General features: G+C 33.0%; 10 protein-coding genes and 1 long non-coding RNA gene across 12 annotated transcripts; 7 read left to right on the top strand and 4 right to left on the bottom strand.

Annotated features, from left to right (window-relative positions):
- Positions 1-11,851: 11,851 nt before the first annotated feature.
- On the bottom strand, positions 11,852-17,376 carry LOC25499269 (U-box domain-containing protein 3). Of its 2 annotated transcripts, XM_024771274.2 has the most exons (5): positions 16,962-17,376; positions 15,492-15,772; positions 15,179-15,295; positions 12,736-14,661; positions 11,852-12,270 (listed from the first exon to the last, which is right to left on the bottom strand). In XM_024771274.2, exons 1-5 carry the CDS (start codon positions 16,969-16,971, stop codon positions 12,205-12,207), a joined length of 2,400 nt encoding a protein of 799 aa, XP_024627042.2. In that variant the 5' UTR covers positions 16,972-17,376; the 3' UTR covers positions 11,852-12,204. The 2 variants fall into 2 exon arrangements, with proteins under 2 accessions (XP_024627042.2, XP_024627043.2); XM_024771275.2 differs by lacking the exon at positions 16,962-17,376 and having other exon boundaries at positions 15,485-15,624.
- Positions 17,377-20,252: 2,876 nt separating this feature from the next.
- Positions 20,253-24,486, top strand: LOC25499268 (TOM1-like protein 2). The gene is made up of 3 exons (XM_013594450.2): positions 20,253-21,026; positions 23,103-23,390; positions 23,798-24,486. Exons 1-3 carry the CDS (start codon positions 20,541-20,543, stop codon positions 24,290-24,292), a joined length of 1,269 nt encoding a protein of 422 aa, XP_013449904.1. The 5' UTR covers positions 20,253-20,540; the 3' UTR covers positions 24,293-24,486.
- Positions 24,487-26,693: 2,207 nt separating this feature from the next.
- On the top strand, positions 26,694-28,911 carry LOC25499267 (legumin A). The gene is made up of 4 exons (XM_024770506.2): positions 26,694-27,144; positions 27,256-27,572; positions 27,699-28,280; positions 28,368-28,911. The coding sequence occupies exons 1-4, from the start codon at positions 26,709-26,711 to the stop codon at positions 28,755-28,757; spliced, it is 1,725 nt and encodes a 574-aa protein (XP_024626274.2). The 5' UTR covers positions 26,694-26,708; the 3' UTR covers positions 28,758-28,911.
- A 5,338-nt stretch (positions 28,912-34,249) lies between these two features.
- LOC25499266 (legumin A) lies at positions 34,250-36,369 on the top strand. Its single transcript, XM_039828039.1, has 4 exons — positions 34,250-34,601; positions 34,701-35,050; positions 35,177-35,716; positions 35,804-36,369. Exons 1-4 carry the CDS (start codon positions 34,304-34,306, stop codon positions 36,191-36,193), a joined length of 1,578 nt encoding a protein of 525 aa, XP_039683973.1. The 5' UTR covers positions 34,250-34,303; the 3' UTR covers positions 36,194-36,369.
- LOC112416321 (uncharacterized) lies at positions 34,281-37,617 on the bottom strand. Its single transcript, XR_003006654.2, has 2 exons — positions 37,451-37,617; positions 34,281-34,636 (listed from the first exon to the last, which is right to left on the bottom strand). It is a non-coding gene; the product is annotated as an uncharacterized lncRNA (long non-coding RNA).
- A 1,861-nt stretch (positions 37,618-39,478) lies between these two features.
- On the top strand, positions 39,479-43,858 carry LOC25499265 (MDIS1-interacting receptor like kinase 2). Its single transcript, XM_013594447.3, has 2 exons — positions 39,479-43,029; positions 43,208-43,858. Exons 1-2 carry the CDS (start codon positions 39,723-39,725, stop codon positions 43,573-43,575), a joined length of 3,675 nt encoding a protein of 1,224 aa, XP_013449901.1. The 5' UTR covers positions 39,479-39,722; the 3' UTR covers positions 43,576-43,858.
- A 1,847-nt stretch (positions 43,859-45,705) lies between these two features.
- Positions 45,706-47,786, top strand: LOC25499264 (legumin J). The gene is made up of 4 exons (XM_013594446.3): positions 45,706-46,027; positions 46,119-46,369; positions 46,462-47,130; positions 47,240-47,786. Exons 1-4 carry the CDS (start codon positions 45,739-45,741, stop codon positions 47,636-47,638), a joined length of 1,608 nt encoding a protein of 535 aa, XP_013449900.1. The 5' UTR covers positions 45,706-45,738; the 3' UTR covers positions 47,639-47,786.
- Positions 47,787-49,193: 1,407 nt separating this feature from the next.
- On the top strand, positions 49,194-50,166 carry LOC25499263 (uncharacterized). Its single transcript, XM_013594445.3, has 2 exons — positions 49,194-49,569; positions 49,686-50,166. Exons 1-2 carry the CDS (start codon positions 49,415-49,417, stop codon positions 50,008-50,010), a joined length of 480 nt encoding a protein of 159 aa, XP_013449899.2. The 5' UTR covers positions 49,194-49,414; the 3' UTR covers positions 50,011-50,166.
- A 1,084-nt stretch (positions 50,167-51,250) lies between these two features.
- Positions 51,251-52,253, top strand: LOC25499262 (uncharacterized). Its single transcript, XM_013594444.3, has one exon. It carries the CDS (start codon positions 51,528-51,530, stop codon positions 52,095-52,097), a length of 570 nt encoding a protein of 189 aa, XP_013449898.1. The 5' UTR covers positions 51,251-51,527; the 3' UTR covers positions 52,098-52,253.
- A 608-nt stretch (positions 52,254-52,861) lies between these two features.
- On the bottom strand, positions 52,862-58,425 carry LOC25499261 (pre-mRNA-splicing factor SLU7-A). Its single transcript, XM_013594443.3, has 10 exons — positions 58,264-58,425; positions 57,735-57,898; positions 56,850-56,962; positions 55,624-56,031; positions 55,364-55,499; positions 54,948-55,247; positions 54,156-54,372; positions 53,890-53,993; positions 53,452-53,520; positions 52,862-53,363 (listed from the first exon to the last, which is right to left on the bottom strand). Exons 1-10 carry the CDS (start codon positions 58,277-58,279, stop codon positions 53,289-53,291), a joined length of 1,602 nt encoding a protein of 533 aa, XP_013449897.1. The 5' UTR covers positions 58,280-58,425; the 3' UTR covers positions 52,862-53,288.
- A 1,898-nt stretch (positions 58,426-60,323) lies between these two features.
- Positions 60,324-63,222, bottom strand: LOC25499260 (transcription factor MYB13). The gene is made up of 3 exons (XM_013594442.3): positions 63,009-63,222; positions 62,723-62,852; positions 60,324-61,122 (listed from the first exon to the last, which is right to left on the bottom strand). Exons 1-3 carry the CDS (start codon positions 63,139-63,141, stop codon positions 60,549-60,551), a joined length of 837 nt encoding a protein of 278 aa, XP_013449896.1. The 5' UTR covers positions 63,142-63,222; the 3' UTR covers positions 60,324-60,548.
- Positions 63,223-69,443: the final 6,221 nt, after the last annotated feature.

Raw genomic sequence — 69,443 nt, 5'->3', positions numbered from 1 at the left:
AATATCAGTTCTCTTTACAAAATCAATTTTTAATTTTTTTTTTGCTTTATTAAACTCAATATTATTGGATGGAAGAGACTAACTTATTTTATTGTGAGTAATGTTTTAAACCAATTTAAAATTTTTAAAACATAATGTACCATTTTAAAACATAAAAGACCAACTAAAACTTTTAAAACGACTTAAAACCAAACATGCAATTTTTTTTTTTTTTTTTTGAGGGAAATGCAGTTCATGTCAAATGTCTAATTTCTTGACATGTCAATTTTATTAAATTTTACAATCAAAGTTTAATTTTCCACCTGGAGCAACCATGTCAATTTATAAGCTGAGATTTTGAGCATCTGAAGCCAAATAATTTATCTCCTTTTTTATTTTGCTTCATTTTATATGAAGTTTTTTTATTTGTTGAGAGTAAATCTCCAACTTATAATTAAGTTAAATGATTGGACTCAAATGATTAATAAATTTTATTAAAGAATAAATCGTTTAAGAAAACTTGAATTTAATTTTTAGACGTAATTATTGATTAAACTATTCTTACCTCACATAGTCATTTCAATTTTCAATCTGAAGCACCATGCCCCACATTGTTTGTTTACCTTTCTATCCACAACGAGAAATTAAAGATTTGGGCATTTCAATATTGTGTTTTAGTAAATTTTAGTAAATAATATTTAATGATAATGATGTTTTTTTCTTGACAAAACAGTGTTGCACTGTTGCTAAATGGTGCGAATGAATATTCGCGTGACTTGCACGAAGGGGTTATTAAATGCCCAATATACTAAGCTATATAGTCTTTTTTGTTTGTTCTTTTTTATTCTTTTGGTAAAATACTTTGTTTTTTGAAAAGGCAAACTATTATCTTCTTTAATTTCATTTCAAGTTTTAAAAATGTTTACATTGTTGCTGGGTGTATACATGATCATTATTTTCAAGATTGTGAATATAGTTCAATTAATAAGTAATCTAGTGTATATTGAATCAATGTATATTCAATCAACGTAATGTGTATAAAAAGTTTTCTAATACGGCAGGGCTATTCTAATTAATGGTTGAGGTTGTTCTCCAGTGAAATTGCAATGAGGTTACAAAGAGATTCTAGAGAGAACTCTACAAGAGAGTTGATGAAAATGGTAAAAATCATAGATTACATAGTTTACTACCACATCAACAAATTAGATGGTCAAAATCATATATTAATAAAAAAAAATGGAAGACCATAATTGCACAATTAAAAATAAGATAAATACTAAAGAGTGACCTGAAGACATTTGTTAAGAGAACAAAAATAGAAATATTACATTGAAAAATGGAGAAAAGCGATGAATTTAATATTGTAAGACATTAATTTCCTTAACAAATGTCTTTAGGGTTGTTAATATAGCACTAAAAATAAAGGACTAAAATTACAATTTTAACAACAACAAAAAAGATCAAAAGTACAATTAAACCTATATTTTAAAAAATATATATAAGAATTTTATTATTATTATTATTTTAATCAAAATGAACAGTAAACTAAATATGTATAAAATGCCTCAATATTTCACACAAAAAAAAAATGTATAAAAAGCCTATATCGATGCACCATGGCATTTAGTATGAGAGCACATGGCTGCCGCACTTCATTTTCTATAGAAGTTGAATTGTTTTTTTTTGAAATATATAGAAGTTGAATTGTAAAAGTTAAAAAAGATAATTCGTGGGTTTTGCACGATAGATGATTCGCACCACACAACATTTTTCATAATGTAATATGTCATGTAGGTGTTGAGTAACGGTAGTCTAATGGTAATTTAACGAAATGACTTAATTAAAAAAGTTAAAAAAACTTGATTACTCCTAATTTTTAGTTTAGTGATATGTTTAAAAATTATCAAATTGTTCAGGATCTACAAATTAATCAAACATAAATAAGTCTAATTAGTTATCGTTGGATAGGATGCCCACCCGTGTCAATCTTCTCAATCGCAAGGTTATTCATGATACCTCATATGCAATATGTATTTCATGGTGATTCTTTGAGGAGTCAATTGTTCACCTTTTTGGTAGGTACAATTTTTCCCTCCGCACGTCATACAATATTTTAAAATAATTTCAGTGGATGACCGCCATGCCTTCGAATCTGTTCAATTTGTTCACAATTTTTATACCTTTTTTAAAATTAATCTTCGTAATAGAAAAGGGTTTTCCCTTGTCTAGTATGTTATAGTGTAGGGTATTTCGAAATTCGAAGACTTTGAATGATATTATCTTCTCTAATTAAGTTATAAGTGTTGAGCAATGGGTGGATCATATTCAATTCTATTCTTGAAAGTGATTTTTGGGTAGGTATAATGGCTTCTCTTGTTCTTAGTATGAGTGGGTTGTGGAGGAACTCTCCCCTTACTTGCTCCAATAGAGGCTTGGTGGCGCTTTGTTACTTGGCTCCTTTTCGTATTTTCATGTTTCTTGTGTAGCTAGCTTAAGAGTGTTTTGCTAATTTTGGTTAGCTTTGTGTGTACTATCCCTGTACATGTTTCTCTCTCCTTTGAGGTATATTTATGGGTAACACTTAGGTGACATAGAGTTAGGTGACATTGGTGACATTGATCAATTATAATGCCACAATGCTTGTGAAAGAGAGAGAAACACAAGCATTGTGGCATTGTGATTGACCAATGTTACCAATGTCACCCAACTCTATGTCACCCAAGTATTTTCCGTATATTTATATCTCTTGTTTTCTTTTGTTTGTTTGGGTTTCTTTGATTTCCTTGGTTTCTTCTGTTCTTGTTGTTTAGCCTATTTTTGTAGGCGTTTCTTTGTTCCTTTTGTTTGAAGTGAATTACCTCCATTTAAATACGGACCCCTACATATATTATGTATTGATCCCACCAACTAAATTAAACTTACGAAAACACTTATAATTTTTTTATTGTACACTTATAATATTTGCTTTTGATTCGTTAATCATAGTAGATATTACTCGGTTTAGAGGAACCAATCTATTATTTATGTTTCAATGTTCAAAGATGACATGATTCCTATAATACCTAGTAATTCTTACCAAAAAAATAATACCTTGTACCTATAGTCTATATGTCCCTATAATACCTATAAATTGTTTTACATTTATACAATTACAGCAAATTGCATCTTCAATGGGGGTCTTTACTAAACAAGAACCACTCCCAGTTAAGGACCCTCCATTGGAGGAAGAAAAAATGAGTTCCCGTTAGGAAACATGTAACTATATAAGGACCCTCTCTCTCCTGAATAACTAACGGATCCACGTTTAAAAAAGTAATAAAATATGTTCTATTTGATCCCACTTGTAGAAAGGAGTAATATTTTAAGGAGTCACCAAAATTAATAGTTGTTTTCAATATTATTTTATCTATTTATCATAATTTAAAATAAAATATAATTTATGCAAATTATTATTATTATTATTTAACGAAGGAATATAAAATTTGTAATGTTAACTTTTCCATTTTCAAATTATTAGCAAATATGGCAGAAATTTAAGTTCATACGAATAAATAAAAAATTTATAATTTAATTTTTTTAAAGGATTATAATTAAATATTATGAGGTAATTTATAATTTAATAAAAAAATTATTTTTGTTTAATGATGTAAGTTAGTGGGGCCTATTTAAGTACTTTTCTTTAGAGTCCTTATTAGTGTACTCTCATTGGAGTCATTGAATCCTTAATAGATACTTTTATTAAAATATTATAAATAAGTGATGTGTAACGTGGGGTCCATTTAAGGAGTCCCTATTAAGGAAGGCTTAATTGCACTTTTGGCCCCCTAACTAATTAAAAATACAAAACAGCCCCCTATGTATTAGATATTGGACAATTTTGGCCCCCAATGTCACTTTTGACTTAGTCTTCGCTGACGTGGCACCCACATCCCTTAAGTGAGGTGCCACGTGTCGACCATTGTGGGTGCCACGTCAGCGAAGACTAAGTCAAAAGTGGGCTTGGGGGCCAAAACTGCCAAATATCCAATACATAAGATGTTGTTTTATATTTTAATTAATTAGAGGGCCAAAATCACAACTTTTGAAAAGATAGGGGGCCAAAAATGCAATTAAACCATTAAAAAACTACCGTTATGGATGCTTTTATAGTTCATTTACAATCATAGCACCATTGATGCATCAAATCATGGTATTAAGACAAGTGACTTCCAGGCAATCCCCTTGTTGCACCGCACCTCTTCGATTATTTTCCTTAAGTTATTATTTTTAAATAAGTATCCTCATGTTGCACATATTCGACTCTTTCCCTTAAGTTATTATTATTTTTAAATAAGTAAGGCCATTACAATTTTTTTTTGTTTTGTTAATGAGTGTTCCGAGGCACTTTTTAAGCATTTCTTATGAAGAAATTATTTTTTTAAAAATAGTAAAAAACTTCAATTTCCAATGCAATAAATGCACAAACTTTCATAAAAGCTTACCACTTTGAGTGCTCAAAGAATATCTCGGAGGCACTCGTTAACATTTCCCTATTTTTTTATTTTTATTTTAGACCAATTATACTTTTATTCATAGATGCTTGTGTAGTTCATGATCTCTGTATAGGCCAATTGTATATTTTTATTGATTTCATTTCTTTGTATAGTTCATACTTCATATCCTCTTTAGTTATTTTTATAGAAACATGTTATTTATAGTAAACGTAATAAAATGTTTATTGGAGAATATGATTGTTTACACTAAAAAATATTCTATTGTTATCCGAGACAATGAACACGCAACAACTGAGTTAATACGTCTATGAAAACTTTAAACTCAGAGTACATGAACATCAAACTCATAAAACTATTCATGATGTTCATTAAAAGAAAGAAAGTTATTCATGTTTGTCTTCTTTCATTGAGTAACTTCAATTGGTTAGTTGAAGTTAATGAGAAGAGTCTTAACTTTCTTCTACACACTTTCCCTTTCTCCCGTGGTTGCTATTAATTCCTTTAGTTGACCAAAAAATATTTTCCTGTTTTTGCATGCAACCGTGAGGGGGCAGTTAAATAATTCAATTCCGATATTTTTTTTAGTTCTTGTTGGGATGTCCATGACAAAATCTTGTACTATAATCTGATACTGTTTTCCCGTCATTTACAATTTCATATAAATTATAGTTATAAATTCTTCCAATCAATACTCCCTTCTTTCTCTCTTGTTCCTATCATACACAGTACTATATGTTTTTTATACTACATCTGTTCTTATTTATAAAACTCTTTTGCAAAAATTTATTGTCACTTTTTATAAGTTCCTCTTCAAATTTATATCAAGGTGCATTAACTAATTTTTCACAAAAATACCTTAGTTAATTGTAGAGAATTAAAAATCAACTATTTATCTCTAATTCTCTATTGATAATTGATGGATAATCTTGAAAAGAGAATGCATATTGTTGACTAATTTAGAGTAAAAATAAAATTTCTTAATTCGTGTGCTTTTATCAAAAGAGTTTTATATATATAGGAAAGCATGTAATACCTATATTTCCTTCATATGCAAAACATTGTATAGATTTGGACTGCATGCACCAACTCGTCTTAGCCGTTCGATTTTGAATCGACAGACAAGGTCATTTACGGTTGATTTTTTTAGTGCGTAATCTGAATTATTTGATTTTCAAACTGAGATATAATATTTAAAAAAAGAAAAAAACTAAGATATAAAATAGTGTGTAATTTGGTGCTGTTTTTAGAGCAGGCAATCCAGATCCCTTATATATATAAGGGATATAAACTATTTCAATGAGACATCACACTTTCACTATCATTGATTATAATTATTCAAGTGGGTGGATCATACTAGCTAGTTGATATTTCACTGCCACTTGAATGATATGGTTCAGGTCTTCATTAGCTTAATCACAAGTTTGTGAATTCCAAATTCATGTCCTAAAAATACAATAACATTAAAACTCTTGATGAGATTTGTTGCCTATTATTGCTTATCTCCTTTATCGGATTTGAGAGATTAATCTATTTGATGATAGATTTACCTCAAAAATAAATACTAGTAGTTGATATAGGAATTGTGGTGTCTTTATTATTATAAACGAATATATTGAATATCAAAGTAAATGTAACTTTCAAGCATACTTGACATTTCATGAAGTACCTTTCACATTATTAAATAGATAATCAATTCAACCAAACACTTCATATATAGACATATATATTTGTTTTGTTAACTCGAGCTTTGAAATTTTAGCTCATATCCTGTGAGAATCTATGGTCAAAATATTAGTAATATATTTTAGAGTGGTACCAATCGGCATTTCACATCCACTAAACTACGCTGAATGATGCAACTAATTTAATACAAATATTGATGATGTAACCTAGCAAGAATGAAGATTATGCGGTCAATTTTCTAAGCTGGATTTCATGAAGCATCTGCTCTTAGTTGTAAAATATATATGTTGTACTTGTATACATTAAGAAGCATAATAGCGACATCTATTGAATTTATTAATAATGTATTTGTCAATTTCACTGTTCCATTTTTGTAGTACATTATAAACCGGAGTCTCTAACACACAAGCCTACTCATAGGGATTTACATTCATCCACTGTTTAGGTCATATTTAACTTGTTCCCCTTCTTAATTATTGAGTTAGTTAACTAGTTTAAGCCTTAAGATAATTGAAAAAATATGATTAATTAAGGCGAAGAACATTAAGAATAATTATGGATATTTAGCACAATGTTTTATCAGATTTATGCTGGAATAGAGGATTAAATTTTGGGGCTCTGGTGTGATGCACATGGAGAGAGGGTACGTATAATGACGTTAATGTTAATTTATACGGCTTATGTGAAACACGGACATAGATACATCATACAACATGACATTAAAGAAAATTTCCTCGTGTTTTATATGTGTTATGACTTTTGATCACAACCAGTGAAATTCATATTTTGCTAAATTCTTTTTCTCTCTCATTTCTAACATAAGATGAAGATTTTAATAGACCATCATATCACATGAGAATGATGAGATAATTCACACCCTTCAAATATCTTCAAGTTTTGTGGATCCAATCATCATGGCCGTTTCTACGAATCTAGAGACTCGGCTTTGTAAGTGAAAAGAGACCCGTAATAAAATAAAAATGTATTTTTTTAAAAGATCAATATTTTATTTAAATTTTTAAAAGATAAATACAAGGTGTCGTATATATGTTATACACCTAAATGTGAAAATCACTACCGTAAACACGAGGAACAAGACAATAGAAAAAGGAAAGTGGAAACCTGGGGAGTAGTGAGGTAGTACTTAGTAGTATTACTGGGCTATATTTTTTTTTAGGCCAATACTTTGGGGAGACCCAGTTCCATTGAGCGGTTTGCACACCCCAAAATCTGGCTCTGCTAATCATTTAATATCATCGTATTACTTTTTATGTCTAATTATGTTAAAAATATCATATGTCTAATGTCTTAAAATTTAAGTAAAAATGCGGTGTCAATTTCTCTTTGTGTAGTTGTTTATAGTTTTTATGTTATGATATTCGGACTCCCTTCATAACCCAACAATTTTACATTGAAATCGTTACTTTCTATTTACTACTTACCAGCAACATCCAATGATGTAACTTAAGTGCAAGTCAAAGTTGTAGGGGCATATGCATGCATGCATGCATTGTCTCACCTCTAAACCATTTACAATGGCCTATTGAATGCCATTTTCAACATATTGAAACTATTGGAGTGGGGTATTGAAAATGAGAGAAGAGGACGGAGGTGATGAAAGGGTTAAACATGTTAAAATTATGACCGGAGAGGCCACGTGTCACGCTCGTATTGGACCAACCATGGCGTGTGGCATGCACGCGCCGACAGGGCGCGTGGGAGCAGGCTTCCGCGGAGAGAGAAAGAGAAATGGATTAAATTAGTGACACGTGGCGCGTTTCGATTGGCTGTTTATATTTTTATCATCTTAATAATTTGAACTAAATTATTTCATTGCAAATAATTTATTTTTTTTTACCAAAATTCATAAAAAAAATTCTCTATAAATAGAGACTTGGATCATTTGATTTGGACACAGAAAAAAAAAAACAAGTTTTTCACTCTCTTAATCTTATTATTAGCTTTTCTTTTGAAGTTTTAGTCTTTATTTAGTGAAATGGATCTCAATAATAATCAATTCAACACCCAAAATTCTTCTGTATTGCATTTTAAGTTAAAAAAATAAAAATAAATTATTTTACAAAATTTTGTCTTTTCAAAAAAACTAAAAAATAAATAGATAATTGTATTATTTTAATTTAATTATAATCGATAATTTTATGTAATTATAAAAACAAAAATTAAATAAGAATAAGAAATAAAAAGTGGTGGGGTAGGGTGTTGAATGAAAAATCATTGGAGACGGTAAAAGTTGAATGAGTGTTGAATAAGAGGAAAAAAAAATGATGTGGAGTGTTGGAAATTGAAAAAGTGGGTGTTGAAAGGTGTTGAAAAAATGGTTCCTCATCAAATCTGCTTATTGTATTTCTTTCCTTAATGTATCTTCTCCATGCATATAAATTATCAAACATGCAACATTAATTTTCTAAATTGCAAGAGAAAATCATACGGTTAATTTTTTTAGTTTACTAAAGTGGTTGTTTGTTTGTACTGTGTCTTAATAATTTGATTCTCAGAGATGAGGGAGCTTTTATTTATAGTTTGAGGACAAAAAAAAATTAATGGGCTTAAGTGGGCCAATGTTAATTAGGTGATGGTACAATAAGGAGTCAGGAACTCAACTACAACTAAGACTTAGTCCTGTTATTCTGACCCCATAAAACAATTATACAGATCAGAGACAGCTGGTTTATTTTGTGTTCCATAAAGCAATCAACATTCAACAGGCTTCTATCTTTAAGGAGACAACTAGTACTTAACTGCTGTTAATTAATGAAATCTTCAAGTTCATGCAACTCTTTTCCTTTCACCACTGACTTCAACCTGGCTGTAAAAATAACTTCTAAAATTTGGTCCATTGGTTTCTCTTTTGTTTTTTGTGATTTGTTAAGTAAATTTTCAAAATAAGGAACTTAGATGTCTTTACACTAATAGTTAGTGGTTTTTGCTATAACTGGTATTACCTCTACTATTCGATGGCATTATCAATTATAGTAGAATTCTTTTCAGTGGCTCCGCCCATGGATTAGTCAGCACATGGCTGGATACCACGTTAAATCTTGTGTCGTTTTTATTATACAGTATCTTTTACTATTATTGTTATTATTCTCGCATCCTGTTGTAACACAAAAGATAGTGATTAAGGTGTCAATGAATTTACGTCCTTATAAGGCAGTATTGAATGGCAATTGATACAAGTGTTTTTATTAATTAAATGTGTATAGTATCGAATAATTTTGTACTGCCTTATATAACTATGTCATTTCAATTGCTATCCCTACCAAGAAAAAGCACAACAGCGTTAAAAGGAGACATGATGTTTTTCTTTTGGGTATTCAAAATCTATAAAGCTTACTTGTAGTCTTGTGTGACATGAAATTGATTGGTATGGTTTACGATATGTACACTAAATGGGCAAGTCTGTAATGTAATTTCAGATTGCTCATAATTCAGGTGAATCCCATATCCAAATTGGACTATCAAAAGCAAAGGACAACAATTATCTTTGTCGAGTTTTCCAACTACAAATTTTATTAGCGAGTGATTTAGAAGATTTTCAAAGTGAAAAATATGGGATATATTCTTGAATCATGATTATTAAGGTTAAGATCTGCATAAATTTTTGGTAACAAGGTGCATCAAAGCAAAGTATGGCATATTGTGACATTAACTTCTCTTATAGTATAATAAAAGCTAGGTAAAAAATGGGATAGTGAATTTTTTCTTTTTCCCATTTCTCAACTATCTCTATGGCAATAAATTTTCACATTAGAGTACTTTGGGCTCAACCATTACCGTACATTTTGTGTTTCTCCATTAAGGAATGAGATTTTCTTTTTCATCGCTTGAGTTTTGACATCTCGTGCGCCCTATAATTTTTTGAACTGTAGAATTCAAACAGTATAAAAACGCATTAAAAATACTCTTCAACATCCTATAATATTTAAAATAAAATAAAAACATCATACAACATTTCAGATTTTAAAATATGAACCGGATGAAAAGGTGAGAAAAGAAACTGCCTCAATGGGTATGTAGAAACATAACACAATGAATTGCTTTTCAGCTTTTCGGGACAAAATTTGTTGTACCTTTTTGACTTAGTTAGCCTTTAATGTTAAGAGTAATGAATGATATTTGAATATTTAGAATGTGTTTAAAAGAGTTCATTTATACAATTTATTGAGGATTATTATTATATTAATAAACCCGTGTCAATGTTTTGAGAGGGTTTATAAATAAGTCCCGTGTCTATGATTTTAGCTTATTTCATTAAGCCCTTGGTATATAGCTTAAGAAAGTAACTTTTAATTTGTACCAAAAAAGTTTTTTTAACAATGGAATTATATTTACAACGGAAAAAACAAGCTACTCAGCACAAGTTGAGCATATGCTTAAAAATTCAATACAAGGATCATAAAAAAAACCAAAACAAAATTAGCCAACCCTCATACAATCAACGGGGGAACTGACCCCAACTGGCAAAATCAACAGATAATCTACATGCTTTGCCTTCACCCACCAGAATGAAGTAAGTTTAACCTTATCCAACCGTTGCATTATAGATTTTTCCTTATCATTAAAAACTCTAGCATTTCTTTCATGCCAAATAATCTAAACACAAGTGAACCAAATTAAATGCATAAGCATAAGCTTAGTGCAATTCTTTTACCAATTTTTGGATTTTAGAATTTGAATCCGTTTTATAATGTGTAAATGTGTGCGTGTTCATCTACTGAGTAAGAAAAATTAACCATGATTTAACCGTGGTTACCTACTTTTTTTTAAAAAATTACACATCCCAATTTTAAAATTCCCACCTCAAGAAAGTAATTTTACCCAGATTTTAGGATCCGGATGTGTCATTTACATGGTCTGAACTCATCTTATGCAAAATGCAATTTCAAGATTTTTTTCACGTCCGAATTTTAGATTTTTTTTCAAATCTTAATATCTTCGGGAGTAGTATTTCTGGTGTGATAATTTTGAAGAAGAGTTTTTATTTTTTGTAGCTAGGGGTGGTTGTCTTTCCACCGTAAGTCTTGACTATAAGTGAAAGTATACATTCCTCTCGTTTTGTTGTGATCGGGTCTCTGATTACTCTATGCTAGGTGGGTGTTGGTGCTGCTATGACTATGCATTATAAGCTTCGAATTGGATGTCTTGTTTTGGATGCATGCATTGGTGCTGCTATGGTTTTCTTTGTTTGATAAGAATCCTCATTTTCTTCCCTCGCCTTCATTTATTAATTGTTGTGTTGTGTAGGAAATGTGAATTGAACTTTGGAATTGTCTAAGGAGGATTGTAATAATGTGCTTAGAACAAATCTGCAATACAAATTCAGGTTCTAAAATCGGGATGTAAAAAATCCTGTCAGAACAGTTTACCTCGGTTAAACCGTAGTAACTTGTCCGTGGCTAAGAAGATTCCTCATTAGATGGGGGTTGCACATTATAAAGGGTACTTGGATTCTAAATACAAAATCGAAGGAGTGTTTTCGGGTTTTTAGGGGGCACGACGAGAGGCATGAGGTGGGAAAAGAATCTCACATAAGCTTGTCAGTGGTAACGGATTGCATCTATTTAACATTAGGCCAAACCCATTTCATGAACCCTACCAGATTCTATACCATATTTATGGTTGAATAGAATGCTCAAATAGCATGAATTGATCACATGGTCAAAACTCAAGCAGAATTAGGTACAAAAATTAATGGTAGACCACAAGATCTTATACCATATTTACAACTATGTACAAAAGTGACAAGGGACCACATCAGTTATGACTCTTGTCTCTTAACAAAATAGAGTTTTACATCATGTTGCCTAGCTAAAACTTCAACAATAGCTCACTTGCTCTCTTAATAACAGACCTCTCCCCGCAGAAAGAAACAAAGCCATCAAAGCCAACAAAATAAAAATGAAACGTTTGACACAATAACATAAATTATAGAACTAAAATGAATTAAAAAAAAAAAAAATAGTGATGAAAGTAATCTAATGGTCCTGAATAGAAGAACAAGAAACAAAATAACCAAAATTGTTTATCTTCATGATTTTCCCCTTCCGGAAGCTCCTTCACGCTGACTACGAAAATGACTGAGAAGCTGTTGTGCCTGCATGTATGTCAAAACATGTTAGCAACTATTCTATTTATTCCATTACAGATGATTCCGAACTAGGCTAGGGATGGCCATTTGCAATGGGCCTGCGCCTTATGTAAGTGTGCGTAATTGGAGACCTACTAATAGATTTCTCCATCTTGCAATTTCATAGGTATCAAATCAGAAGGAAAATGTATTAATAAAACCCCAAACAAGAGTCAGAATTTCAATCACTCTTTTGAGGGAAAATGGATTAGGGAGAGGAAAGGATGCACTGCATAGAGTATCTTCGAAAGCAAAATTTCAACAAACCGAATGTGTTGGTTATCATGATTAAATCACAAAGATTGAAAACTCTATTTTATCTAGAGATGGATAACAGCTCATTCAAATGCAGCAAAATGACGGTATATGCCAACTAACCAAAATTTAACCATCAAAATAGATTGCAAAGACTGAAAGAGAATTAGCAAATACCTTTTCCTTTGCTCTTGGTGTACCAAACTGAGACAATGCAACTACAGGAGGTACAGCTCCTTCCTGAAGAATCAAGGTACAAAACTTACGGCTGTGAAGGCTTAGTTGCAAGAGAATGGACGCAGCATTTTCCTTTCCCCTCTGAGAACCTGATTCCACAAGTTCAACCAAAAAGGGGATTCCCCTTTCCCGTACAATTTCTACCCGACCCTCTGGGATTGTCGATAGGTTTGCCAAAAGAGCAACAGCCTTGTCAACCATTCCATCTGCAGGGTCCAATAGCATAACCAGAAACTTCACCGCTCCAGCTTGAACTATCCGAGCTTTATTCTCATGAAATATTGATAGGTTAAATAAAGCAGTTGCAGCATCTTTCTTCCCCCTAAGAGTTCCAGAAGCTAGAAGTTCCACCAAAGCTTTAACAGCACCAGAACGACCAATGTTTGCCTTATTGTTTTCTGGTACTGAGAGGCTGAATAGAGTAGCAGCAGAATTTTCCTTGGCACCGTTATTTCCTGACTTCAAAACATGGATAAGTGGTTCTATAGCTCCTGCTTCCATAATCAAAGTCTTGTTGTCTTCGTTTATCGACAAGTTTAGTATAGCTGTCACAGCATGCTCTTGCGTTATCTTCGTGTTTGAAGATAGCAGTGGAAGTAAATGCGTGATAGTCCCACATTGCCCTACAATGATACGGTTTTCCATGTTATGCTTGGTAAGGAGACGCAATTCTTCAGCAGCAGCAGATTTTGTTTCATTTGATTGACTCTGTAGATCTTCGATCAACTTACTGACATGAGATGCGGTGGTCAATTTATCATGCTCCGAGTTGAAAACAGGGCTGGCATCATTTGATTGGCTAGTAATAACAATATTATTATTGTTATTGTACTTATTTTCGTTCTCCATTTTTGCATTTTTTAATCCAGGACTTTCAAATTGCTCTCGTGATACAGTTGGAAAATTCCCATATTCTTTATATGCAGGAGAAGCAGGAAAAACATTATTAGTAATTTCTCCAGATAACAGCGCATGTTGATGCTTATGTGGTATCCCTGGCACCTTTTTTGAAACAGAAGGTACATAATCTGTACTAGAAATAGAACTTGAAAATGATTCACTTCTGCTGTGACTACACGAAGGAGCAAGAGATTGCTGCTCAAACTTTTCCGTGTCACCACTCTGACATCTATTGGATTCACCACTTAATCTGGAAGAGTTGTCACCGTTTTGCTTCTCAAATGAATTTGCAGTTTGAAGAGATGATTTTGAATTGGAATTGCTACTATGTGAAGACCCAAAACTACAGACACGATCTAAATCTTGATGCAATAGATAATCTGAGGGGGGTGAACTCTGGGTAGAATTACTCTGGTTTGAGTTACTAGGAAGATCGACGTTATTTTCTTCACACCAATTTGCAATCATAGCTTTAACAGTATAATTGGGAATAAGATTTGCATGAGTTAGTCTCTGGTGAGTCTTGGGACAAACATTCAGCCCATGATCAAGCCACATTTGGATGGACTGCCTCTCGTATGTTTGACCTGAAGCCACAATAACAGGATCCAACATGAGTTCGAGCGATAAAGGGCATCGAAAGTATGGTGGGACTGAGACACCACTTTTGACTTCAGGGCATTTAGCTTTCATCAGATAATCACGTAAACTGCACAAAAGATTCACAATTTGGTTAATTTTATCCAACTCCCCTTTTGTTTTGTTGACTTCCGCATTCAACCTTTCCTTTTCCACAGCAATACTTTCTTTCAGAAGCTCCTGGTTTGATGTCAATTTAAGTAGCTCTATAATTTCCCCTAGACTTTCATAGCAAGGTTTACTATTATCCTTTTGATTTCTCAGTGCTTCTTCTATATAGAGCGTAGCTGATTCTTTCTCCAGAGACTGAAGTTCCTGTATATGGTGCTGAAAAAGTTGCTAGCAATTAGTCTCACAACTTAATTGATCAACATGACACCAAATAACTGAGAATAAATATTCCCGCCAAATACAGCAGTATGATTTATATTCGTCTTTTTGCTTTGAGAGAGGAGGGATCGGGGAGTAATGATCAGGATGATCTCATATTGGATGAGATATAGCCTGCAGATGTGTTTGTATAAGTTGTGGACCGTCTTCACCTTACAGGCTAGTTTTAAATGGTTAATTTAGGCCCAACCAAAATTCTAAGATGGTATCAGAGTCTATTCATCGGTTCACTCACCATTTATATCCACACAAGTCTAATGGTACTGGGAGTGAGGGAGTATATTGGATAAAATCCAAGTCCCACGATGAATAGAGATAAGATAAAGCCTGAAATGAGTTCAAAAAGAGTGGCACTCTTTACTTCACAAGCCGGTTTGGTAAGGTTGAGTTAGGCTCAACCCAAATTCTAAGACAGGAAACAAGTAGATACAAACTTTGGACATACGTCACATACCTGAAGATTATCCAAAACCGAGGCAGATGAAGTTGACTTTGAGGATCTATAAATCATGTGACATATCCTAACTGAAGTGCTCTGTAACTTTATTAACAATTCCCCACTTTGAAGAACCTGAAATACCATAACCCCGACAAACCAGTTAAAAGAGGTCACAATCAGTCTCTCCTAGAGAAGAGAGGCATTGGCGATTTGTTGTTTGCTTTCAACCTTGTTCAAATGCCAACAAAGAAGCAGAATATCCTTAAAGTTTGAAATAATAGTTGCAGAGTAATTATACTAGTTTGAGTATGAATAACTAACAGCTTACACTATGGATCCTGCTCGTCTTTGGGCTCCATTTCTCAACGAACTCCCTAGCTTCATTAACCTGTATATCCAATTCATCACATTCTCTATACGGATTTTCATCTAAAGGGATTTTGTAATCCACAACATCGTCAAGGACTGGTTTTAAACACCTCAACGCGGCAACCATATTATTACAGTTCTTCTGAAGGGGCACAGGCTTAACTGCTTGGCAAGAAACTAGATGAATTAACCGAGAAATACTGTTGAGGACACATTTCGCTGAAGTTAGATCCATTTGACCTGTTTTGGTAAGACCACATAAGAACCTAATATTATAAAAACGACAGAGAAATTGAAAAGGAATTGTTTTGTAACAATTACTAAGAATTAAGCTAATATATAATATAAAATTTTGTTTATTTTTGGCTAAATTGCACATGACATGTGCCAGCTTAGGTTAATTGCAGAAAAACTCCCCGCGGCTCAAAACTAAGCAACTTGATTCCCTAAACTAAACAAAAAATGTAGATAACCCTTGCAAGGAGTCGAATTGCTATGTCTTGAACCGCATACAAGTTTTTTTTGCAAATGACCTATAGTTTAAGGGCAAAGCTCATCCTTGAATTTTAGCCTAACTTATTATCTGCTTCAAGTTCTGATCCGACTCTCCAACAACAATTACTGGTTAAACTAAACTTACTACACTAAACTAAACTCTGTTATTGAGAAATGTTGTAACTATTAACCCCACATGTTTGTGTTCATGCAAAAACACAGATCAGAAACTATACATTATAATACATAAGCATTTGAATGGCATTCTAAAGCAAATCACACTAATGAACTAGCATGGAACGATCGGAAACAAAAATGAAAGGCATACAGATATTGCTTCAAGGTAAAACAGGTCAATACAAAATTACAAAGAGGTTAACAATAATTCACTAAAAGAGATCAAATGTAATAGCTGATGAAAATAATGCATGCAGGTCATTGAAGGAGAAACAAAATTTGGTTTTCAGAATTTCCAGTAAAATAATCATGAGGAATTGGGAAGACAACAATGTCAAATTTCAGCTCAAATGACCCTAATTCAACTTTTACACATGATGCTTCATTTTCAACAACCATAAATTTTAATAAAAAAAAAAATACTTCAACTCTCAAAAAAAAATAAAGAAGAGAAAAAAAACCAAATTGGCACCTTTTTTTACAACTTTTCCATATTTTTTCTACCAACAAAATAGAAAGTTTACATTTTTCTAAGACCAATCAACAAACCAAACAAAAAGAGTTTCAACAACATGGTAAAAGGTACAATTTTTTAAAAAATAAATCCCTTCAAATTCACACAAACCCCAGAAACCAACCAAATAAGTCAAAAACAGAAAAAGGGCACCTGAGAAATCCATGAAAAATTGAAAGAAAGATAAAAAAAAATACATTTTTTTAGCAAAAATAGAAACTATGAAGAATTGCATTTACATACCTGTATGCATGGTTATGAGAAACAGATCGAGATCAATAAAAATTGATTCTTTTGTGAATTTCAATGGTAATAACTAGTGAAGGGCTTTCCCTTCATTCATGGCTGTGTTTCCCTTCTCAACAAAGACACCTGGAAAGCCTGAGGAAGAGGGTCCCTTTCAGCAACCATAGAGAAATAAATTTTTATCAAACTAAGAAAAATCATAAACAAGGTTAAGGTTGTGGGTCCTTAATGATTTTAATACGGTTGCAGTTGCAGATTTATTGTGTATTTTGGGAAATAAATGAATATTTTAAAGCATATGATGATATCAGCTTTCAATAACAACAAAAAGTGCATATGATGTCAAAAATAAAAATCCATTTAAGAAAAAAAGTTGATAGATAATCAAATTAGTTTATCCTCCATAGTAGGAAAAAAAATTTAAGACATGTAGCCCGTGACAACGAGATTGATTTAAATGCAAGTAGTTGATGCATATAATTTTTTTAATTAATCTTGATTCAAATTTAAGCAAGTGCATATCGAATACTCAACGTTTTTTATAGTATATTGTAAGGGTGTGTTTCTCTTAAGTTATTTAATAAATAATAAAATTATAGAAATATGTCCATTAAACATTAGGTTGAGTTTGATCTTCAGATTTTCTATATATTTATTTTTTTAAAAGAATTTTTGGATTTTCTATTTATTCACCTTACAAATTTTCATGTTTGCTGTAAGTTTGTTAAATTTTAGACAAAATTTGTCTTATAACATAATTGCAATTTTAGGTAACATTTTTCGTCATATCATTTTTCTTTTATTTAATTTTTTATGTTATAAAATATCAATATCGTATTATTTGTAGTGAGATTTTTCTCAATGAAATATGGGTTTCTAGGTTTCTGTGATGAAAATTTTCGTTTATATATGAGTTTGACGAGTTTGTTATGAGTTTTATATTTTTATTTATTTTTAATAAAAAATGATAACGATGCTAACATTTTATAACATAAAGGATCAAATCTGGAAATAAAAAAAAATGACGGAAAAATTACTTGAAATTAAGTTAAGGGACAAATTGTGTAGTTTTAAAGTTTTATTAATGGGTATAAAAGATTCTTGGGAAAGTGGATTGTTATCGAATTAGATATTTAGTCGAGGTATCAATTGAGGGGAAACATGTCTATCCTTCAATCACTTGTATGTCGATCTTGGTTTTCAATTCATTTTGAGTGATGGGAAGATGTGACATTGTATGAATTGACTGAGCATAAATAGTGTCATTATTACACCACAAAATCAAAAAGCTAGTTGTTAAGAATCCTTATTCGACTTGCAATTGGATGGAAAGTTATAACTCTTGTTGATTCACTTGCTCTAATGGTAACATTTATCATCCCAGCTGATTAAGTGATGGTTCCTCCTCTTGATTTCTTTCTCAATCCTTCTTTGATTTAAACATTGTTGATCCTTTTTTCCTTTCAATTAAACTATAAACCATAGTGGCCAAAAATATTTTCCTTTAATGTAAAAACTACGACTATAGCTATGGTGATGCATATAGCTCAAGTTTTGAATATTTTGTTTTCTCAAACCATGACCCTATTAATCAACAATCATCTGATCATCGAACAATTTTAATTCACATTCATGATCACTTATCCCTCTGCCTTTCAACTTTTTCCCCAAGTGATGGGATATTATACCTTCAATCTCGCCTTCGCACAGAAACTTCTTATCCTCTCACACTTGTAGATGAATGGTTTCCCACCGAAGGAAAGACATTTGAGTTTTGAACTTTTCTGTATCCGACTAATGCCTATATAACTTGTTTAAATCAGATAACATGGTAAAACATGAAAATGATATGGGATATATACGAAATGATCATGCTTTTCAAAGTTTAAATGGGGTTCAACTTGGAGAACTTCCTTGATTTTCTTCGTTAAACAAATGCAGGGTTTACTATTCCCTTTAGGATGATGACTCCTAGCATCCTTGATGTAGTTGTCATCTTTGGCTTGCCAACCATGGATTTTGAAGCCCCAACAACTCGTGCATTTCAATATGAAGAATTAGGGGTCGTATTTTCCAAGAAAATCTCAATTTATTTCACCTATGTGTCCACTAATTCAAAGACCCTTGACATGATCTCATACGTAAAGTACATTTTATTCTCTCTCTCTCTCTCTCTCTCTCTCTATATATATATATATATATATATATATATATATATATATATATGGTATAAAAAGTTCTTTGTCTATATTAGACCTACAATTGTGGTTTAAGACCTTCAATTATATGTCTCCTTGTTATAGAATACAAAAACCAATGCACATTTCTATCTTTCTACATTGAGGATCTCTATTTCTTTCTTCGCTGTACTAGTCTTTTTTTAATATATCAAATTGGTTGAACAACAAAAAAAATCCATTCATATCGTATGTGCTCATGTATGGTTCCTTCAACTTTAGATTATACTTTGGTTTCCTTAGTTCCTTCACACAGGTTTTAGCCCTTATAGCGCTACAACTAGGATCTTCTTTTTGGAGTTATTATTCCAGGACCCCATTGCATTGAAGGAGATTTTATAGGTGTGTTTGTAGCCTTTATTCCATGTAGAATCAAAATGATTGGACTCTTATGCTCTCAAAGAGTTATGCTTCATCTTAAGTCTTGCAAACAACCACACCCGTTCTCTCCCACTTGACAAAAACCGCGGTTCAAGAAACTAGACGAGCATTTTGACGATCAGAGACATGTTATGGGGTCTAAAGCCAAGTTATGGCCATGGCAAAACTTCAGTTGAGGTATACAATCCTCATTGTGTTGCAAGGCAATTTAGGCTTTTCCAACATATATCCATCAACTACGAATCAATAGCTCAAACTCTAGTTTCTCCCAGACCAAAAGTTGTTGTCGTCTCAATCCCTCTTCCTTCCACAATTGAAATCCTAACCCATAAAGATGTATTTTTCACGCACCGATGCACACGATCTGGAGACTTCATCTTCAACGTTACACTAATATCTTCAATGTCACACTAATATCATCTCTTTCTTTCCTCTCTTACTTTCACTCTTACCAAACAACCAACAAATCATCTCACTTTCTACTCACTTTCTTCTTACTTTCTTTCCTTTAACATTCTTTCTTATAACTTTCATTCCTTCCACTATCCAAACATTCCCTTAAATTTATTTGAAGGCAAACAAATACAAATTCATATGTTGGCCAAAGCAATTATTTCTTTCATTACATTAGTCACCAAGTATTTATTTAATTTTTTTTTTTTTTGAGAGAGAATTTCAAGCTTGTTTATGTCTACATTCATCTTGAAATGAAGTCTCGTTTTAATGATCCTATCTCGACGACCACAGCACAGCCTCAAAGAAAGCCACGTATAATAAAAAAAGTACATCAACAAATGGTCAAATCAAACACTTGCACACAAATCTCCTTTCTCTTTCTTTTTCTCTCTCTCTCCCAAAAGTTGAACTTTCCAGTTTCAGTTTCCACTTTACCATTTTCACATTCCCATAATCTTCACTAACAAACACCATCCGAATCCGATCTAGGGTTTCTCACTCCATGGACAAATCAAAGCTAGCTCAATTCGGCGAGAGGCTCAAAACCAGCAGCGCCAACATGAGTCGAATCGTAAGCGGCAAAATGAAAGAAATTCTCCAAACTCCAACACCTGAATCCAAAATTGTCGACGAAGCAACATCCGAAACTTTATCTGAACCAAATTGGGGTATGAATCTCAGAATCTGCGGCCTTATTAATGCCGAAGAGTTTAACGGTTCTGAAATAGTGAAAGCTATTAAGAGAAAGATCAATCATAAGAGTCCTATTGTTCAGAAACATAGCCTTGATTTGTTGGAGACTTGTGCTATGAATTGTGATAAAGTGTTTTCGGAAATTGCTTCTGAGAAGGTTCTTGATGATATGGTTAGGTTGATTGAGAATAATCAGGGTGATGGTGGGAATAGAAGAAGGGCGTTTCAGTTGGTTAGAGCTTGGGGTGAGTCTCAGGACATTGCTTATCTTCCTGTTTTCAGTCAGACTTATATGGTTAGTTTCTTTCTTTCCTCCTTGCTTTGTTTCTATACAAAATAGACCAGACACCTGACACAACACAAACAAACACTGGTGATAATTTGAGAAAAATAAATTAATTGAATGTAATCACATGTGTCAGTGTCGTACACTAGACACGCCTTCCATTAGAAGAGTAGGTGCTTTAGAGCTCTTACGTTGTAATATTACATGGTCATTTGAGTGTTACAGTATGTTAGGTTTACGAGGATGTAGAGGATACACTCACCAACATAGTTTCTTTCACTGTTAAAATTCAAATGGGTTTCACAAAATTATAGTTGGACCTATAAAAATTTCAACTTTCAAGTAATAGGAGAGAATAGGATAGGAAGTGTTTATAGAGTGTGTTGCTAGCATTTATTATATGCTGATCAATAATAGAGCTATATCTAAGTGTGTGAGTTGTGATCAAACTAAGGGGAGAAATATAGAGTTCATCTTAGTATGATGAGAGGCTGTTCTATTTATAGAAGTCAGAGTTGGACCAATTATGGGTCTATTGTAGGCAATCTTATTTTGCAGTTTTAGGCTGAGGCTACCCTTATTAAGGATGTTAAAATTAATTCAGTTAAATAAGTTTAAACAAGGCGAAGCACCAACAAATTGCATTTCCATTATGATTTGTCTCGTAGATTTCATAGACCAAGTACTGATAGTAGCTATATAGATCTAAGTCCATATCAATGGTTTTGTTTAGACTTTTTTTTTTTTTTTGGTTTTCCGTTATATCTAATCTAACTATTAGGCTATCTTTCATCTGAGAAATGATATTTAAACAACCATTTTTTACAACTTTAGTGACAACTTTCTCTCATACTCACATTATCTTTTTACTTTCTCTCTCTATTGCTTTGTTTTTTGTGCCACTACCTCATTTCCTTTGTAAAATTTTGGTTGTCACAAAAGTTGTCACATATATGGATGTTCAAATAACACAACTCATTTTCTTTTATGTATTAATCATGACATTACTGTTTGAGATTCCGTACCATAAGGCATTATTCGTTTTATGATAACAACAACGACACCAACAACAAACAAAACCTTTCCCATTAAGTGGGATTGGTTATACTTATATGGATTAAATGATGTCATTATGTCCTGTCCTGTCATGGATCATGTTCTGTGATTTAGATCATTAAAACTCAGTTCTTTCTTGATGGGTTAGCTTATTATTTTGCTTGATCATTACCTCAAATTATTGAGCTATCTTCCATCTTGATCTGTCATATTTACCAAGGTCTGCTCAACACATGCCCAAACCACCATAAGACCCAACTATCTTTTATTCCTAATTCTGTCATGTCTCGTATAACTACTATTCTGCTGTCACATTTTCATCTCATTAACACCGAACATGTTTTCGTTGCTGGTTTTATGACCATGCAGTCAATTTTCTTTTAATTGTTTGTTTTTTTGAGAAATAAAATTACTTTTAATCTTAAAAGGCAATGTCGGGTCCAAAATATGTTGACGTATTTTCATTTAGTCTACCCAGGTCGAATACTATGATTTAATTTATCTATTTCTTCATTACTTTTATGATGGATTCAAGGTATCTGCACTGAAATTTTTGCATATTAAGATTTCCAACTTTGGCTTCCAAGCCTGTCTTAGGATATATCTAAATGAATTTGCATTTTATACACCATTTTACTTTATCTGGTTTCAAATGCAAAGCTTCTCTTCAACTCTATACCATTTATTTTCTCTCCCAAATAATTCAAATAACATAGGTTCCAAGAAAAACTTGATTGAAATTTGGATAAGAAAATTTCATTGAGAAGGTGTATTAAAAGCTTAAAAGAAGCAAGTATCATCGATCTCAGAGATTGTCTGCAGAAGTATACTATGTAAAAATATCATTTACCAGGTGACCTTCGGATATCATTCTACAGAATGTTGGTTTTGATGTGAATATCATGTTCTTATTTATTCTCTCCTCTTCCAAATATGACACCTATTTTTTATTTTACCATGATGTAGTCTTGTGCTCCTTTTCTCTCTGCTATTAATTTGAATCATACATTTTTTTCCCATTGATTACAGAGTTTGAAAGGAAGGGGTGAATCACTTGACATGACGACAGGAAATTCACCACCTATTCCGTATGCCTCAGAGTCAAGTGCTTATCAACATCCTTTAGATCCCCCTGAAAGATACCCAGTTCCAGAAGCAGGGCTACATGCTCTTGCTCTGGACGACTCGGCAGCTTTCTTTTCTGATCACCAACCAGCATCAGCTGAAGAGAAGAAAGAGCATCTTGTGGTTGCTCGAAACAGTCTTGAATTGCTCTCTAGCATATTAAATTCTGAGGCAGAGCCAAAACCTTTAAAGGTAAACTTTTTTGAAATTAAAGAAGTGCTGCTAGCAACACCTGAACAATAAATTGTTGTTATGTTTACTACTTCATGATGTTTCTTGCCAGATTCTAAATTAACTGCTTTTCCATGCAAGGATACCATTCTTATGCTGGATATAATTTTTTTTGCCTCTTATCCAAGGATAGATCCAGAAATCTATTAAACAGGAGGCTGAAACAAATTTGATAATAATTATTTTTTTTTGGGAAATCAAGGTACCTTTGAATGCAGCAGTGGAGATTAATATATCGAGATAATTGAGATCTATTTAAGAAATTGTTGAATCCCTGATCAAATAATTAAAGATCCAAATATCTAATAAATGCACCGCAATAATATATTTTTTCCTAATAGAAAGTACAAGATTTTGTGTGGTTGTAGGAAGATTTAACTTTGAGTCTGCTGGATAAGTGCAAGCAATCACTCTTTCTTATCAAGGAGATTGTGGAAAGCACCGCAAATGACGAAGAGACACTTTTTGAGGCTTTATATCTCAATGATGAGCTGCAGCAGTTGGTTTCTAAGTATGAAGAGTTGGAAGCTTCAAGTTCAGAGGCACAAAGTGTTGACACTGCAGGGCACGATGCAGAAGCTGTTCAAAACCCCACCGAAAGGCGTGAAGTGGAAGCTGTTCAAAATCCCACTGAACGGCGTGAAGTGGAAGCTGTTCAAAATCCCACCGAAAGGCGTGAAGGTGATGAGTCCGAAGAGCTGTCAGAAGCTGCTCAGAGTCTTGATCGAAAGCTGCCTCAAAAGTCAAACACCTGTGAAGTCGTTGTCGATGCAACCGAGGGGGTTAGTCATGTTGAAACCAAAATAGTGGATAGCACGAAAGAGAAGAATGTTGAACCTAGCCTCAAGACTAATACCGAATGAGAAAAGCGAAGGTTGCGTGTTTCATTGTTTCTTCTTGCTTTATATTTTGTTGCTGTCCATATTGTGTAGGCGTGTAATATTTTTAACCTATAGTTCCTTCTATAAGGGTGATTATATCCCGAGGATTGTGATATTTAATCCTTGTGAGATTATTGTAATTCATCATAATGTTAATGTGGTCTTTTCCTTAAAAATGCTCACATTTTGATCCTCTTCCTCAGATAAACGAGTCATGTTTAGTGCATGGACTGTTATATTCCTTGAAAGTACGATGTTCTATATCATTTTTGATGAAGGATCTGGATTCTGTAATTTTGGGCGGTTTTAGACTTAAAGTTGGAGAGAAATTGAAAAAATATGGAGAACATGGGGGGAAAATACGAGAAAGAAAACGAGAGACAAGAGAGATAGAAAGAAAAGTAAGTGACTTTCAAGGTAGATGATCCTTACCCTAACTTGATTGTGTTCTAAAAACAATAAATTGTGGTGTGCAGAAATTGTACCGTCTTATTTTGTTTTCATAATTTACAAGCCATGTTTTTATTAGAAAATAATAAAACTGACCTTTGTTTTTGGATGATAAAAATTGGTCATATTCTACCACACACTTTGGTGAAGGAAGTATATAGGATTTGGCAAATGGTTAACAATACACTTCAGGTTAGAAATATTGGTCATACTTTAACTTGAACAATTATTGAACATTTGTTTATCATTCTTCCAAATTTTAAATTAATCTAGTTATTTTCCCTTAGAAATTGTAGGATTAAGACAAAAAATAGTATTCATCAACCAATGAAATTGATTATACAATAATCAGTCAAAAAATTATCATCACAAGTATAAGTATGGAGGTCAAATTTAAATAATTAAGTAAAATCAACATGAGCTGTGGAGATATAATTTGTTTTAACAAAATTAAAATTAATATCAAGCGAAAAATCAAAGTGAATTGAGAACCATATGATTCTGAAAGAACTTGCTGCTCTTCTTAAGCAGATATCTGGCTGTAGTGACTGACACTACCATGCTTCCAAACACTACGAAGTAACACTTCAATTTGATATTCATGGCGCGTTCTAGTAAGACGGCTCCCTTCTTGCGATCCTTCACTTTTTCACTTGATGTTGCAGTGAACAACTTGACTGTTGCCAAGTTTGCTGGATTTAATGGTACAAAATCTCGTGAAGAAGCGATGGCTAGTCAGGATGCTGATGGTGGCAGAGGTCTCCAAAATATTTGTGGTCTCACTAATTACTGACTGAAGCATTGGCTGGAGATTATAGGGGGCTTTGGAAAAGGTAACTTTATTCACATTACTATTTCATTTTAATATTCATCATTTTTTCCTTTTTATTCGCATCAAATTAACAGTCATTGTAACTACATGTAGCATTGCATGGCATACCAGCCATAATACTCTGCAGCAGTTGCATTCTTATTCATTGATTTTTTACCCTTGTCATCCATTTCTCACTACTTCACTGTTTCTTTTTATGAGAAGAATTGTGGGGAGGATGGCAGAAAAAATATGCCATGATCAGAATCATATTAAAAGAACCAAGTTAATCAGTATGGGTCACGGACCAAGTCTTAACTAGTGTCACGCACATGCATAAACCAACAAATGATAAAAAAATTACAACCTGAAAAAATCATAAAAGTTTTAGTTTAGTATATATATATATATATTTTTTTTTTATAACTACGTTATTGTGTTAAGCATCCACCGACTTTGTTGATAACTAATCTCCGTTGAAGAATCTGACTGACCACTTTTAGTGGAGTCTCTCCTTCCAACCAAATTTTTTCTATCCACAAGGTTCGAACTCAAGACCTTACTTAAAAGAAAACTTTAAAAATTGAATTTGAGTATAATTTATAAAAGGAACTTTAATTTGATCCTTCAAAAGTATTATTACATTAGATTTTTAAAGGTTGTCACCATCAAATTAGTCCCTAAAAGTCTATAGGATTTGGCTTCTTTTGAGTAAACTCTCATTTTAGATGAAAAAGCAAGATGTACTTCTCAGTAAACAACTGGTTGATGAAAATTTCACATTTGTAAGGTACTATTAAGAAGTTGATAAAAATGTTTTTCAAACACTATGAAGTAGCACTTGAATTTTAATGATTAATTAATTTGGCAACAGAGACCGTGATTGTTAAATGAAGTAGCTAATTGAAAATCTTTCTTCATGAATCTTTTGCATGCTGTGCATAATTTATAAGGAAGAAGCGTGGACGACAAGAAATAAAGCCATGGTCCCCTCACCACTGATTCCAGCTAATAGCACGTAGGCAAGAATTGCAATGCAGACAATCATGCTCTTTGTTTGGTTATGGAGATGATGAAGACACCTGTTCAGAGCATATGTGTAACACACAAGGCTTCCATAGCCATGCAAGCTGAAGAATGTCTAATGCTCAGCACCCCACCTGCTTTAACGTGTCCATTCATCACCATTCTCACTTCCCTTATAAATTACCAGTTCTCATTGAGGTTCTCCTCATCACAAACAACAGTCCTCCAATATCTGTCATCATGGCTAAGCTTCTTGCACTCTCTCTTTCACTTTGTTTTCTACTTTTCAGTGGCTGTTTTGCTATTAGAGAGCATCAGCCTCATCAAAAGCAGCAGCCTCAACAAAATGAGTGTCAGCTAGAGCAGCTGAATGCACTCGAACCTGATAACCGCATAGAGTCTGAAGGTGGCATTATTGAGACTTGGAATCCAAACAACAGGCAATTCAGATGTGCTGGTGTGGCCCTCTCTCGTTGTACCCTTCAACGCAATTCTCTCCGCAGACCATTCTACTCCAATGCTCCTCAAGAAATTTTCATCCAACAAGGTCAGTCACTTTGATATTCTTCCAATATCTTTACCTAAATTACATGCATGCATATATTAGTGACAATATTGATCACATAGAAGTAATTATTTTTTACTATACCAATTACAGGTAGTGGATATTTTGGCATGGTATTCCCGGGTTGTCCTGAGACCTTTGAGGAGCCACAGGAATCTGAACAAAGAGAGAGTCGCAGGATCAGGGAATCTGTACAAGGAGAGAGTCGCAGGATCAGGGAATCTGAACAAGGAGAAGGACGCAGGTTCAGAGACAGTCACCAAAAGGTTAACCGCTTCAGAGAGGGTGATCTCATTGCAGTTCCTACCGGTACTGTATTTTGGATGTACAATGACCAGGACACTCCAGTCATTGCCGTTTCTCTTATTGACACTGGCAGCTTCCAAAATCAACTTGATGAGATGCCTAGGGTGAGCACTGAGCATAATGAAACTTCCCATATAATATATATAGATTATAATATGATAAAAGATAATCAAGTTTTAACTCTAATAGAAATTGGCATTTGTTTGTTTTTGACTGACAATGCTTGACAGAGATTCTATCTTGCTGGGAACCAAGAGCAAGAGTTTTTACAATATCAGCAACAACAAGTGAGAGGAAGGGGAGAACAAAGGAGAGGAAGGGAACAACAAGAAAATGAAGGAGGCAACATTTTCAGTGGCTTCAAGAGGGATTTCTTGGAAGATGCATTGAACGTGAATAGGCATATAGTTGACAGACTTCAAGGCAGGAATGAAGATGAGGAGAAGGGAGCCATTGTCAAAGTGAGAGGTGGCCTCAGCTTTGTTACCCCACCAGAGAGGCAATCACGTCACCAAGGAGGCAGCATAATAGAGGAAGATGAAGATGAAGAGGACGAGTGGAGGAGGCCACATCATCAGAAAAGCAGAAGAGGGGAAGAGGAAGAGCGCCCCTGCCGCCGAGGCCAAAAATGTGAAAGAAGCAACGGTCTTGAGGAAACAATTTGCACCGCTAGACTTCGCCAGAACATTGGCTCATCTTCATCACCTGACATCTACAACCCTGAAGCTGGTAGAATCAAAACTGTCACCAGCTTTGACCTCCCAGCTCTAAGGTGGCTCAGACTCAGTGCTGAACATGGAACTCTCCACAGGGTAAATTTGTTATTTTCTTTTAATTTGAGTTCAACATTACTGGAAATGTTGGAAAGTAATAGCTAACTCAATAAAATGTCCATACAGAATGCTATGTTCGTGCCACACTACAATCTGAATGCAAACAGCGCAATATACGCATTGAGGGGACGTGCACGGTTACAAGTAGTGAACTGCAATGGCAACACTGTGTTTGATGGCGAACTTGAAGCCGGTCGCGTGTTGATAGTACCACAAAATTTTGCTGTAGCTGCAAAATCAATGAGCGACAGGTTCCAGTATGTGTCATTCAAGACCAATGATAATGCTGCCATTGCTAGGCTTGCAGGGACACAATCCACTCTAAGTGGTGTGCCAATGGATGTGCTTGCAGCTACATACAACATGGACAGGAATGAGGCAAGGCAGCTCAAGAACAACAATCTCTATAAATTTCTAGTTCCACCCCGTGAGTCCGAACGCAGAGCTGCAGCTTAAATTTGACACCAATCAATAATAATGATAATAATAATAATGAAAATTATGAATAAGAGAACTAAGGCTTAGATGCCTTTACTCGAGTCATGTACCTTTTGCGGAAACAGAATAAACAAAAAGCGAAATTTCAAATGGTTTATGATTTTCTGTCAAAGTTTGTGTGTTCTGTGTCTTAGAAGTTTGTTTTTTTCTTCATGGTTTATGGTTTATGAAATGTCTCATCCTTGATGCATTAGAATTATCGAGTATTCGCTAATCGCAAAAAAATAGTTGGCTTAAAATAACTTGACATGGTATCAACATTCAACTTCTTATACTATACTATCGTATGTCATAATTTTTTTGAAGTAAGAGTTCAATTTCACAGTCGCTTGAGCCTACTAGTAAAATCACCTCCAACCAAACTACATCATTCAACATTTCAACTAGACAACTACTATTTAGTTCCTTCAACTCTATTCCGCATATTCATATTATTTATCAAAGTGATTGTGTTCAAGTGTTTAATGAACTTTTGTGGAAAAACTTAAATTTGAACATCGAGTGAGAGATTTTTTAGTCATAATTTACTTATCTTATAGCCAAACTCCAAATTATTACGACCTTCCTCTAGAAATCGAAGAGTTAATCTTGTGATTAATTCAACAATGGATCCAGAAATTTTAATAAGTGGGGTTGAAGTCCATTTATGATAGGTATTTATATAATATGTAAATGCAAGTGATAAAATTATCACATGATTATTAAAAAAAATTGGAGATTTAAAAAATTATATCATTGTACATTCAAAATTTTAAGACTCCTTAAAATTGAAGAATTGGAATCGCTCTATGTGTGTTTCATATTTTCAAAATGTCGCATTTTTTTCTCTTCATTTTCAACATTACTAAAAATATCACTATCTATATTACCGGATAATATTTCAAAAATCGATCTCCTTTAGAGTTGCACATTTCATATTTTGAATATCAACCTCTATGAATCTTATTTTTAAGAATGGCAATTGATTCTTTAGTTGATGTGAGACTCTAATGTTGGTTTTGTTTCAAAATATAAGCACCTTCAAGAATATGAATAAGAGGAGCAACTTATATGGATGAATGTTTCTTCACTAAATTTCAATAAATTGCAACAAAAAAAAAAATGGTTACACTTGCAAGAGTCTCTTAATTTAAAGTTGAAACTATTGGGAAAAAATCATGTCCCACATCGGAAAGATAAGACTCTTTATAAGAGTTTATATAGAGGAGACAATTCTCACCTTGTGAATTGATTTTTAAGGATGAGTTAGACCTCCAATTTCATTATGGTATCAGAGCTTGTCGAATTCAAGGGCTGCCTAAACCTATTCACACACCAAGCTCAAAGAGTGCTGGGTGTGAGGGGGTGTATTGGGAAAAAGGATGAGTTAGACCCCCAATTTTAACAGAAACATGAACACACATAGAGCAGCGAGTCGACCACTTCAACTTCCTTTCATGTTTTAAAGAAAAACCAATTATTTATTTTTAAAGTTATAAACCAATCTTTATTCCTAAGACAATACACACGAAAGACCATCCATTTTTTTCAAAATGGATTGTATAAGTCAACAAATATAATATGATATCAGTTTATTCATCAGTATTAGTTTGTTTGTAGTATAATTTCTGGATATGTGGAGTCAATACATCAAAACATCAAATTATTGGTTTATTTTCTAAAGAGAAGTGAGGTCAATTGACCCCAATATGAGCTATGTGGATCTGTGGTTGGATTAATTAATGTTCCTTGATAGCACATGGTGATTATACTATTTGACAAGTTCATGTATGTGGTTATAAACGGTTTACTGTTAAATAGGTATAAATTATTATAGTAAGCTATAATAATTTTTTATTTTAGTTAATCAATTCTTTCTTTATATATGTTCATGTTGTTACATATTAGACAATAATATATGTACAAAGATTTATGTAAGTATCTTGAAAACACTTTTGAAGAAATAGGAAGTAAGGTTGTTTCTTTTTAAAGCAAATAAGCCCTCAAGTAGGTGTTATAAAGTGAATGATGGATAATTTGGAGATTTCTATTGCATGTTAATTTTGATTTATCTAATTGACATATCAAATGGCTTCCGGTTAATGTAAAATTTTATACACATGATCTATGTTTTAATATCTTTCAATCCAACAGTCAATTTTGTAATATAGTTCTACAATAAATAATTATCATCGATGTCATATATTAAATTTGAAACCACGGTGTCCGTTGATCATATTTCTCACGCGCGCGCATATATATATATATATATATCTTAATCTTAATTATATACGAGCATGCCTCATTTTTAGACCACCAATCAAATATATCTTAATCTTAATCTTGATGCATTTTTAATTTGATTACACTTCTTGGAGCTTTGTTTTCAACCTATGTAAGTTTTTTTTTTCTCCATTATTAAGCCTGCATGTTCTTTTGTTAATTGGTTAAATATTGTTGATGTTTTCTTGGTTTCTTTACACAATATCTACTCAAATTTGGCATGGTTTCTATTGCTAATATACATTAGTGTGACTTCTTTGAGAGGTAGGCAACTAATGATTTTATTCTAATTTTTCGCCTCTATCATTTTGAAACTCAATCAAACATACATGATAACACTTTTCAAATTTCAAATTTTTCCTCCAATCATTTTGAAACTCAATCAACGTACAATTTGCATTGAAGGACATAATAAAATCGAAATTACACATTTTCATGTAAATAAATGTTATGTATCCTCAGATTGAGTGAAAAAGTATACACGATAGGATAAGTATATAAATCAATTAGATGAACGAAGGCGGTTGATGATGGCCCTGGATGTTGTAGGGATTTTGTTATCTTTTTTTATTTTATTTTTTATGAACAGAGACCATCCATTATCATTTTCCTTCCCAACAACAAGTCAACAATCATAGTTCAAAAGATTGATACAAAATGTATCTGTGGTCCAACATTTCTCCAAAAGTGGAAACTAACCCCCAAAACAACACAAGGATTTTGTTACCTTTAAATCGTTAAGTTATTGCTACAATAATAATTATAACAGAGGAAAGTCTATTTTGACTATCCATGCTTTGAGAAATTAATTATTTGCACAACAACACTTCGGTGACAAAAACTTGGTTGTAAAGGTGTTCATTGAATTTAATCTTGTGATTAATTATTGCTCTGCGATAGTTCATGATGATTATACTATTTGAACTGTTCATGTATATGGTATGACTTTTTTTACTTTTGAATAGGTATGCGATTTCAACTTATCTCAAATGAAGTATAATACTTTTTTTTTTTGTAGATCAACTGCATGAACATTAAGCTATCATAATGTTTATTCTTATCAATCAATTCATTCTTTATATCATCCTTATTGAATGTTCATGTTGTTACATATTAGACAACGATATGTGTTCAAAGATTTCTGTTTCTATAAATACCACATATATCAACATAAACACACTCACAAGTCATAACACATCACCGACGATAAACTCAATCATCACCTTCCATCAAACTCTCTTCCCTTTCCTACAACAATGACCAATCTTCCCACCTCAAACCCATTCTTATTAACCTAGCAAACCGTTATGACGACTTCTTTTTGTAGAGATAACAACCACTATTAAACACAAGAAAACCGTAGTTGTGGTGACTCCACCACAAACACCTTTGGTGCCGATTCCAGCACAGATGGTGGTGGTGGCTCCACCAACCACTATATCAGTGAAAGAACCGATCACACTTCATACCATTAATGGAAAGGATGAAATTTTGTCCAAAAAAATAAATATACTGTGAATGTGGGGATGGACTCGTAGGGCAAACATGTGTGGTTGTGTGCAGGATTGTCTAGATGTTCTTATCTCTATATAAAACAAATTTGAACCATCAATACAATCTAATGATAAATTTTGTAGGTTTCACCAATGAGAGACTTAATTGAGCCATCATCCTAGAATCCACCCCAAAAAGAACATTATAAATGAAACTTTTGTAACCTATAGGTTACAAAAGAAACTTTATCGCTTTTCTTGGTCCTCTCATTTCTCCTTTCTAGCTTAATCAAAGCCTCAAGTTTAAACTTGAGTTTAGGCATACACCAATGTTAAAACTCTTATGAAGAGTTTATTGATCATTTAAGTTCCACAAAGCTCAATGATTAGACTACACAACTGCATGAAGGTACCCAATTTTTTTAAAAAAAGAATCATGTTTCTTTTCCAAATTTCAAACGGTAGATATTGAAAGTTATAATTTTCCAATAAAAATAATAAAATCTACAAAATTTATTTAGTCATTTAAAGATAATTGAACGGAGAACAAAGTGAAAATTATAAATAAAATAGTTTAAACATAAAATTTTGAAGTGAGAAAAGACTACTGAGAAACTCATGCAAGAACTCGATCAATATATTTCGGAATAGTTGATAAATAAAACTTGATTGGGTAAAAAAAACAGCAGGATATTTTTTTTATGTGATTAATTTAGGGTGGAGATATTATTGTTTCGCTCAAATGTAGAAATAACATTTGAGCTCAAAGGTTTTTATATTTATCTCTCTCTACAAACATTAATGGAATCCAAACTCACAATTTTTAGATTCCACTGTATCAAATCCATGGATATATTTATTTATTTTTATACAAACAATATGATATATTGATTTTTTTTTATTTTTAAGGAATGATATATTGATTTAATATAAAGTTGTGTTATTTAAACATTCATTTATATGACAACTTTTAAGACAATCAAAATTTTACAAAGAAAATAAAATATTAGTACAAAATCTAAAGCAACAGAGAAAAAGTAAAAAAATAATGTATATGAGAATGAAAGTTATCACAAAAATTATTAAAAAATATTGTTCAAATATCATTTCTATTTAAATATATACCAATACTTGAAATAATGGCTACATATATAACATCTATTATCTATTGCTATTATGTCTCTCACTCACTCACAGGCTACATACATATCTCCAACTTATAGTTAACTAGCTAGCTAGATAGACATGTGCACGCACGCATGTCAAACTCAATCCTATGATTCATATCAAACATTCAATGTAAGAACAGTAATTTGAAATAAAGTTGAAAGTGAATCGGGTGCATATATATCTAAATATTACAAGACAGTAATGACCACCTCATGTGCATGAAAATCAAGAAAATAGCATATATGCAAGATAACAATGAATTATATATTCATATATGGTCCCCATCACCACCGATTTCAGCTAGCTCTGAACACTCCTCTCTTATAGTTTTGTTTGGTTATGGATATAATGTTGAATTGAAGCCACCTGCAGTAATGAGACATTGTGACTTTGTGAGGTGTAATGCACATGGCTTTCATAGCCATGCACGATGAAGAATGTCTAATGCTCAGTAACACATATATATTCTCTGATATGACGTGTCACTCCTTCACATTGCTCTCTTTCACTATAAATTCCCATGCAATTAAGGATCTCCGCATCACAACACAACCAAGCATATATTCATTCTATCCAATCATGGCTAAGCTTCTTGCACTCTCTCTTTTTCTACTTTTAAGTAGCTGTTTTGCTATCAGAGAGCATCAGCCTCATCAAAAGCAGCAGCCTCAACAAAATGAATGCCAGCTAGAGCAGCTGAATGCCCTTGAACCTGATAACCGTATAGAGTCAGAAGGTGGCATTATTGAGACTTGGAATCCAAACAACAGGCAATTCAGATGTGCAGGTGTGGCCCTCTCTCGTTGTACCCTTCAACGCAATTCTCTCCGCAGACCATCCTACTCCAATGCTCCTCAAGAAATTTTCATCCAACAAGGTCAGTTACTTTGATATTTCTTCCAATATCTTTACCTACATTACATGCATATATTAGTGATCACATAGAAGTAAGTATTTTTTACTATACCAATTACAGGTAGTGGATATTTTGGCATGGTATTCCCGGGTTGTCCTGAGACTTTTGAGGAGCCACAGGAATCTGAACAGAGAGAGAGTCGCAGGTTCAGGGAATCTGAACAGAGAGAGAGTCGCAGGATTAGGGAATCTGAACAAGGAGAGAGTCGCAGGTTCAGGGAATCTGAACAAGGAGAAGGACGCAGGTTCAGAGACAGTCACCAAAAGGTTAACCGCTTCAGAGAGGGTGATCTCATTGCAGTTCCTACCGGTACTGTATTTTGGATGTACAATGACCAGGACACTCCAGTCATTGCCGTTTCTCTTATTGACACTGGCAGCTTCCAAAATCAACTTGATGAGATGCCTAGGGTGAGCACTGAGCATAATGAAACTTCCCATATAATATATATAGATTATAATATGATAAAAGATAATCAAGTTTTAACTCTAATAGAAATTGGCATTTGTTTGTTTTTGACTGACAATGCTTGACAGAGATTCTATCTTGCTGGGAACCAAGAGCAAGAGTTTTTACAATATCAGCAACAACAAGTGAGAGGAAGGGGAGAACAAAGGAGAGGAAGGGAACAACAAGAAAATGAAGGAGGCAACATTTTCAGTGGCTTCAAGAGGGATTTCTTGGAAGATGCATTGAACGTGAACAGGCATATAGTTGAAAAACTTCAAGGCAGGAATGAAGACCAGGAGAAGGGAGCCATTGTCAAAGTGGAAGGAGGACTCAGCATCATGAGCCCTCCAGAGAGACAACAACGCCACCCCAGCAGACAAGATGAAGAAGATGAAGATGAAGAGGATGAGTGGAGGCCACATCATCAGAAAAGCAGAAGAGAAAGAGAAAGGCACAACGGTCTTGCGGAAACAATTTGCACTGCCAGGCTTCACCAGAACATGGTCTCATCTTCATCACCTGACATCTACAACCCTCAAGCTGGTAGAATCAAAACTATCACCAGCTTCGACCTCCCAGCTCTCAGGTGGCTAAGACTCAGTGCTGAGCATGGAACTCTCCACAGAGTATGTTTTTTGTTTTAATTTGTTGTCCAGATTCGCATCAAAATTATAGAAATTGTTCAAGAATTACTAACGCTTTATATGAAACAGAATGCTATGTTCGTTCCACACTACAATCTCAATGCAAACAGCATAATATTGGCATTGAATGGACGTGCAAGGCTACAAGTAGTGAACTGCAATGGCAACACTGTGTTCGATGAGGAACTAGAAGCTGGCCGTGCATTGATCGTGCCACAAAACTTTGCTGTTGCAGCAAAATCAGTGAGCGACAGGTTCACTTATGTTTCATTCAAGACCAATGATAATGCCGCAATTGCCAGGCTTGCAGGGACACAATCCACTCTAAGTGGTATGCCAGTGGATGTGCTTGCAGCTACATTCAACATGGACAGGAATGAGGCAAGGCAGCTCAAAAACAACAATCTCTTTAAATTTCTAGTTCCACCCCGTGAGTCCGAACGCAGAGCTGCAGCTTAGAAACAAACACCGTTTCTAAGGCTTTTTGCATGCTGAGACATGTATCCCACACAAGTGGTTAATAATAATGAATAAAAAAACAAAGGCTTAGATGCCTTTTGAAGTTATGTATGTGTAAGTACTGTATCTGAGTCATGAACCTTTTTCGGAAATGAATAAAGTACAAGTTAAATTAATCCCAATGCTTTATAATTTCTGTCAAGTTTGTTTTGACCATGCTACTTCACCTTTATAATAAAGCAAATATAGAAAACAATGAGACCCTATAGCATCATTTGCAAAACAGATCTGTGTTAAGACAGACATGGACATGCACTTGTTTTATAACAAAATAAAATGTTAATAAATAGAATCAAGTGAAGTGAATGCTTGAGTTACAATTTATTTAATATTATAACAAGAGTTTCAGTTCCAATGAAAAATTTTAACGAGCTGGGAGGAGGATTGAACCCTCAACCTCAGCATTATCACTCAACTCCTTAACTCTCTCATCCCGCCACCAAGTCAACCTTATATCCCTCCTTTTCAGGTACTCTTTCTTTATTGGTTTTGTAAATTTTCTTACAAATTTATATACTTCAAGCTAGTTGTGAAAATTAAGAAGACAAAGTCCTTCTCGAACACTAGCAGAAGCATCAGAAACATATCAGTTTTATTTGAATAGCTTGCTGCATGAGATTGAAGTGATTAGGATTAAACTTATTCTTACTTGGTCAATTAAGCTCTAGCTTATAATTTTTGCTATTTCTTCAATTCTTATTATTTTTCCATACAATTCTGTTTTAAGAAATAGTACAATACATGACCATTGACAACCTACCTATATTGTCTATTTTGCATAACTATTCAGTTTATGGAAATGTTATCAACTGCGGATCGCATAAAATAACAACAGATTGTTCAAATTCTACTATAACACAGTACTTTAGCGCCCTAACGGTGTATCCCAGAACAACAGTGAATTGTTCAAATTCGGCTACGTTGTAATGAAACATATGAATAGTTACATGAAAGGAATGTGATACATCTTTTCTGCTAACATCTATTTCAGTTACATTACTTTCACTAACGTTATCAAATCACGCAATCCTAAAATCTTCTCTTAATCCCAATTTAATTTCACCATAAACCCTAATTCCAAGCCATTCATCACAATCCGATTTTCTAATCATCTCAATCCAAATTTACCAACCAATTCGTCCTAATCCTAACACCAGGAAAAAGTGTTTTCAATTATAGAGAAAGAGAGAGACTGACCTGAGAATTCGCTATTGAAGCAAAGTTGTAGCGACAAAATAAGACTTAGACAGATATGTAACTGCAGAGGTAATGGATTGAGGTGATAGAGGATAATGGAGGGAAAGTTAGGAGAAATAGAACGAATTTGAGGAGGAAATGTACCAAAAATGTAATTTTTAAATTTGTGCTAAAATAATCTTTAAAAAAAAACTTGTTATCAACTAAGTTTTTTTTATCCTAAAATGTAAATGAATTTTCTTAAACATTGGTTGAGAAGATAAAAATAAAAATATTGTATTAAAAAATAGTGGAAAATAGTGAATTTAATTTTTCAAAAGTTAAAATATTGTTAACATATGTTTTTTTCTTTTTTTGTCCTTGTAAAGAAAAAAAGTAACATATTTGTGTTCTTATAAATTTTTAGTTTTAGTCTCTCAACAATAGTTACAAGATTGATAGAATGGATTTGTGTGAAAAGTTAGAATTTCTTGGTTGTAAATCTTTGATGGATGATTTTGTGGATATTAATGGTGAAGCATTATAATCATTCTAACTAAAAATTATAGATTAAAGGTCAATGTGGTTCATAAACTATCATTATCTCTTTGATTTAGTCATTAAACTATTAAATATACTAAAAGGTCCCACAATTATAGAAAATACACCAACTTACTCCCTTCGATTACTATTATAATTAAAAATTCACTTTTTAAATTCATTTAATAAATGATGTATGTAGTCTATATATAGACCACATTCATTATTTATTGAATGAATCTAAAATGTCAATTTTTGCTTATAATAATGACCGGAGGGAGTAGCTCTTAAACTATTGTGAAAAACAATCAATTTTGTTAAGCGATGAATCAAATATGAGAGAATAATTCAAAGAGTAAATTGATGAGAAGGTGATAATTTAAGAATATAATTGACAATTTATTCAAAATGTATACGTTACTTGTACTTGTACCCACAAAAATATTGAGCAATGTTATTTGTATAATCATTGGATGATAATTTTTGTAACAATTTTTTCTCTTATACTCATATTATGTTTTTACTTTATCTCTCTATTGCTTTGATTTTCGTGTCTATACTTATTTTTCTTTACAAATCTATAGTTGTCTCATAAGTTTTGTCATATAAAATGTTGTTCAAATAACACACCTCAAAAATATTACTCCTTATTTTTTTTTTTAAGGAATTACTCCTTATTTTTTATTCTTAGATTATTTTACTTCCAATAAATATTATTTTTAAAAGTTTGTCGCTATATTTTTATTACACTTTTGATCTATTAATGTTGAATTTGATCCTTTTTGTCCAAAAAAGTGTAAAACAATCACAAATTGAGAGACCAAAAGTGAAACTACAAAACTGCAGAAATAATATCTATGGGAACTAGTAAATCTGTGAAAAATGAAAAAGAAATTACACAATATAAATAGAATAATAAGTCTAACTCCCGTCAGATATGTTTGTTATTGTTAGTCGGGTCGTCAGATAGAAAAGAGGAAACTTCAAAGTTCAAAAACAATAAAAGTCAAACGATGATATAAATATGGAGCTGTGCTATTTACAGCGACAGATTAATTCACGAAAGCATCCCGATGGAAAAACTGGCCAATTGTAAACAAATACTTTGCGGAATACATGGGTGGTGTGTGATTCCTGATTTTGTGGTAGCAATTAACACTTCGGGAAACAATCTCTCGCGATACATATCTTTTCCCATAAATATGAAGGGGCCATGCCATGGTATGACTTGGACCACAACTAAAATAATTTATTCAAAAATTTACAAGTTTAATGAAATGATATTCACACTGTCAATATTCAGAATATTCATTGTAAGTGCAGCAAACACTACCATTTATTTATTAATAAGAGAATATAATAATAGAAGAGCAGTGACCGGTTTGATTCTCAACGATTTTCTTATGATCCAATTTTGTTTATAAGACAAAAAATAATACAAAATTGTCATAACTGTTTATAAGACTTATAAAACAAAAATTAAATTGTGCCGATTAAAATAACACCAAAATGATAAATTCAACCATACAAATGAACTTCTGTAAGAATATCTAGCTTGGAATTCCTTACAAAACAATCATAATCACACCATTAACTAATGGGCCACACCATAAGAACTTTGCTTTGACATTTCTGCTTTCATGAACTTAAACTTTGTGTTTAACGAATTCCTGAAGTTTAAAACAGTAACGGTTTTTTTCTTCTATATATAAGAGATTAAAACATTAGCATAAAGGCCATATACACTAGAGACATGGCAAACATTCAAAAGGTTAATACTCTTGTCTTTTATATACTGCTTATATCTTTGCTTCCATTGAAAATCACAGCATCAATAAAAACAGAAGCAGAAGCTCTTGTCAAATGGAAAAATAGTTTATCCCATCCTTTGCCTTCTCCTCTCAATTCATGGTCTATCACCAATCTTATCAACCTTTGCAATTGGGATGCTATTGTTTGTGACAACACCAATACAACTGTTTCAAGGATAAATTTATCCGGTGCCAACCTCAGTGGAACACTCACTGACTTGGATTTTGCATCCCTCCCAAACCTCACCCTCCTCAACCTCAATGGCAACAGGTTTGGTGGATCAATACCATCATCAATTGGCACACTCTCAAAGCTCAATTTCTTAGACTTGGGAAACAATTTATTTGAAGACGCACTACCATCCGAGCTAGGCCATCTAAAGGAACTTCAATATGTTAGTTTTTACTTCAATAATCTCAATGGTACCATTCCCTATCAGCTCACTAATCTCTCCAAGGTAAGTTACCTTGATCTTGGATCAAACTTTTTTGTATCTTCCGTTGATTGGTCTCAATATTCAAACATGCTTTCATTAAATTACCTTGGTTTGGAGGAAAATGAATTCACTGGTGACATTCCAAGTTTCATACATGAGTGCAAGAATTTAACATATCTTGACCTCTCTGAGAACAGTTGGAATGGTACCATACCAGAATTCCTTTATGGTAATTTAGGAATGCTTGAATATCTCAACCTCACCAACTGTGGACTAGAAGGAACACTATCATCCAACTTGTCCCTTCTCTCGAATCTCAAAGATCTTCGCATTGGTAATAACATGTTTAATAGTCATATTCCAACAGAGATAGGATTGATATCTAAGCTTCAATTTCTTGAGCTGAACAACATTTCAGCTCATGGGGAAATTCCTTCTTCCATAGGTCAACTAAAGGAGTTAGTGCATCTTGATCTCAGTGCTAACTTTTTGAACTCTAAAGTTCCTTCTGAGCTTGGCCTATGCACAAATCTAACTTTCTTGAGCTTAGCAGTAAATAACCTGACAGGTTCTTTGCCTTTGTCATTAGCAAATTTGACTAAACTATCAGAACTAGGATTATCGGATAATTCTTTTTCTGGTCAAATTTCAGCTTCATTGGTATCTAATTGGACCAAGTTAACTTCCTTGCAACTCCAAAACAATAGTTTAACTGGAAAGCTACCTCCACAGATTGGCTTACTGAAAAAAATTATAATCTTACTTCTGTACAATAATATGTTGTCTGGTCCAATCCCTGATGAGATAGGAAACTTGAAGGTAATGACAGGGTTAGACCTTTCAGGAAACCACTTCTCTGGTCCAATTCCATCAACCATATGGAATCTCACAAACATAACCGTCATAAATCTTTTCTTCAACAACCTCTCTGGTAACATTCCAGTGGATATTGGAAACTTAACCTCACTGCAAACTTTTGATGTCAACAATAATAACTTGGATGGAGAATTGCCACGCACAATTTCTCATCTAACTTCCTTAACTTATTTTTCCGTGTTCACCAATAACTTCTCAGGTAACATTTCCAGAGACTTTGGAAAGAATAGTCCTTCTTTGACTCATGTCTACTTTTCAAACAATAGTTTCTCAGGAGAACTTCCTTCTGACATGTGCAATGGCCTAAAACTACTTGTTTTGGCAGTAAATAACAACAGCTTTTCAGGGTCATTGCCGAAATCTTTGAGAAATTGTTCATCTTTTATAAGAATTAGGCTTGATGATAACCAGTTCAATGGAAATATCACAGAAGCATTTGGGATTCATCCAAATCTTAGTTTCATCTCACTTAGCAGAAATCGCCTCATTGGTTATCTCTCTCCAGATTGGGGTAAATGTATCAGCTTAACTGAGATGGAAATGAGTGGAAACAAACTTTCTGGAAAAATTCCAATCGACCTAAATAAGTTGAGTAAATTACAATTTCTTAGCCTGCACTCCAACGAATTCACCGGAAATATCCCACATGAAATTGGAAATATAAGTCTGCTCTTCATGTTGAACTTGAGCAGGAACCATTTATCGGGAGAAATCCCAAAGAGTATTGGAAGATTAGCTCAACTTAATATTGTTGATTTATCAGATAATAACTTCAGTGGAAGCATTCCTAATGAGCTCGGTAATTGTAATCGGTTACTAAGCATGAACTTAAGTCATAACGATCTATCTGGCATGATACCGTATGAACTAGGCAATTTGTACTCACTCCAATCCTTGTTAGATCTGAGCAGCAACAACCTTTCAGGAGAAATTCCTCAAAATCTTCAAAAGTTAGCATCATTGGAGATCTTCAATGTCTCACACAACAATCTATCTGGAACAATCCCACAATCCTTTTCAAGTATGCCCAGCCTTCAATCAGTGGATTTTTCTTACAATAACTTGTCAGGTTCGATCCCAACAGGTGGTGTTTTTCAAACAGAAACTGCTGAAGCTTTTGTTGGAAATGCAGGTTTGTGTGGTGAGGTAAAAGGATTAAAATGTGCTACAATATTGTCTCAAGAACATTCTGGAGGGGCCAACAAAAAGGTACTTCTTGGTGTTACGATATCATTTGGTGGAGTACTATTTGTAGGGATGATTGGTGTTGGAATTCTACTATTTCAAAGGAAAGCTAAAAAACTTAGTGAAGAATCCCAAAGCATTGAAGATAATGATCAATCTATTTGCATGGTATGGGGAAGAGATGGGAAATTCACATTTTCTGATCTTGTTAAAGCAACCAATGATTTCAACGAAAAATATTGCATTGGGAAAGGAGGATTTGGAAGTGTTTATAGAGCGGAATTCTCTACAGGTCAAGTTGTTGCTGTAAAAAGACTCAATATATCAGACTCTGATGACATTCCAGAAGTGAACCGCATGAGCTTCATGAATGAGATAAGAACGCTAACAGAAGTGAGGCACCGGAATATAATAAAGCTTTATGGTTTCTGTTCTATGAGGAGACAAATGTTCCTGGTTTATGAACATGTAGAGAAAGGAAGCTTGGGAAAAGTGTTGTATGGAGGAGAAGGAAAATTGGAGCTAAGTTGGAGTGCAAGGGTGGAAATTGTGCAAGGAATAGCTCATGCAATCGCTTACCTGCATAGTGATTGCTCTCCAGCAATTGTGCACAGAGATATAACATTGAATAACATACTACTTGACTCAGATTATGTACCTCATCTTGCAGATTTTGGCACTGCAAAGCTGCTAAACTCTAACAATTCGACTTGGACCTCAGTTGCCGGATCCTATGGCTACATGGCTCCAGGTACACAATGCATTTAACGATTGAGATTATCAACAGTTTCATAGTTCATTAGATATAATACATATTATGTGCCGTAGTAGCATTTTTTATTTGAGTATTTAAATCTACAACTTATAATATCTGGACCTGAACGTGACTCATTTACTTAGTAACAAAGTTTTAATTTTGGATTTTGCAGAGCTAGCACAAACTATGAGGGTGACAGAAAAGTGTGATGTGTATAGTTTTGGAGTGGTGGTGTTGGAGATAATGATGGGAAAACACCCTGGAGAATTCTTGGGCACCCTAAATTCAAATAAGTCTTTGACATCAATGGAAGTGCTTGTGAAGGATGTTGTGGACCAAAGGCTTCCACCTCCAACAGGGAAATTAGCTGAAACAATAGTGTTTGCCATGAACGTAGCTTTATCATGCACACGTGCTGCTCCTGAGTCTAGACCCATGATGCGTTCTGTTGCACAAGAATTATCTGCTTCTAAACAGGCTTCCCTTTCTCAGCCATTCAGTATGATAACTGTAAGCAAGCTTACAGGATTCCATAAATAGATCCATCAACGACTATGTGAAGAATATAATTATCTATGTTGATTGAAAATATAAATAATAAAACTCAAATCTCATGTATACTAGATATTGCCTTACACATTAGCGTGGATAGATGAGTAATGTCGAGTTTTGAGCAAAATATATAGTTTTCATTTTTATATACAATAAAACAAAATGGCTGTATTGCTAAAAAAAAAAGGCTGTATAATTTCTATGAAATTCATGCATATAAATTCAATGTTACCATACCCACTTAATCACCATTAAGCTATCTATTGTTTAATTTCTTGTTGATTCATAATTTAGATAGTAGGTGTTACTTTCAACTTCAATCATTAAGTAGTATTAAAAAAATACTAGTACTAGTTTTCAGATTACAACTTCTACTATCCTTATTTAATCTTATCATCATTGTTGGAGTAAATATAGCTAATCAATTAGACAAATTACTTGCTAATAATGTTTTGCCACGACTCATGAATATTAGCACTAAAAGATGTCTCATTATGAATCGAATCAAATCAAATATTGTCCCCGAGTTGAATTGGAAACACTCAAAGGTTTCCAAAATTCTACGTCACTGGGACATAATGAACTTCTTGATTTTGAGTTGGAAAAAGGGTTTATTTGTGACATTGTCACGTGTTCATATTAGAAAAGGTTACAAATCTTGTATAGACAAACATTATTCAATCAGTAGTTACATGATTGGTTTTTAGTTGAATTTTGTACGCAGTATGTTGTTAAGCCTGTCTCATTAGTGTAAAAGAAAAAAAGAAATTTACTAGTAAAACCTTGGTACGACATCATCATCATAAAACAAAAATGCATATAACACTTAAGCTAAAAGCAAGTATAGGAAAATAAGCCACCATGAATTCTTAAATGGAACATGTTTAAGCTAAAAGGTCAAAGCAATTGCCAACACATAAACATTGCAATAGGTTAAACAATGCATAGTTTCATGGCAAGCATAGCTCATGTTCATCAAAATCTATACCAAACTTCATATTTGACAAGAGAGTTATCAAGTTAGTCCCTCTTTCTCCACCATGTTCAAAAAATAATAAAAAATTTCATCTTCGGTAGCATGATGAAATGCAAATTTTATAGTTATTAAAGCTTGCAATGCAAACCTTAGCAATCTGTAGTGAAACTGTGCAAGGAAATATGAATATCACCCCATCCATGAATGTACCCTGAGTCTTCTTTTCAATGCTACAATTTGGATAACTGAAAAAATGTTGATCTGCTCCATACCTACAATTAGTGATTCTATATGCAAGAATGACTTTCGTAACAACCCAGCAACAAATTTTTAACTAATCTTCATCAAATTATAAGAACGTTGTTGGTTTAATAGCAATATTACATAGATACAAAAGTCACTTCAAATATTAATTGAGAAAGAAAAATTGTTACATTCACGTAATGAAGAATGCACAGCACAATATATTATCACAGAGAAAAAGAGACAAAATGATATTAAGAAGAATTCAAAGAAAAGACGTTAGTTTGGACTATCTATTAATCTAGTCAGGCAAAAGAACAATAAAAATTGAATAAAAATTTCTTCAGGTGATAGTTCTTCAATGTTGCTATAAACTTAAAGAGTTCATAATCATTCATCCATGAGTTTGCAAGGGAGTGTAAAAGGAGACCAAAGACCAATTCAAAATAGTTTGTTAATCTTTTTTTTCTTGTTGTATAAAACAGAAAGTTAGTTACCAATAACTAGCTTTCTTTTCCATCAATTAATTGTATAAATATTCTATCAAATTCAGTCAATAAAATAACTCATGAATATTCAGACCTTTATTTAGAAGTTTGTTTGAGAGCACGGTTTTGGAGGACAAATTATATATACCTGATTTCCCTCTGTTTTTTTTTTTGACAATGTCTTTGTTGATATTATATAAGATGAACTCACATATATCTACCTTAACCATGAGAAGATGAACTCACATTCGTTGAACTTGTAAAAAAAATTGGCACCGCTGCGGCATTAATGAAAGCATGATGAGGTGTAAGAATGAAGGGTTTGATATGCATGCATGGTGAAGAATGTCCACATTGCTTCACTTACGTGTCCATCGTTTAACCTTCTCTACATTTCTATAAATAAAATAACTACATAACAATCTCCACAGTTGTTCAGCTAGCATGGCAAAGACAAAATCTCTTCTGATCACACTTTGTTTGTTACTCTTCTTCTGTTCAGCACGACAGCTTCCACCACGTCATCAAAGTGAGTCGTGCCAACTAGATAGCATCGATGCATTGGAACCTGACAACAGCATTGAGTCAGAAGCAGGTCTGACTGAAACATGGGATGCTAATCACCCTGAGCTACGTTGTGTTGGTGTCTCTGTTCTCAAACGCACGATCAATCCTAATGGCCTTCACTTGCCATCTTATGTTACATATCCTGAACTCCATTTCGTAGAACAAGGTGGTGTTCAAGTTAATTTTTTAGTTCATTCACTTATCTCTAAAGCACTGCTCTTTGGTGTTAAGTACTTATCTCATCAATGTACACACAGGAACGGGAGTATTGGGATTGGCAATTCCAGGATGTGGAGAGACATATGAAGAGCCACAATGGGAAAAAGGAGGAAGGCCACAACAACCACAGGATCGTCACCAGAAGGTTCGTTATGTGAAACAGGGTGACCTTATTGCTATTCCACCTGGTGTTCCTTACTGGACCTACAATTACGGCAATACCCCTCTTATTATTGTCACTCTCCTCGACACTTCCAATAAACTAAACCAACTCGATCGTATCCCAAGAGTAAGCAACATTAATTATAATCTAACAATTACTCCTAAATGCAACCAACTTTGTTATATATAAATCATTCATTTTTTATTCATGTGATGTAGAGATTTTATCTAGCTGGGAATCCAGTAAAACAGAGTGGAAGAAAGCGTGGTGATAAAGAAGAAGAAACTAACAACATGTTCAGTGGTTTTGATTCACGTTTCTTGGGACAAGTTTTGAAAGTGAAAGAAAGTATAATTAGAAAGCTTCAATCTCAAGATGAACAACATAGAAAGCACCAAATTATACATGTTAAAGGAGGTCTTAGTATTATAAGGCCACCTTTGGAATTGGAACCAGAAATAAGATCAGAAGAGGCAAAAACACATAGAGAGCATGGAGAAAAGAGAGTAGAGGAAGAAGAAGAAGTTGAAGACGAACCAGATAAACGAGAACATCGAAAATGGCGAAAAGAGACAAGAAAACACAGAGAAGGTGAAGGAGAAGAAGAGGAAGTGGTAGAAGAGAGAGAAACAAAAACTAAAGAGCATTGTCACCATGGTGAAAAAGAAAGAAGCCATGGTGAGAGAACAAGAACCAGAGAACATGAAGGACAACACAACTTCTTCGATGAAACTGTTTGCACATTGAAGCTTCATGAGAACATAGCTGATCCTTCACGTGCCGATGTGTTTAACCCAAGAGCAGGTCGTATAACGAATGTCAATAGTTTGACTCTCCCAGTTCTCAAATTGCTTCATCTTAGTGCCCAATGGGTTTACCTCTACAAGGTAATTAAATAAGTGCATCATTCTGCAATTATGAATTGCAGAAGTCACGTGTCAGACACTGAACTATATCATTTAAATTTAACTTAACTGATATTTCGCTTATGTGCAGGATGGTATATTTGTGCCACATTGGAACATGAATGCGAACAGCATAATGTACGTAACAAGAGGAAGAGGGAGGGTTCAAGTGGTGAATAGTGAGGGAAAATCAGTGTTCAATGGAGAGGTAAAAAGGGGAAGATTGTTGGTGGTGCCGCAGAATTTCGCAGTGGCAGAACAGGCGGAGAGTGAGGGATTGGAATACATAGTTTTCAAAACAAATGATAGAGCTGAGATTAGTACAATGATAGGGCGTGATTCAGCGATTAGTGCAACACCTGGGGAAGTACTTGCTCATGTTTTTGGGCTTAGTCCACAAGAAGTGAATGAGTTGAAGAATAATCGTAATGAGGGTGTTTTGGCAACTCCTGATTCTCGAATTCAGGATGGCTATATTGCCATGGTGTAACTTAATTAATCTTATGTTGAAAGTTAATATTATGTAAAATAAAGGAAATACTATGTGTGTAGCAAAGGAATAACACATAAATTTGGGGATAACTGACAGAAGAGTTTTGTTGATTGTTAATGCTATATTTTCTTTGGGCATGGCCTCAATCACATAATAGGTCTCTCGAGCATCTTTTGAAAAGATGTACCTATTACGTCCGGTAGTTTTCATTGATTTGAAATAAAGAAATAAAGAGTTGAAGATTTTCGATTTAAATCTAACAAAAATAAAAATAAAAATAATATAACCATTAATTATTGCTACATCTAACATTTGCCACTAAAAACATCATATAGTTTTCAGACACCAATGCCCCGTTTGAGTTATTCTTCGGTTTCATTACATAACCTTCCATAGTAGTAACAAATTGTTATTTAAATCCAGAAGTCCTAGCTCAATTGGCAAAGTGTCAAAATTGTTAGGCTGAATGTCATGATTGGGGTTTGAACTTCGGTACCTCCACTTGTGTGTGTAAGTTTATAATGGCTTTTCAGACTCCAACGTCTGTTTGACACGATTATGTACGTGATCTATGTATTATCTTTAAATTTTATTTAATGTTGATTGATTGAGTCTCTCTCATTATTTCCGTCCACATAAAATATTTGTTTCGAAATAAATGTCATTTTTCACTTTTCAACATACAATAAACTACATTCTAATTATGCCCTCTAATTACCACCGGTACATTACTTCCAAATCACTATCTTTGTATTTTATCATTTATGATGTTCAAATACACACCAATAATTGATAGAGTTAATTTAGTAAAAATTGATATACTACTTTATTGCATTCTTTAATTTGTGTTGGAAGACCCAACCCCCCATGGATGGATAAGTAACACTCAAGGGAGATGGTGCGGCTTTAGATTGACATGTTCAGTTTCGTCATACTTGGAGGAAAAGAAACTGTTGTGCTGATTGGCTAACTAATTTTAGCCTTCCTTCAATTGTCCTAATGTAGAGGCTCCTCCTCATAAATTACTTTTTGGTGATATTTCTAGACCTTGCATGCGAGGAATGTCTCTTTAGTGTTGTAGTTTTTTCTCTGAGTTTCAACGCACTTTTGTGCAAGAAAACCTTAAACGGAAATTATTTTAAAACAGATGGAGTAATTTTTAAGTGTGGTCAATTCTTCACATTTTAAATTAAGGGTCATGCTCACTATTGCCAATATACTATATTTACTTCCTTAACTAGTGTCTGGTTAACATTTTCCTTAATTAAACCATATACATCTCTACTAAATTCTCACAAACTTGTCTTACTTTTTTTTACCATTCATACGTATTTGTGTGTTTGTGAATTATTCTATAAATATTCAATAAAAAAAATTAAATAAACAAAACTTTATTTTTTTGAAGCAATAAACAAAACTTTGTAAATACGTATTCCTTATACGTATCTGTATATTTCATTTTGGAGAGAATATGCTTGAATATCATGTGCATCTGAACTCAATACTTATACAATATTTGGAGTATTCAAATAAATAAGTGAAGGCTTTGGTTGAATCAATTGGTTTTTCAAAACTGATACTAAAAACAAAAACAACACAATAAGCTAGGCTGTTTGTCCAAAGCATATTCACGTGTTTCAAGAAAGTAAACTCAACACTACTCTGCAAGTGTAACGTTCAAACTGACATAAACCAATTCACCAAGACATCTCAAAACTCAAAACTACAAAAATGAACGTTAGCAAATGTGAGTGATTTCAACTTCAAAATCAAATGAAGAAGAACACGACAACAACTATGGCTTCTCTTTCAATCACACTTCTTCCTCTTCTCTTTTGTCTTCTCTTATCACCTTCCCAATCAGCTCAAGCTTCACCCCATTTGCCAGGCTTCCTCTACACAAGAAACAGAGGAACATGCACTCCACAGTAATAATAACAAATTAACCGAACACAGTTTTATTTTCTGTTCAATATATTTTGTTATCGTAAATTATAAAGAATGAATTTCACTAATCCAACCGTTTGTAATTGTTTGTGATTAGGTTTTGGAGTGGGAGAAAAGAGACATGGCCAAGGATGGTACCGGAGACATCAACAGTATCCAATGTGTTTGGATGGAGAGTTTATAAACGGTACAGATCAGATCTAACATTGCTCGAAGCAACGACTAGGAATGATGAAGTAGATAACCCCTTTGGAGCATTGTTGAAAGAAGGAACAACAGCATTGATAAACTCGTATGCAAGACAAGGTTTTCCTTATAAGCCATGGCAGGTTAAGACTTTGGTGATGCAAGGTTTTGTTTCTGAGGTTGCTGCTGCTTCTCAAGCCAAACATTTCTCCTTGGCTAATCATGCTTGCTCCTAAATCTGTATTAGTATTTATAATGTCATGTCTTTTTTAATACTATTGTATAGAATGGAAATGGAAATCACTACTGTGTGATGTTAATTTAATTTGGAAAGATGATGATGGTGTGAACTATATGAAGAATTTGAAAAGTATTAATAAGTTTTTGTATTACTTGCCCCACTTTTCTTTTCTACTAATCGTTGATGTTCTTTTTTATTCCTTATTTTCACACTTGTGCTTGGAAGCAGAAATTAGTAAAGGGTCAATTAATATTAGCCTCTTATTTCATTCATTGGATCTTGGTTTGATAAAATGGGTCAGAGCATAGTCTCCATGACTCATGTGATGCATTAGGGTTAAGATTTGGTAATAAAACAAATTTGGATTCACATGTCTATCTATAATGTTTTTTAATTGCGATGCCCAAGCCCAACTTTAATTCAAAGAATTTACTAATCAATTTTTTTAAGTATGTCTCCAAAACAATTGCTTTTTACTCAAACAATCTTTAGACATTCTCCTTCATTAATAATAATAATAGAAAAAACACAATCTCACATATATAATGAAAAATATTGAAATAAGTGTAAGAAGACTTCCCAACTACAGGAACAAGGTCAATATACACCACCTCTACGGTGTTAAACTGCTACTTATGGCTTTGGTCGAGAAATTTATGGCCTATGATTGGATTGGATTCATAGTAAGAGGTATATGCTTGAGCCTTGAGCTAGAGAGTGATGAACACTATCATTAGTTAATCGCCTAGAGTAAATAAATAACCTGATAGACGTTATTATGGACTACTTATTTTATGAGAATGCAAAAGATTTACAATTAGAGAGAGTGCATTTGAAGATAAGGAAGGGAGAAATGATAATATTAAAAATAAAAAAAAATTAAATAAAAAATAAAAACTGAAGAGAGAAATGAAACTTTTGGATATCATGAAAAGATTATGCCTGCAAACTCGCGGAGTGGTGTGTAGTTTTCTAAATTGTACACATAGAATATATGCCTTAATGCGGTGATTAGGTTCCCACATTCATGCAATCAAGTCATATAGATAGTCGGTGGATCAAGATCAAATGGTGCAGATTTTATGTAGTCATCCGATCTTAATCTAATGGTAACCTATGTGGCGGACTACGTGAATATAGGAACTTGCAAAGGAATCTGAAATCAGAATCTCGGCTTAAATTAATGGAAAAAGTAGGTACGGGTACTGCAACATTGTTTCACACACAACTAGTATTGAACTTTTTACGTTATGTTTGCTTAATAATTAAGCTACTTCATTGGTGCTGATCTACTACAGATCGAATTTAGCAGCCTTTGTCAAAATATTCAGCGTAATAACTAAGCCACTCCTTACTAACACACCCACTTGAAAAACGAAACTAACCCCTCAATTGTTATAAAGGATGTGTCTCAAAGTATATTTTGGCACATGAGTTTATCCTACGAAGTTTATCATCTATTTCTTTGAATTGAAAGAACTCTTGCTTCTTTCATTCTTCTTTATCCCTTCCATGTCTTGCATAAGCCTAAGGCTTCCACCTGCTAGAAAGGTATGGAAGAGCTTCACTTCTAAACTTGGTAGTAAACTTCATAACATTCGTAAATCCAAAGCCATGAAAAAACAAAGAAAACATCTGAACACTAAAGCTATAAAACCATCAACCAGTATCACTACTAAGGCACCTAAATTCCTTGCTAGTAAGCGTTTTCGGCGCAAAAAGTTGGCCACTGTTAGAAGTGTATTCTGCAGCTTCAACAAAAAGCCAGCACCTGTTTATATTGATAAGCTCTTCAGAGAGCCTCCATGTGACTTAGTGGGTTATTTGAAGCCACGGACACCAATTCAAAGACCACAAATCGAAATAACTGCGAAGATTGGTGATTATCAACTAGAGAAAAAAGACGTGCCAGAAGGAGCAAGCAATCGATCATGTGACAGAACTAATACATCAGATGATATGTGGGAGTCGGTAGCATTAGCTTCACCTCAAATGCAAGGAATTGATGAACGAGCAGAGGAGTTCATTAACAGGTTCAGAAAACAGATGGCGGCACAGGAAAGATTAGCAAGAAATTTGTAGAACATGTTCTTGTTTTTGTGTAATAAGGTTGATTGTTTGGTGCGTAGGAAGAAAAAGCAAGAAACAAAATCCTTCTTGCTGGTTTAATTATAAAGAAAACTGGTCTTGTATTAATTATAAATCTTGTAGATTATTAATGACCAGTTTGAATTGCTATTCTATCTATGTCAATTTTGTTCCAATCCAATATAGCGACAAAACTCCATCAGACAGTATCAAGAATTGCCATGGACAACTATGGCTTCTTTGTCTGCAAAACCATTCATCAATAGATCCGTTACGTGTACAGGGTCTGTTGTTCTTCTTGGCATCTATTATTTTGGCACAAATCTTTTTGGTTCTTAAAAAAAAACAATTTGAAAAGGTTCAATTGTTCGAAATGAATTTTTAGGTACGTGGATTTAACTATATTTTGTTGATAAATTATGGAAAGACCTTTTGATTTTTCTAGTTTTTTTCTCCTCTATTTAAAGAATTCCTTGTACCGTCGAACTAATCTATCATAGTATGTATATTGTGAAGAAGAGTATTTTACTTTAGTTCTTGTCTTTTTTTTTTTCAACTCTACGATTAATTCGAACATATGATTATGTAATGTAGCTGTTTTCACATTTCAATGCGCTAGAATAGAAATATATTAATCCTTTTCTATTGAAATAATAGAATTCAACATTGTAATTTCTTTTTACAATATATGCATAAAATGTTTTCGAGTAACTTCTAAAATACGAGTATTTCTAAGCAAAAAATATTTTTCTCCTGTCTTGTTATATCTTTAACAACTTTGCATTGCAAGCGAAATTTAATAATTATTTTTTGGATCACGGTTTACAACATAACTGAGCCAGAAATAGAACAGTCAATAGTAATCTAGCACATACTTGAACTGGTATCATTTGCCTTAGTGACCCTAAGGTTTCTCAAAGACGTAGTAAAATGATCGGTATACACATGTAACCTTGCAAGTTGATACATAAAGAACAGACATAACAACGGCCAAGTGTTCCAATGCTAAAATAATGCATATAGTACTAAGCCACAAGGCTGTTCAAATATCAAGAGTTCCACTCTGTCCCGCTTTCTCGTTAATTGTACACTTTGCCCATTCCTCTTGGCAGCTTGAGAACATCACAAAGGCATGTGGCTTTGAACAGAAATGAACACAGGCCTTTTGGCCTCTCCAAGCTTAGTTCAGGAAAAATTCTTCATTGGGTCATCGTGATGTACTTTCTTCATCCTGTATGCCTCCATATCCTCTTGAGTTACCTGTTTGGATTAAAACGATTTAAAAATCTGCAAGGAGGACATGTATTACAAATAAAATTATCAACCAGTGACATGGAAAAAACCATACCTGATCATTCCATCTGACATTATATTTACGCTTCCTCTCATCTTTCTCTTCTCTCTTTCTTTGATCCTCCTGTAAAATACCATAACAACGCACATGAATAATATCAGAACAATTCACCTCAAACAGATTCAAATATCCAGAATAAATGACTTTATGCTAAAAAGAACATCCATAGTGCCATCATCGTTTCTGCAAATTACATGCAATATTTTGTTTGAATCAAATGGTGTCTAGACCTTGATAATTAAGGCAGACGAAGTTATTATCAAAAAACAATAATTAATTCCACAGAAGGTAGAATAAGAAAGAAAAAAAAAAAGAACTCATTAACATCAAGGAATATTGGAGTGTAAAAATATATACCCAGAGGAGGTAAATTAACAAATATCAAGGAATATTGAAGAGTAAAAAAATATGAGGCTGATAGATCTATATTACCTTTTTGAGTGCATCGGCAAGCAATTTTTCATCCAGAACTACGTCGTCTGGAACATCAGTTCCCCACGTAGCAGGCCTTTTTTCTTCTATTGGTTTAGGATCCTCTGTACAGATTCAAGAAAATAATTGAAGATCAATAATGAGAAATCAAGATGCAGAATACGAATAACCACACCAATTATCAAACATAAAAGAAGAAATTAATAACAAAGAGAAGAGAAGGAGGAGATAGAGGCACAGCAGGGATATGGTGTCAGCGTACGAACCTGCAGCAGACTCCTTACGTGCAATATTAGCTCTCATAAGATCACCTGCAGCCTCGGCAGCCTCAATACCAGCAGCACCAGTGCAATAGCTATTACGTATTGTCTGTTTGCAGCACTTAAAACCCCACTGGTGATCCTTCCACCATGAGCCCCAAACAGTTGTGTGGTTGTTGATGTAAACATCCTCTTCATACTTGCTTCTGGGGATTGCGACTTCCTATTAGAAGCAGCAGATAAATAACAGTTATTATCATCCTAACGAACAGCAAAACCTAAAAACATAATGCTTAGAATTGAACGAAAACCAATAGTGAAGCCCTGATGAAGGGAGCAAATCATATATAAAATATAGTGATATCACAGAGAAGCAATGATGCATAGGTACGAGTATAGTACCTGGTACGGGTACGGGATACATCATTTAAAAAAAAAAAAATGAAGGTACGGGTACATCAATAAAAAACATGAGTTTTATTATATAATGCAAGATGAGAAAGTTAAATTGTTTGATTAACATCAGAACATCACAAGTTTAAATAGTAAAAAAATGTGTCAGGTTAGAACAATAAAGAAGATCAAATACATAAATAACAGTTATATTGTTGTATTAGTATATAAGTAAACCGCAAATTAAACTTTAAACTGAATAATGAGAGAAGGGAGTAAGAAGCTTTAAAGTATGGGTACTTCATCATTTTACAAGTACTCATGCTTCAGTAAGAAGTATTCTATGTAAGATTGATATGCAAATTGAAATTGTGAGATAATAAAGATATAGAATGCATTTCTTACCTGTCCCTTAACAATTCTACCAGCACGATCATACTCAACTTGCCTCTCACTCTGACCCAGAAGAAGTTCTCTTGGAAGTTTGTCCTCGTCAGCTGCATTGCCATACTTCTCAATAATAGTGTCCTTTGTTTGAGACTTCAATTTCTCCTTCATGACCTTGAAATTTTTATAGAGCAATTCAGCTTGGGAAGGAGCCGCTTGCATGTGAACATCTTGTCCCTTGTCAAATGCTTCCCAGGCATGGATGTTTAAGTCCTTGAATTCCAAAGCTTGACCACTACTTCTATATTGGTTATCACCCTACAAGACAAAAACAAAAACAAATTTTAACCCAAATACAAAGATTAACACGCAAAAGCAATAAAAAATCAAATCATCAAGTTTTCTAAATAAATTTAATCTTCGAGACAGTTTACCAAGTAAAACTTTTCATTTGGATCTGCCTCTGGAAGAGGATCTTCACGCATGGACCTGGTCTTGGGGTCATAATGTGCAGAATTGACATCAAGATTGAGAAGATATTTTGCAGTATCCTCTCGAATACGTAGGTTCCTGAAGGTTAAGATATATTTACATTACAATTCATGTAAGAAAAATTATAGAACTGATAATTGTAATTTAACGGACCAATAAACTTGGCGCTGCATTATTACAATGAGAGCAACATAAAAATTACCTCACAGTTCCTGTACTCCCACCACCTGTTGTTCGCACACGCTTCTCAACCTTTGCAAAATCCATCTGTTTGCTTTCATCAACCTTTGCCTCGTCTACCCTTAAATCATCTTCATCTTCAGCCTCATCAATTGCAGCACCCTCATCATTTTGGTCGCCCTTCTCCAATCTCTTCAGCTGTTGTTCCTTCAAGAACTTCTTTCGAGCGTCGTCTCGGGCTTCATATCTCTCAATGACTCGAGCATATGTTGAAGCATCATAACCATTCCATCTGTCCCGTTTGCCATCATAGTCAAGCTCAAAAGTTTCTACCTTTTCATCAGCAGCAATGTGCTTGTCTGTATGCTTTGCTCCTACTTTCCGCGGTCTTTCCATGCATGCCTTGGCATTATGTGTCATAGCTCCGCAGCTATAAAAAGAAGATGAATATTAAGATACTAACCTAAACTTTTACGAGAGAATGGCAATCTACTTAATATATGTTGAGACAAGCAAGGTTATCAAACTTGACAGTTTTGGTAGACACATGGAACCTTAGCAAACTTGAATTGTCAACATTCAAGAGTTCACATATTTTAAAAATAATATTAGAAAAAAAAAACTACTAGCAATGAACGTAATAATGAGTTAATGACACGAACTACATGTAAGATTCACATTCCAACTCTATAATAAAGCAAATGAAGTAAAAATATGATTCAATAATTGACCCAACCCAACTATTAAGATGCCCTTCGCCTTACAATAAAATATTATCTTGTAGATTAATAAAACAGAACAAAATAAGATCCATACATTAACTAAATTAATTAATTAGCTCCAGTACTTATAAACCAAATATGAAGTGCAAAGTAGATGCAATTCCTAATATGCAATTCAACCCATATATCCAACAAAGTCAGTCAAAAGGTCATTTTAACACAAAAACCATGTATTAATCCAGGCGTGTAAACTAACAACACAAATTTAGTTAAAAGATTTTGTGCAAGTTCAATTGTATTAGATCAAAAGTGTTTACGAACATTGTAACACATTTTTCAAAAAAGTCATGAGTTTGACCTTGACAACTATTGAGACAAAACACAACACATCGAAAAATACAATAGATATAACCAAATACTAGATTTTATTTTGTTATTAAGTTAATAGACAAGAAACATCCATCACATTTGGAGGCACAGCACAAATAAAAACATTGCTTTTAAAATAGTGAAAGAGATCACTTACTTCTCACATGCACCTTTCCTATACTTCTGGGCCTGAAAAGTTTTAGCACCTCTATCGTACCATGATGTGGTGTAGTTGGGATCAGATTTCCATTTCCTTTGATGTTTCAAACTCTACATTTGAAGGAAAAGAAAACAGATAAATATGCTAGTTTCTATATGTCAAATACGACAATTATCAATTGTGGATTGCAGAAAATAATGTTTGTTCATATGACAATTATCAATTGTGGATCACAGGAAATAGTGGTTGTTCAAATTCCGCTACACAACAATGCTATAGCGCCACTGTAGCTACTACTTCACAATATTTTGCACTAAATAGTATATCGCAGAACAACAGTGATTTGTTCAAATTCTGTTATGCAATAGCGCTATAGCGCAAGACCTAGAAAAACTAGAAGAGGAACTATTAAGAAGGATCTACAGGTTAACAGGTTGGAGAAAGACATGGTTTTTGATAGAAGGCTATGGCGTCATTTGATTCATGTAGGACCGACCCCACTTAGGGGGAAAAGGCTTGGTTGTTGTTGTAATAGTGCTATAGCGGCTATTTAACAAAGCTAGATCCTATGAGCATCTCAAAAACAATAACAACAACAGCAACCAAGTCTTATCCAACTAAGTCGGGTGCGCTACATGGATGAATAAATTTACGACATAATGTTCTATCATAATCTTCAATAATAGTTTCTCTTATAGTTTTTCTAGGTTTACATCTGCCTCTAGTGATCTAACTTACCTCAGTCTGATCTAGTCATCTCTCTACATGCCCAAACCACTTAAGCCTAGTTTCCACCATCTTTTCTACTATAGGTGCTACCCCAACTCCCTCATCTCAAAAAACTAATAAAGGAAATCATATGGAGGGGAGTAAAATACTTACGGGTCTTTCGGCATTAAGATACCAAGGTGCAGATGACATATACTGAGGAATATGGGGATTGATTTCCTTGCCATCTTCATCAACCTCAGCAGGTGCAAGTCCGGCTTTACGAGCTTCCTCAAGCTCAATTTGTTTTCGATGATCCTCTCTGGATTTGAATGCCACTGCAATCCACCGAATACAAATTTAATTAACATGCAGAAACAATCTAATTAAGTCACAAGATGAAATCCAAAGTACATAATTACGTTAAATTAAAATTAAATAGAGGAAAAAACAACTTATCAAACAATGATACAATGAGTTTTAATTAAATCCATGAACCCTAATCCAGTTTTTTAACCAAAATTGGATAATTAAATAAATTTTATATTCTTCACGTTCTTCAATCTGAATTGAATCAAAAAGTTGCTTTCATCGATAAACAAGATGTTCATGAAGAGGATAATTTGCATTGATGACGGAAACATCAGAGAATGAAAATTCGTAGAAAAGGAACGAAATAGAATTGGGGGAAAAAGAGATGTACCTGAAGCTGTTGCCATGTTGCGATCAAACGCAGAAGAACGAGTATTGAAATGAAGATGAATCAAAGAATAACACTCCAATTTGGGATTTTAGGTCACTTTGCGATTTATACCTTTTTAATTTATTTATTTGAAGGGTTGTGATTTATACCTTTGTTTTTGTAATCTGGATATAATTGAGTAAAGGCGGCGATTCTTATCAAACGACTGCGTTTCTGCAACGGGCCGATGTTCAGGCCAATTTAAGCTTTCCAGAAGCCCATATAAATTACACAGGTCACTTTTTATGGAGTTGCTATCAATATCCTCTAATATTCTACGCATATCCCCCTTTTTATTCTCTGTATCTCTTTTTAAGCGTCGTTTTAGTATTTTATGTTTTTATTTAGAGGTACCATTTGTCCATTATATCATTTTTTAATTACTGATACTTACTACTTTCCAATGAGCATAATTAATGATATGTATTTGGAAAATTTAGGTTTGTTTTTTTAAAGCAAAATACATCTTATAATACTTTAAATTTAAAAAAAAATATTGGGTTAGTCCTTTAAATTTTCAAATAGGTTTTTATTACCATTTTAAGAACCTATTTGAAACTTAAAAATTTAAAAATCTTTAAATATACGCATTAAATTAACAACTTAAAGAACATATTTAAAACTTAAATAACCTATTTAAAATTTATAAAACCTTAGAAAACATGTTTGAAACTTAAAGATTAACACGTTAATTTTGTCAAATTTAAATAACCAAAAGAGGTATTTTGCATTTTTTTAATAAAAAAATTGGTTTTTTAATAAACAAAGTTTTGTCACCTATACTGATGGTTTGATGATTTTGGTCTAATCTTTGTTGATGTATTATATTGAATAATTTAACAAATTTTTACGTTGTATTACAATGCATTTTTATTTTTTAAACAAAATAGTTTTATGCGATTTTATATTTTTTTTCCCATTATCTTATGAGAAAAGAATAAAAACTAAGCAAGACCATGAGGTAACCTAGCTATTACTAGGTAAACAAACGAGGTAACTTCTTTTTTTCACATACTTTTAATTTTCTATAATTATTTTAGACTAATATTTGTTAGAATATTTTCTATTTTTCAAAAGAAAAAATTATGCTAACGAGCAGGCCCGACCCTTAGCAAGCGCAAGGTGATCTACGGTGCCAGGCCTCGCAATCTTAGGAGCCTCAATAATTTTTGTTTTTAATATAGTACCCAAAAGTGTTAGGTATATATAATAAAATATAAAAAAATCAATAGACATCTTGTAATAGTTTAGTGGTAAAATAGAGTGCATTTGGGTCCTTGGTCTTGAGGTTCAATGTCGAGCATTTGTGTGAATTTGAACTAAATATTAAAGTCTCAATTACATACGCAACTACTAGGTCAAATTTAATATGTATTTCAAAGTTATCTATGAACGTAGAAAACTCCTATATATCTTAAATTTTTTGTCATCCATTTCCATTAACAACACAAATTAAATCCGTTAAATAAATAGTATCTTTTCTATTGTTTAAAGTTTAATCATGCATTCTAGTACTAATTTGCTACTTTTTTTTTTCCTTCCAAATATTAGTACTAGTTTGTCACTATTTAGATAGCAAAGACGTTTTTTTTAACCAACAACAATCAATATACTTAAAGATCCATTTGCACTAAACAAAGTGATGATTATTTTTAAGTTTTTGGAATTTCTTTTTATTATGAATCCAATTTTTAATATTAAAATAATTAGTGGTTAGTGAAGTTCAACACAAGTTAGTTAGTTCCTCCCGTACAAACTCAATTTTACTTAATAAGAATAACTATTTTTGATGTTATTTAGAGCTTAAATAATTGATTACTATTGCTTAAAAAATCTTGTTTTTCCATAGGGGCCATTTTTAACATGGCCTCCGATTTTATCGGAACGGCCTTGCTAACGAGTTAGGATCTTCTCCACGATCTATTTCTTGTGTTTATCTATATTCAAATAATGTTTTCTATTTTTTGAAAAATAATGAGAATCTCAACTCTAAATTAAGAAGAGAGAGTTGATACATATGGTATGGTAAGGACAAAAACACTCTTTATGGGGGGTAAGCCAGACAAAAACACTTATTTTTATTTTTTGCATAACAAAAACACTCTTCTAAATTGCCTAGATGCAGAAAATGTAGGCAAATGTGAAGGCTTTCACATTATTTTTGTCAAAACAATGAATCAAAGACATGATTTTCTTTCCATTGAATGAGCATACAAGTTACATACAGTTTAGGAGTACCAAGTTGATCATAATTCTAGTAACTCCGTTATTTCCTCAGCTCTCGCATAAACATCATGCCAGAAGTCCATATCTTGGCATAAACTCAATGAACTAGAATCAAAAACTCCTTCTTCAGTTCCTAATGGAGCTTGAAATTGATAATTATCAACACCAATGTCCATAACACCACTTGTCTCAATGCTAGAATTATCGGATGACAAAACTTCACACCAAAAATCATCATCCAATGCAAAATTATTTTCTGCCGAATCAACAACATCATTATTATTGTTGATATTATTGTAACTTATAGATATATCATTATCATTATTTGAAGTAGCAATGCTACTATTATTATGTGATGACATGTCACTAGAACATTGTGGCCTATCATCCTCATGATGTTGTTCTTGTTTGGTGTCTTGGTCTGATTTGGAGGCGTCGACATGAAAGTCCAACTTGGTTTGTTTTTTGTTTCGTTTTGTGCTGTTGTTGTGTTCATGTTGGTTTTGTGGCAGCCTTTTCTTCAAATGGGTGTGCCATACATTTTTTATCTCGTTATCTGTTCGTCCGGGTAATCTTGCTGCAATAGTTGACCATCTGCATCATCATTAAACCATTAAATAAATATTTGCACAACAAAATCATGCTCTATATTCATGCTTGATTTTGTAATATTCATTAACCAAAATTAGACAAAAAAACATTTTTATTTTACATAAGTTTCTTTCATCCGACCTAATATTTTTTTGAATAAGCTAAATTGACACTGAAAGAATCGAACTTGAGACTTCAAGGAGAAGCACATTCTAAGTCTCAAGTTAATACCACTAGACCAACTCAAGTGGGTTTCACCTGACCTAATATTATTGGAGACACTATCGAAAATTCAATACAATTTCAACCTACTTTGGAAATTTGGCTTACCACACGAAAGTATGATATTTTTTGTTAGACTCTAACTCTCGTTAGTCTCCATGTCACAATTGTTAGTAATAATTTGATGTGATAATCTATTATTAGTTTTTAATAGTGCTAATTTCGCTTTTATTTATTTTTACAAAGTGTTATTTTTAAGTGTATGTATGAATTATGAGAAGGAAAAAAAAATCAACCAAAGGAGAAAAGAGAAAATCCTTTGCTTTTTGGAGTAGTATTAATTTTATATAGCACGTGAAAATGCTTTAACATGTGAAAGAGACTTCACAGACCGACGTATCTTGTTATGATTTTGCTTCCCTTAAAACTAAAGATAAATCAAAAGACACTGGGCCAAACCATTATTCATTTTCTCTTCTTTTTTTCAAGGAAAAAAAAGGTTCGACTGAAAGAAATTAATTTATTGAATCATTCTTGCGTGAAAATATAGTTTTAGGACTAAATCAATCAAAATCTTTAAGAATACTATTAAATAAGGGCAATGCTAACCGGTGCCTCTGGGCACTGGATAAAGAACAATAAATAGACAATAAATAAATGGATCTCACTTGATTTACCTTAATTAAAGTGTAAAATATTTCAACTAATTAAAATTAATAAATGTTATATTTAATATCTCTCTGCCATCATGATCAATACCATATTCAATCTTTTTTTTTTTTTTTTATCTTTCAAAAAATAAATTATTCAATCTTTTTTTTACGCTACGTTCAATTTATTAGGTATTATTCAAAAAAAACTGTTCTTTTTTTTTACATCTTCTCTTTATGTTTTTTTTTATATTATCGTTTTTATTTGTAGATGATAAATAACATAATTGATGATGTTAGTGCTACAAAAACAAACAATAAATACAACTATATCTTATTTTAATTAGTTGACTTATATCTCACTTTAATTTAGATAAACCAATTGAGATCTATTTATTTATTGCCTATTTATTATTTCTTATCCAGTGCCCGCAGTACCCATTAAATAATTAACTTTTTTTTAGTGTAAAAAATCTTTCTTTACTTAGTTAATAACTAACTTTAACACAAACTTTAATATTTCAAATATTATTTTCATACAAACTGTTGAGCTTGCATTCAATAAACATTGTAATTACCTAACAGTTGTTCTGATTTGTCATGCATTTGTATATTTCCATCACTTAAGTTTATAAAATCACATGAATCTGGAATCCTCCATCAGTTCAATGATATACAGAGCAGAATATATATTAGCTAGGTAGTGGAAATGTAACTAGTTTTTATTTTACCTGTTTCCTAACGTTTGATGCAAATTGATTATTGCATCCTCTTCTTCTTTGGTGAAGTTACCTCTTTTGATATCCGGCTTCAGATAATTTGCCCATCGTAATCTGCAACTCTTTCCACACCGTAGCAATCCTGTTGATAAAATTGTAAAAAAAATGAATAAAACTTAAGTTTATTTCATGAGAGCAATGCTATATATGTATATATGTAATTAAGTTCATATTTTAATTTTCTTCAAATTTAGTAAAGGCTTGAATTAGAAAGAAAAAGAAAAAAAAAAAAAGGTACCAGCTTGTTTGGGAAGAGCACGCCAATTGGAATGACCATAAGTGTTTATGTGATTGATGAGGATTCGATCTTCTTCTGTAGTCCATGGCCCTTTCTTCAACCCCATTTTCTCACAGCATGGAGCTCTTCCCATTTTCTGTAGTAACTAATAAATCCAAATTATGTGTTGTTTTCGATATTGCACGCTCTCGTGTTTATATATAATTAATATGCCAACTTGATCAAAAGGTGACACTAAAGTTAAGAGTTGAAAGTTGAAACTTCAAATCTCACACGGGTAAGGTACTTTAATTAAATTAATATATAAGCACGACGGTCATGCAAATGTGTACATAACAGTCCAAAAACTATATTATATAATATTATTACAATTAGCACATTATTTTTAATTTTCAAATTGAGTAGTCGCTCGCAATATCACTTTTGTAAGTATTTTATTTGTCAAATAAAACGTGGGGAGGTGCCTAATATGTACATGTAGCATTGTAGCTGTCGACAGCATGACACTTAACGTGCATTCACTAAGATTGTTCACTTCAACATGTATGTCCTTTATTTCAAACTAAGTACAATATTTGACTTTCAGGTTGTTTTTAATGGTAACACAGGTGCAATAGCAAAAGCATTTGTCTTTTTATGTCTATAATGGTATGAGCCTAAATGTCTAGTTCAAAATAGGAAGTCCGGCGTAGAAACATAAGTCAAAGAGGGGGATGCCGCGCGGGAGCTACTCCAACGTCATCCCTAAGATAAGCATATATGAATATAGAGATTCTACGGACCTAGATTTCTGCTATTACTGGTCCATGCAATTACATGCAGTAGTTAATCTCAGCTGTAGAAAAGTACTAAAAATCAGACAATTGATATCTATTACAGCAGATGTTGTAACAACACCAAATTTTGTTCCAGATTCTCCAAAGTCCGGTCTATCTTGACGAGTTTACATATAAGAAGATTTAATTGACTTAAGTGCATCTTAGATATCGGAGACACAAACGTCTAATGTCTATTTATATATGTTTTAATGGTCACTTGAATGGATATAATAAGGACCGGGAGCATACATGAGTTCAGAATAACTAAAACTAGGAGGCTCCCCTCACAAGTATATATGATCACTTCTTTCAAAAAAAAAAAAAGTTTATATGATCACTCACTTAAATCCTGCCTACACCACCCCTCTCAAGATAGTTTAAAATAAATGTTGATGGTTCTCGTTTCTCATAATCATGATTCATGACTCCAATAGTTCATCTTGTAGCGGCCTTATCCGTGATTTTAATTATGGTGGCATTTACCATAGAAAAGGTGAATCCTTTCCCACCATAGGAAAGTTTTTTGTGTGCATATGTATAATATAATTTTATCATAGACTCTGAACACTAGATTTTTTTTCACACTCTCCTCCACCACCATTCTCTCCTCCATCCTCACTTACCCAACACAACATCAAACTCACCACTGTCCACATCAGCACCACAACCCCGTTGAGGCCAATGAACATAAATGGATTTTTTTTCTTCTTCCCATGTCTATTCATTATCTTCAGTTATTTTTAATTAATTCACATTATCTAAGATCCAAAAAAAAAAAATTAGTGTTCATAAATCCAAAGGCTTTTACATTTAGCTATTATTTACAAAGCTCCTATTCTATTTCAATTTGAATCTCATTATTGTCTGCGATTACAAGACAAAGGCGATGCACTGTTATTATCCCGTGGAATAAAATATGGTGTTATATAAATTTTGCAACAAGTTCTCCTAAATCTTGTAGTGTTTTGTTCATTAATAAAATTTTAAACTGAGAAAAATAAAAATTGAACGTTGTAAAATCAGGGATAAGGCTTTGTCTTTTTTCCTAGTTACTGAGATAAATTGCTTTGAAGGTTGTTACTGATGAATCATATGTGGGGTGGTTGTTAGGGTGTTTATATATATATATATATAGTTTTTGTGTCAATGACGTTAAAATATTTTTATTTAGCCAGAACTTTACACTTTATATTTTAACCATGGTTATCTTTTGTAAATTGTGATTACATATCAATGATGAATTCTAATGTCTATTTATTCACAATTATTCTACATTTATATAAAAAAAATTGTTAAATAATGTGTATAAGCCCTATCATATCTTGAATCTTAAAATTTTCTCATATCAACTTTTATGTATCCAATAGAATATGTATACTTCGTAAATAACTTCTAATTTGAAACTTTTCTTCCGGTTAATCCAAACATAAAAATGGGAAATGCACACGTACGCAACAACAATCTTCCTTAAAAAAAAAACTTTGATTCCAGTCAAAAGCAAAAAGGAAAAGACACTCTTTGATTTGAAGAATCATATAAAGTATTGTGTGCATGAAGATTCACCTATTTTATTTTGACAATTCTAACAAAATGTAAATAAATTATGGATATTAACAAGTGCCCTCAAGACACTTGATAAGAAGATTAAAGAATAAATGTTGTCTTGGAAATGGTGCATTCAATGCATTGAAACTTTAAAATACAACTTTTTCTATTTAAAATTTATCAATTATTTCTATTTGTGTATTTTTAACAAGACCCATAAATTATTACTGAAAGAAAAAACGTTTAAAGCATAACGTAAATAAATTATTACTGAAAGAAAAAACGTTTAAAGCATAACTTGAATTTAAATGTATACATTTGACATAAGGATTAATACGAGTAATGTTCAGTGACATTTGATAAATTTTCATAAACTATTTGAGAACTTTACAAGTGCACGAACGAATTTGATTGTTTAATTTTTTTTGTTTTTCTTTTTGTTGGTAAGACCGGGTCTAAAAGGCGTCAAAGAATGAAGCTTGTCCTATATATACCTGTATTGATTAAGTCGGTAACCCTTATTTCTATGACTATATTATATTCTTCTTTTAGATGAACAAGTAGATTTTGCTTTTGCCTGAACATTAACGAATAGAGGAATGCACGAATTAGAGACATTTTTTTTAGCAGTAATAATTGGTACAATAGTTACAAGACAAGTCAAAGATATAGTCGTATCAACGTAGACTTCAGGCATCCAATGTTGAATAAACCTTCACTCATCCATTGTATATTATTTTCTGGAGTATGAACTCAATCTTCATTCCCAATTTATGTCCTTGTCAATGAAATATTTTATGTGCCTAGCAAGTATGTTTTGTATCACAGTTTATAATTTTGAAGAAATTATAAAGTGTAGTATTTAAAATATTACGATATATCACTGCAATTTTGACATACTCACCATCATAACGAACATAGATATAGCTTTTGTAAAATTACGATAGGTTGCTGTGATGTTTCGTGTTTAGATAAAATGATCACCTCCTTTTTCTTAATGTCACCGACTCCTTTTATATAGTGTTGAAAATGAGGATAAACAAATCCAACCATAAAAATATGGAGAGAACAATTATGATTTATAAATGTTAAAATCTCTTTTTATATGCAATATATAGTATAGTTTTTATATTATCGCATTATTGCTTAACAGTATGATATGATCATTATTTTATCATTGGTGAGTTGATTTTTTTTTTAAAGAAGTTGAGTTGATATATTTGTTATTTACTTTTTTTCCATGAAATTTTTCCCCTATTAATCGAAATTTATGTTATGCTTTAAACGTTTTTTCTTTGAGTAATAATTTATTTACGTTAATTGACTCCTCCGTTATTTACTTAATTCATAATAGAACTGATATATCATGTGGAGTAGGCGAGTGGAGATGAAGGGAACAAGTAGAGTCACTCTTAAATCAATCCTATCTCACCTTCAAAAATGTGAAGTTTAAGAAGTGAGATAATATATATTTTTCTTGATAGTTAGAATTGTTTGATAGAGCATCAAATTCTACCAAACAATTCAAACTATAAACGTAGACACATGATAGTTTATAGCATATAGAATACATTATCGTGTTAGACAACCAAACAACAAACATATTGCAAGTACGATAGTTTTTAAAATCTCAAAAAACATTTCAATAGAATACGAAATGCTAACCATCATAGGATAAAATTTGAGGGGGTAATTTTATAATATTAATTGTAGGGATTTTATTTTGTAGTGTCGAGAGTTCGAACTTCAAACCTTGCATATATTATACATTGTCTTTATCAACTGAGTTAAGCTCACGGGGACAATTGTTTGTTTTGAGAAGTTTAGCCGGAATACTTACAAAAAATAAAAATGCATGTTAAAATCCTGAAAACGGATTCGATCTTACGGGAATAAGAGATAGTTTAAGTTAGAATAAGAGAGAAAATCAATCTAATTGATATAATCTTAACACAAGATTTTACAACTCGAGAGTTTACCTAAACTCATTTTAGTTATGTAAACTCGAATCATAAACTCGACTCGTAAACTCGTACGAGTTTACCTAAAATTAAATTATATAAAATTTATTATATATATAACATATGTAAGCTAATATTTAAACAAAACATAATCAATTAACCACATTTAAATAATAAACTCTAACAATAAAAAACAAAATTTATCAGTACATTTAAACTCTGTTCCATCTTCAGTTGTAACTTTAACTTCAATTGTTCCATTTTCTCATTTAAATACTTGAGCAAGTAATATATTTGAATGATTTCAAATCAATCAATAATAACAAGCTTCTGAATGCATTCCCTAAAATTCAATATATGTCATTGTCACACATTGGCGTAGCTTCTGTACATAACAAGCATGGAAAAAAATGAGTTATGTTAACCGTAAATGCTTCATTTCAGCACTTTGGGATTGAAAAAAGAATTGGATTTTGAAAGAAAATGAGACAAAAAAAATAACCAAAATTAAAAAATTCAAAGGTAAACTCGAACGAGTTTACTCCGAGTTTAACACGTGTTAACTCGGTCAATCTCGTCAAACTTTCCGATTTCACCAAAAACCGAGCTTACCTTCGAGTTTACACGTTCTTGCCATCTAAAAACGTAAATTCGGGTGAACTTACGAGTTAACACTTGATTTGTGGAACAGTGCTTAACACGTCAAAATATTTTTTTTCTTCGCAATTACACTTTTATCGAAAAAAAAAAAAGATGGACATGGTTTTTACTTATTTAATATCGATCCCCACTTGATTAAAGTCCAAAAGGGATTCTTTTATTGAAGCAGAAAACTCTGAACAAGATTTGCCATATGTTCACACCTAAAGTAACTAATTTATCAATGGATGTTGACTCATGTATGGTGTCACTTGTTTAATAGGTGAAAAAGGCATGACACTTTCAAAATAATAATTTGATCATTTTTCATGATCTTCATGAATAATACGATCCAATGATTTAATGTGCATGTTTAATCGGACCCCACTATGTTAAAGATAAATTACTCTACGTGGGGGAGGAGGAAAAACTGTCTCAAATAAATTATCGAAATTTTAAAGCTGACTTTTGACTGTTGATTATTGATAGTGTGCTCCTCCTAACTTGACTTCTAAGCAACGAAATAATGATTTAATACTTCCAATTTTTGTCTGTTCAGAAATTACTGTGTATGATGAAGAAAAAACCTTTCTCCTAGTTAAATGTACTTGTTTGACTGGTAATTGAATGTAATGCCATAGTAAAATCTTTTCCCTGTTTTAAATCAGTGCAAATTTGCCTCTTATTTTCAACAAAAGCTAATCTTTGATGATTGATTGTTTAAAGTTGCAAATTAATTTATAGTTTCAACAACTAAAGCTAATGACTACTTGGCACCTCAAAAAAGAAACTGGTCATCAGTCAAATTTCGAAGAGGAATAATACTATATAAATCATTACTTTTATTCAATATATAAATGATCATTTGTTATTTCCATCTTTTAGGACCACGTGCTTTGAATGTCTCCATAATATTAAAAGTGCTAATATTGGTTTAGCATATCTGTTTGGTTCAATTATGAGGCAAGGAAAGATTGGAACTAATTATTGCGCAATGTTAATATGAATTAGGCCCATAAGTCATATTTAAACTGAAAAAAATTCCAAATTTGTTATGTCAGAGCCCGGAGTTTGAACTCCGACTCCTCTACTTATGTGTATGAAGTTTCAAATGACTATTGTCATTTCATTACCGTTGAATTAGCTACATCTGGTTATGTATTAAGAGTTCCACCCTTATGTTGGCGAAGGAGTTATCCATTAAAAAAAACACTAGCAGGCTCAACTGAAAAAAATGTATCAGTGGGGGTGACAATAATAAGAGAGTCAGATTAAAAAATATATATATATATTAGAGGTTTGAAGAAAATTGTGGTTGTATCTAATTATGAGGTTGCAATTTATTTTCTGATGAAAGGGTGCTCTTCCTCACCCATGCTCCACATTGGTTTTTCAGATTCAAGTTCAGCTTGATAATGTTGTATTGCTCTTTAAAAAAAATGTTGTATTGTTGTGTTGCTCCACTCCTGCGA

This window comes from Medicago truncatula, chromosome 7, assembly GCF_003473485.1.
Source record: "Medicago truncatula cultivar Jemalong A17 chromosome 7, MtrunA17r5.0-ANR, whole genome shotgun sequence".
Lineage (NCBI taxonomy): Eukaryota > Viridiplantae > Streptophyta > Magnoliopsida > Fabales > Fabaceae > Medicago > Medicago truncatula.
The sequence above is the reverse complement of the archived record's forward strand: the minus strand, read 5'-3'. Positions and strand labels throughout refer to the sequence as shown.

What these genes read in the sequence shown, in the direction of transcription:
- LOC25499269 (XM_024771274.2), bottom strand. An exon ending in CGGTTTTGGATAATCTTCAG is followed by an intron (nt 14,662 to 15,178) that starts GTATGTGACGTA and finishes CAACTTTTTCAG; the next exon opens with CACCATATACAGGAACTTCA. An exon ending in CACCAAGAGCAAAGGAAAAG is followed by an intron (nt 12,271 to 12,735) that starts GTATTTGCTAAT and finishes ACATACATGCAG; the next exon opens with GCACAACAGCTTCTCAGTCA.
- LOC25499268 (XM_013594450.2), top strand. Translation starts at nt 20,541, where the DNA reads ATGGACAAATCAAAGCTAGCTCAATTCGGCGAGAGGCTCAAAACCAGC. An exon ending in TTTTCAGTCAGACTTATATG is followed by an intron (nt 21,027 to 23,102) that starts GTTAGTTTCTTT and finishes CATTGATTACAG; the next exon opens with AGTTTGAAAGGAAGGGGTGA. An exon ending in CAGAGCCAAAACCTTTAAAG is followed by an intron (nt 23,391 to 23,797) that starts GTAAACTTTTTT and finishes GTGTGGTTGTAG; the next exon opens with GAAGATTTAACTTTGAGTCT.
- LOC25499267 (XM_024770506.2), top strand. Translation starts at nt 26,709, where the DNA reads ATGTCTAATGCTCAGCACCCCACCTGCTTTAACGTGTCCATTCATCAC. An exon ending in AACTTGATGAGATGCCTAGG is followed by an intron (nt 27,573 to 27,698) that starts GTGAGCACTGAG and finishes AATGCTTGACAG; the next exon opens with AGATTCTATCTTGCTGGGAA. An exon ending in AACATGGAACTCTCCACAGG is followed by an intron (nt 28,281 to 28,367) that starts GTAAATTTGTTA and finishes ATGTCCATACAG; the next exon opens with AATGCTATGTTCGTGCCACA.
- LOC25499266 (XM_039828039.1), top strand. Translation starts at nt 34,304, where the DNA reads ATGGCTAAGCTTCTTGCACTCTCTCTTTTTCTACTTTTAAGTAGCTGT. An exon ending in AACTTGATGAGATGCCTAGG is followed by an intron (nt 35,051 to 35,176) that starts GTGAGCACTGAG and finishes AATGCTTGACAG; the next exon opens with AGATTCTATCTTGCTGGGAA. An exon ending in AGCATGGAACTCTCCACAGA is followed by an intron (nt 35,717 to 35,803) that starts GTATGTTTTTTG and finishes TATATGAAACAG; the next exon opens with AATGCTATGTTCGTTCCACA.
- LOC25499265 (XM_013594447.3), top strand. Translation starts at nt 39,723, where the DNA reads ATGGCAAACATTCAAAAGGTTAATACTCTTGTCTTTTATATACTGCTT. An exon ending in CTATGGCTACATGGCTCCAG is followed by an intron (nt 43,030 to 43,207) that starts GTACACAATGCA and finishes TGGATTTTGCAG; the next exon opens with AGCTAGCACAAACTATGAGG.
- LOC25499264 (XM_013594446.3), top strand. Translation starts at nt 45,739, where the DNA reads ATGGCAAAGACAAAATCTCTTCTGATCACACTTTGTTTGTTACTCTTC. An exon ending in ACTCCATTTCGTAGAACAAG is followed by an intron (nt 46,028 to 46,118) that starts GTGGTGTTCAAG and finishes ATGTACACACAG; the next exon opens with GAACGGGAGTATTGGGATTG. An exon ending in AACTCGATCGTATCCCAAGA is followed by an intron (nt 46,370 to 46,461) that starts GTAAGCAACATT and finishes CATGTGATGTAG; the next exon opens with AGATTTTATCTAGCTGGGAA.
- LOC25499263 (XM_013594445.3), top strand. Translation starts at nt 49,415, where the DNA reads ATGAAGAAGAACACGACAACAACTATGGCTTCTCTTTCAATCACACTT. An exon ending in AGAGGAACATGCACTCCACA is followed by an intron (nt 49,570 to 49,685) that starts GTAATAATAACA and finishes GTTTGTGATTAG; the next exon opens with GTTTTGGAGTGGGAGAAAAG.
- LOC25499262 (XM_013594444.3), top strand. Translation starts at nt 51,528, where the DNA reads ATGTCTTGCATAAGCCTAAGGCTTCCACCTGCTAGAAAGGTATGGAAG.
- LOC25499261 (XM_013594443.3), bottom strand. An exon ending in GTAGAATTGTTAAGGGACAG is followed by an intron (nt 54,373 to 54,947) that starts GTAAGAAATGCA and finishes TGCTTCTAATAG; the next exon opens with GAAGTCGCAATCCCCAGAAG. An exon ending in TTGCCGATGCACTCAAAAAG is followed by an intron (nt 53,521 to 53,889) that starts GTAATATAGATC and finishes GGTATTTTACAG; the next exon opens with GAGGATCAAAGAAAGAGAGA.
- LOC25499260 (XM_013594442.3), bottom strand. Translation starts at nt 63,141, where the DNA reads ATGGGAAGAGCTCCATGCTGTGAGAAAATGGGGTTGAAGAAAGGGCCA. An exon ending in TGCTCTTCCCAAACAAGCTG is followed by an intron (nt 62,853 to 63,008) that starts GTACCTTTTTTT and finishes TTTTATCAACAG; the next exon opens with GATTGCTACGGTGTGGAAAG. An exon ending in CATCAAACGTTAGGAAACAG is followed by an intron (nt 61,123 to 62,722) that starts GTAAAATAAAAA and finishes ATGATGATGCAG; the next exon opens with ATGGTCAACTATTGCAGCAA.